The sequence below is a fragment of the Channa argus genome, chromosome 5 (assembly GCF_033026475.1).
Source record: "Channa argus isolate prfri chromosome 5, Channa argus male v1.0, whole genome shotgun sequence".
Lineage (NCBI taxonomy): Eukaryota > Metazoa > Chordata > Actinopteri > Anabantiformes > Channidae > Channa > Channa argus.
This window is the reverse complement of record NC_090201.1, coordinates 14,018,906-14,090,994: the sequence shown is the minus strand read 5'-3', so window position 1 is coordinate 14,090,994 and position 72,089 is coordinate 14,018,906. Positions and strand designations below refer to the sequence as shown.

The window sequence follows — 72,089 nt, the reverse complement described above, 5'->3', positions numbered from 1 at the left end:
AATGACTACGCAATGGATTATACATGTGGCAATACTACTCCTCTTAAAACCAGTGTTTGATCCACTGATCCAAAAACCCTTGCAGCAGAGTGCCCTGAGTCCTATTTCTGATCTAAAAACCAGCAGTGTAACAAAATATTTCCCAGGGGTCACTCTGTCATCGCAACCACCACATAGCACATAAGACTTCAAGGCTCGGGGCTCGGCCCAGAGGATGTGACAGATACCAAAGAGGGTTTTTCTGCTGTTTAAATCAGGGCTTAATTGTGCAGACACTCAAATCTGCTGTGCTAACCAGGATTTGCCCTTATAAGTCAAGGTTGGATGACTGTACTGTTTGAACAGATAAAATAAGATTCCCTTGTACGCTACTATACTACAGTATACTAAGACTGCTGTTATGAAGAATATTAAAATGAATGATGAACAGTTTTGTGCCATTTTAACTTTTACAGAGTGTATTGTGTGTTTTAAGCCAAATGGAAAAACAGAGTAAATAAGGAAACATGTTATTGCTCAATTTTACTTGAAAGTTGCATCATCAGTCCACATCTGCACCTAGATTAAAAGTTGGATCCACTTAGGCTCCATCCTGTTCTCCCAGATATGAGACAATGCAAGAGGGAAGGTCTTTGGCTGAGAGACACAGACCATTACCATGGCAGTCTTGCCCTAACAATAAGTGCTCCACATTAATGATCCTTTTCTCTCACGTTTTGCTTTATGACTTACAGCACTTTGCTGAGTAGTTAACCCCGAGGTCAGGTCTCGAAGGGCCCATGTGACCTGGCTCCATCCGGCCACATATTCATTAGGATTCAGTGCGTTATGTCACTGTTCACACAGATCACTTGTATTTGTCACTGAAGCTATGTCTCAACAGCTTTTGGCTTTTGGACACCCTCCTGACATGGTTTAAGATATAAGTAGTATTTTTTCACAGAGTACATTCCTAAAGTTACATCTAGTCTCTCTCCCTCATTCAAACAATTCAGAATCCATAAATGAGTAAAACATGTTAGTACTGGACACAAGACTTCTCTGTGCATGTGTAGTAGAGGCTTCATGTTTTTATGACTTTACAGCATAATCCTACATACACTTGTTAAACTCATATGTAAAGTGAGCAACTGTACATTGAGAAAATTTTGAGTGTGGAGGTACACGAAGCTTTTAGCCAGGGAAGCAGTTTTGCACATATTATTCTACAGAAACATTGCATTTTTCTATCTCAAGTTACAAGTGTGAGAAGACGAGATGAAAAAGTCTCTTTAACATTATGTGAGCACTAAGTGACCCAGAGAGTCTGGCCACAATATCAGATGTAGACACTAAACATGGTTTTTAAAAAGTACATTGTATGCTTCTATTTCACTGTGCTGTCCACTATTAAATAGGTAAAGCTAAAGTTTTCTTACATAACATCAGCTGTGTAGCAAGTCTAGAACACTGCAACCCCACAAACATCTGCTCTGATACTCTCTGCACTACGTTCAATCTGCACTACAGAGGTGCACTGTGAGGAGACATTTATTGAGCATGGTCACTTTACATAACAATGGGATGACAAGGAATACTGTATTTTGAATAGATATTAATCTCTGTTATATATATATATATATATATATATATATATATATATAGTAAGAATGGTCACATTGCTAAGCTGTAAACGGAGAGTATTAAGAGTGTAATGGTCCTGTTGCTTTTCTTCTCAGATCATTAAGTTCATGGACATCAGCCAGACTGGACCTTGACAGTTGTTTTGTACTGTGATTTTGTGTGGAATAACTTTACTTAGAGACGCAAGTGAGCATGGGCTTCTGGACATGCTCTATCAGTTAGTGATTTGCATGCATCACCTTCACTGGTGTTGCTGTGAAACACACAGTTTCCTACACGGAAAAATTAAGGCTACTCAGACCTTTCATTAGATACATTTTCCATGAGAGCAGATGTGGTTATGGTTGTGCACGTGTGTGTGTGTGTGTGTGTGTGTGTGTGTGTGTGTGTGTGTGTGTGTGTGTGTGTGTGTGTGTGTGTGTGTGTGTTCATATGTAATGGGGATCTTCATGACCATTGCCATTCATATGTGTCATGTCTCCATCTGGATCCTTCTCTGTGAACACATGTCAGGTAAGTCAGCATCAAGTAACAGAATACAGGCACAGATGATGCACTTTTACATAGAGCTAACCAGTTATTTATCTGATTCTCCATGCCAGGTGAAGGGCTTCAACTCTGAGGTCATTCATGCACATTCTTCCTAACTGAGGCTGAAGAGGAGAAAACTAACTATTGCATGTATCAAGTTACAGTACATGTACCATTGCATTTTAAAACTGTAAACATACCTTCAAAATTTTTGTCCAGCTTTGAGTAAGTATACAACGATATTTGTAAAAAGCTGTGATTGATTGGTAATGAAAGCCAGGTGAGTATCAGTCAGACACTCTAGACGCAGCACAAGGTCACCGTGGGTTGGAGAAAGACCTCAGGGGTCTGATGGGGGCTGAATTGGTTGTAACTCCAGGAGTCGGTTTTCAATTAAGTCATGGCTCAAAATGTCACAGGGATATGGGAACAGCCCACTTGCCCTAAGATAGAACTCCTAATCCATCTTTCCATTTTAAAGCTAATGTCTCTATCAAACATACCTAACCATGACTCTCCCACCCTCTCCCCTATCTATCACACTTTATCACTCTCAGACAAGCAAGCTCTCCCTGTGTGTCACTTCATCTCTGATCAGGACAACATGTAGCCTGAGCTTTGATAAAAGAAAGTAATGGTGTGTGTGATGAATGTATACTCTGGTTTGCATTATTTCTTTTCTTTTTAACCCTAAGAAATTAACTTTTCCTTTGAGTCTCTATGCTACACAAAAATGTGCTTAGTGATCAGCTCTAAAATTTAGAGCATGCACACACACATACACACACACACACACACAAACACAAATAGAGATAGAGTTTAAGACGCTAACAGAAAGATCTGAAAATACAGAAAAGAGAGCGGAAATTTCAGGAAGTCTCTCCTCACTATCTCACTGATGGATGGCTGAATTATTGGCTCTCAGACATGGGAAACAGATGGCGGACAGGCTCAAAAAAGGAATAGAATAACATTGAGTTCCAAATCTGCATAAGAGCAGCTCCTTTTTTAACTGGTTGATTTATAACAGTAACCAAAAAGAAATGTTATTTAGCCAGTGCTTTTTTATGAGGTATAGGCATTTAGTCATTATTATTATGGACAAAAAGTATGTCTGATCTCTTACAGCACAATGAAATTCACCATTGCATGTATTTATTCAAATTTAGTGCCAATCAAAGAAATTGTTGCACTGGCAAAAAATATATATATTACATTCAGTACAAAAATAATATTGTCTTTGCTATTTGGTTTAATAAGAATGTAACTCTTAGGAGCCACCATTACTTCATTTATGTGCAAAGTGAAACATAATGATGGAGAACCAGTCTGAATTTCAGGAAAAATCTGCTATAGGCTGAACAGACTGCAGTGGCTATAGAAGAACACTATAGATAGACAAATAGAATACTTTTATCCTGTTTCATTGTAAGTACCTTTTGCCATGAGAGTGAAACAGATATTGTTGAAGGGAGAGCAAAGCAACAGCAGCAGAGTTAAAAATGACATTGGTTAATCAACAGTAAACAGACAGAGTCCTCATTATCCAGACTAAGGGCTTAATGATGACTTCAGCTTAGCTTGTGTGGGAGGGGAGACAGGAAAGAAAGACTCATTCTCAGGACATCTGCATGACTAACAAAGAAACATTAATTGTACTAACTGGAAGCTCTGTCAGGAGTTCTGACACTGTAGGAAACATTTGCAGTTTTTGTGCAATTTCTTTTCACAAACAAATGCAGCAAGGCACATTTGTCATATGGTTTGTTGCTCAGATGAGAGTAACTGCATTCATTGATTATTGCGGTGTAAAACCTGATGAGTGTTTAGAAAACTCTAGAATCTAGCGGCCCTGAGGTGAACGGCAGATTGTGCACACTACAGTGAGATTAGACAGGTCATCAGCTGAGTGTGCAGTAGGGCCTTGGCAGCCAGTCGTCCTCTGGGATCTGAAGTAGAGGAGTGCAGGATGGAGGAGTATGTGAGCCATACACATAAGGTTGAGACACGGTTTCCTGTGTGTATTTCCTGCGTGTCAGCTAAAGGCCAGGGTCTGTTTCCTGTGTGTGATGGGTGCCAGGCCCAGGACCCTGATACAAAGACAACACGGCATAAGAGTCCAGCAATATCAGAAACAGGCGAGACAGCTGATGTACACATCAGGACAGTTTCACAGGCTTCCAGACAGACAAACTCAGAGCTTAAAGTTTACAAAATGTAGCTTTTTAGAGACAGAGCTCTCTCTTTGTCTAATAGGCTGAGATACTAAGACCACTGCCTGGAGGCCTGAGTACAGTATTGGGGTGCTATTGCAAATATTGCATCTACAGTTACAGTGAAGAATGCTGTTGATGTTATTATGTATTTTGGCATTGTCAACAAAACTTGACTAAAAGAAGTACATTTGCTCCTGAATGTGTAGATCTGTAATAACAGCCTGAAAATATGTTTTAAAGTCAAAACGATTTGCTACAACAGCTGGACAATGCACAAAGAGTAGTAAACAGTGTATTTTTTTAGGTAAATGTATACACATTTCCTGCTAGTGGCTATTTATAACTCTAGGAAAGTATAAAATGAACACATTCAAAAAACACTAGTATCCACATTTGACCTCAGAAAGGAACATGTCACCTAGTTAAACAGTGTGGCTCATGATGTGCTTTTGTAACTTTATGGTGGTGATTTAAGGCACAGAAAAATGATCCATATGAGGCTTTAATTATTTAAAAACAAGAACAATGAACTATAGCTCTAGGCTTTTCATATGATTTGGTTATAGTAAGAACAACATAGTATGGGGCATGGATTTATTTAATATTAAATCTGCAATAACCTACAGGAGAAGCAAGATGCAAACGTGATGCGGCCACTTCATCCACATAGACCTATTGTTATAATAAAATATTAATTAAAGCTGCTTTAAAGTTACCTTGAGCTGTGTGAGGTGTGTGTTTAGACATGTGCTTGGGTGAGTTTGAGGTTCAGACCAGGAGCTGTCACAAAGTGACAAAACATCACTCAAGAAAATGGAGCATGTTTGCCCAGTAAGATTAGGCTAAAACACCCAACTAACACAAACAGAGATCCTGGTCAGATGGGAGGAGAACAGGGAAAAGGTAAAAGGGAAGATAGAGAAACTAAAAACAGAGGAAGGCAGAAAAGCTATGAATTCACCACAGACAAGCACAGACACACACACTGAAACTGTGACGCACTCAGTGACGCTGCCCGGTATTCTGCACTCTGTATGTGTAAGTGTGTGGTAAGTATGATCTGCGCATGCGCATCAAAACCACTGACATTTTACTGTTGTGACAGTACAATTATGAGCTTTGCTCACTGATTTTACTGATTTCTTAACAACAAAGCCTTTGTGCCCATGTATAAAGCTAAACACAAACACATATGAATACCTGCACTGCTGGTGAGACAAAAACACACTCACACACACAGGCATACGTTGATTTATGGCTGTATGTGGTGGTCAGCAAAGATGCAGGGCTATGTGAGTGTATCAGAAACACATAGTTTGGTTAGGCAGTCCACGTCCAGAGGGAAGGATTCTGGAGGCTGCCAACAGACAGAGGCTGCCAGTCCTCTGTCATCACATGTTAGGACATCAAATTAAAATAATGTCTCTCCTGTATCAGTGCAAACTCACATATACATTTCATATAAACCACTTGCACCACATAGTACAAGATTATGATTAGAACATAAGAGTTTGCAAATAATTTAAGTCAGTAAAATAGGATTAAAAATTAGTGTGAGGCTGATCTTTAGTATATGTACTATCACCATTATAACCAATAACCAATAACCACAAACTGGCAGTTATAACATCACTTTCTGTCATATAAAACAGTTTTGCATCAAAAACATTCCCATTTATATAATTTCTTTTGCTCAGTAAGAGTAAAATCCCTACCAATGGACACACAACAGGCGTTATAAATGACACTCCTGCTCATCTGAGGCTTTGGGCTTATGCCTGAAATAATGTTTAGAAACCAGTTTTGAACATTTTAAATAAGGTACAACAAAGAGCTGAAATGAAAATGAACTTAATTAAAAACTGTTTTACCACTGAATGCATTTCATTCATCTTTTAAAAAAGATGCAGGTAGGACCTGCTGCTATTGTACACAAATGTTTAAAATCACTATTTAAGTGTGCATCACTGGTAACAGGATACTATTGCAACCTTCACAACTCCAAATAACAATAAATCATCAACCTGAACAGGTATCAGGGCCAAAACTTCATCAAAGAACTCTGTATAATCCCCCATTACTCAGCTCTCAGCTCTTTCATGTGCATTTGTGCACTCTACAGTTCAGTGGAGGGAGGAAAGCTGCCATTCACCGAAATGTCTTTTGCAGCAGTGTGTGTGTGTGTTTGTGTGTGTGTGTGCATGCATGTACATGTCTGTGTGTATGTGTCCAACACGACTGAAAGGACTGTAGCGGGAAGTGTACGTGATTATGTTCAAAAAAGGCCAAGCTGGAGTCTATTCATTGGGCTCTTGAGCATAGAAGAGACCTCTCACCCATTATGAGGAATCCCTATAGCCTTATCTATTTCCTCTTGCATTGTTGTGTGTTATGTTCTGCAACATTCTTTCAACAGAGAAGTTAAAGAAGGACAGGTCCTATTTAGAAAAATTAATATCTATTTGTTTGCTTTCACAACACATATGACCGATAAAAGCACAGTAGTGGCTCAATTACCAGCTGCCTATATCTGTAAACATGTGGCATATTGATGCATCAATAACTCATTAAAACCCAGACTGAATTTCACAAAAAACATTAGGCTGGGCAGGAACAGGGACTCTTTAATCCACACCTTGCCCATTATTGCTCCAGTTTTTGTGGTGACATTGCTCTGACAAGCCTGAACATGACAATCGCAACTCAGGTAAAAGCCAAAAGGGAGTTGCACACAAACCCATGACACTGAAAAGCTCTGGGTGTTTAGTTCAGCTCTGCCACAGACATGTTCTACTCCTATAACGGCTTTAATAAATTTAAATTCTGTGTCAAAATGTTTTTTCTGCTTGATAATGATGTAGCAAAGAACCTTAGCTGATCTGGTCTTTCCACTACTTTGTTGTAGAACAAAAGCTTGTCATCCCCTTAAAGTACCTAAATCCTCTATGAGTCACCTGAACTTGGACATTTCCAGCGTGACATTTAGACTGGATACTCAGCATGACCTTTACTGTTGTTTTCTTCACAATAAATATACACCCATTCTTTATAGGTATCAACAATTTGTCTTAGAAATGATCAAATAAAAAATATTTCAACAAAATGATTGTTGATCTCAAAGACATAGTATCACTGGTTGAATCTCTGCTGCTCTCTAGGGGCAATAAAGCTTAATGACATATTCTGGGCTTTGCCGGCATGTGAGCCCCTTTACAAATTCTATTCACAGCCGTCTTCTTAGTTTGATATCAACCACATAGTGTATTTTTCCTAATATTTATGAACAGAAAAAGAATTTTAAAACCTCATTCTTCCACCATAACATATTATATTATACAGTCACATAATACAATTGTAAACACAAAGACAATAACTGATGCAAAATTTCAATAGTTTTCTGATTCTTACAACAAAGTCAAGACAAATACAATTTTATAGTCTCCAAAACCTCTGGAGTTTTTTGTTACTGAGAATAAAGAGGTAAAACTCTTGTTGTTTTTTGGTTCCCTCTACTGGTTTTGCAGGATATTTACACCATAATACTAAAAAGGATTACGAAATACAGTCATGTGCAAAAATGACTTTAATTAAAAATTATTAATTAAAACTATAATACAAATTTTCTGATCATAGGGGGTCTTAGTATTAAGCAAATACAAACTCAGAACAACAACAGATAACTTGTTTTACTGTTTTGTGTTTTACTATTATTTATTTAACTAAAATTAACCCAAAAAGAAAAAAATGTGGGCAATACAAAGTACCCCCTTAGTGTTTTCATAGGATTTAAAAGGGTTTGTTGCAACCAGGCGCTGCAGACCTCGATAAGACGTTTCGGCAGTTAACTGGTTTGGAGCATTCTGGTGTGTGGTAAAATAAAGCCACAGGGAAAGACATACCCAGTGGTCTCAGAGACGCAACTGTTGCTGCACATACTGTAAATGTGGAAATGGTAATAAAAGCATTTTGGAATTCAATCTTCTACAGTGAGAATGATTATTCACAAGTGGAAAGCATTCAAAACATTTGCCATTCTTCCCAAGAGTGGACGCTCCAGCAGATTCACCCCAATGTCAGACTGAGCAGTGCTTTGAGAAAGTGCTACATCTCAGACCCTACAGGCCTCACTGAGCATGTAAAATGTTAAAGTCCATGACAGTGCAATTAGAAGAAGACTGAACAAGTACAGTTTGTTTTGAGGGGTTGCCAGGAAAAAGCCTCTTCTGTCTAAAAACAACATGAATGCACGACTGAGATTTGCAAAACTGCTTCTGAACAAAAACAAGACTTTTGAACAATGTCCCATGGACAGAAGAGACCAAAGTGGAGTTTGCAGGGGGGGCCAGAATGGGACAAACACTCAAAATAGGGTGGAACCTTCGAATAATTATTTTAATTGGTGAAAAAGTCCTCCAGATAACATCATCGGGAACAGATTTTTATCGTTATGAGTTTAGATGATGTCATATGGGGAGCTGTGAAGAAGCAGGTTATACACGATTACAAACGCCATAGTTTGAGCAACAAGATAACATGATCTGAACTAAAGGTTCCTCCAAGTGATGTCATCTGGAGGCATTTTCCAGCTAGAAGTAGAAAGATATTTTAAAATAGGGAAGTCAAAGGGTCGTTTATAGGCATTTATTTACATGTACTACTCAAACTAGAACCAAAATAAACAGGTTCAAAATCAGTGAAGGTGTCTTTTAAAAAACCTTTTGGAAACAATAAACTGCATTAATAGTGTGTTTATAACGTGTGTTTTCAGTGTCAGAAATGTCAATGAAATATGTCAATTATCTACCATTTTTAATTCCAGATATTCATAAACAAGTAAAAGGAAACAGTAAGAGAGAGGCAAAAATCCACCCTTTGCAGAAAAACTGCCCAGTTGCAACTGCTACAAAATTCTAATGTGGCATAATATATGAAAACACCTTAAATGTACATATTAATAAAATGTAATCTATTTATAGTCATAGTGATTTATTTCAGCTTCAAATTTGGTCAGTTCTTCTGCTGAAAGTTGTACAGCAGGTACTTAGCACCTTGTCGATATGGCAGGGAGTGGCACCTGGTTTTGGTTTTGGGTACCCCCTTGGTCATCCTTCTGCCCCCCTGTCTGTTTTCACTTGGGATGATGTTAAAAATCTTTTTACACATTATGCAGCATTTATTGTGTACCAGTCTAAATTCACACATTTATTTGCTACTGCATTTTACATGTTTGCCTCAAGCAGAAGAATCATCAATGAAGGGACCTTAAGAAATTGTGAACAGAGACCAACGTTCACACACTAACACAGTATGCTGCATTACATTTTCCCCCATCTTTCTATTAAAAAGCAACACACTGCTGAGTAAACTGTGCTCTTAGAGGCTGTACAGCATCTATATCTACTCAAAATGTTACACTCATACACTCATAAAAACAACTAGAAACTCTGGCATATAGTGCACAAACAGTTTATTTATTTTGCAAAATAACACATATCAGATTCCGTGACTCCTTAAGGGGGCGGCTATAGCTCAGTTGGTAAAGGCAGTTGCTTACGGACCACAGGGTGAGTGGTTCGATCCCCGGCCCTGGCTATATGTCGAAGTGTCCCTGGGCAAGACCCTGAACCCCTAACAGCCCATTTCCCCTCCCCAGCGATGCAGTGCCGGTCCAAGCCCGGTAGAAATTGGGGAGGGTTGCGTCAGGAAGGGCATCCGGCGTAAAAACTGTGCCAAATCAACATGCGGACAATGATCCGCCGTGGCGACCCCGAACACACGGGATAAGCCGAAAGGAGAGTAGTAGATTCCGTGACTCCTTAAAATTTGAACATAAACACTATTATTTTTTAATTAAATGTATGTTAATAAAACTTGGACTTCTGCCCCAAAACACTAGGGGACCTCAGAGAGTTGTTTTTTCTTTTTATTCATAGGCTCAAACACAGTTTTATTAAAGAGAGACAGAAAGAAATTGTTAGACAGCACAGAGTGAGGATTTTCTTACTCATCTGTCTGAAAATCAACAATTGTGTATACAGTCACTACATCCACCCTTTAAACTAAACCACAACATTTTCCGCCAGTGTCCTCAGTGTCCTCTCCTTTCATGTTTCTGACTAATGATCTGACTGATTTGAATCATTTTGCCAATCTTTACCACATCTACTTTGATATTCTCTGAATACAATGAGGAACAGTTCTTTCTTAGAAACTCTAAAACATGAGACTTTAAATGCTGGACCAATGTACTATAAAATATTGTGAAAGATTAAAATTAAAAATTAACTGTAAATTAGTTCTTGGCTTTATTTGAACCTTTTTTGAGTGTCAGGGTCACTTGGCAACTGTTCCAAGCTAACAAATGGCCAGAGGCATGGCCCCTTGTAAAGCAACATTTTTACACTGATGTCATCAAACAAATGAAATATAAAATTCAATTGTTTGTGAGTTACATTATGTAAATGCTTTTTGTAAATTTATAGTTACCATTCAGACACATTATTCAACTCTTAGAAAGAAAATATATATGTGTACATCCCATTCTCAAGAAGGAAGCCTTTTTTCTTTGCATTCTTAATAAGGATGCTTTATATTGGTAGTATAAGTGTCATTATTCATGATCTCTTATTATAGGCTGATTATACTTATGACACAAAGAACAGCTGTTAAGGAGTTTTTTATGCATGAATGATCAGTTTGTGTTTCATTTGAAAGACAAAGAAGGGTTGTATTTCATCTGACACATGCACAGCAAGTCTACACTCACTACAAAGGCTCCAAACTCTGATGTTACAGAGATTTAAGTAACAACTGAGAACTTAAAGTGGTGTCATTTTATAAAGTTACAGTTTAAGTAGGGCCACACCCAAAACATAAACTTGTGAAGTTGTTCCTTAAAATAGTAAAATTAAATCTTGTTCATGTGTGGTAGGTAGGAAGATAGTATGGTTAATATTGTTTTAACCAAATTATAAAATATATTTTCAACTACTCAGAGTTAAAGTGCCAAAACCATTGTGGTATTTTTCTTCTTTTATTAAGCATGTGATTAAAGCTCTCAAATTCATTTAATCCTGAGGTTTTGCCATTAAATCTGAACAAGTCTGATCTTCTAGACAAAAACAATGATGCCCACCAGTGCTATTACCGAGGAAATGAACATCTAAGCCAAACAGGTGAGTCATTAAAGACAGTGCAATTGTGTGCATCAGGTTGTTCAGACATGTTACTGCTCTGTTAATAAAAACTTAGAATTAACATCAGTAATGTCTGTTTCCACTGCAGGCTGATGGGAACAAACTAGGAGTACAGAGTTGTGGAAGTAAAACAGCTGTGATAGGCCAAATATCAGAGTCATGATGGTTTTAATATGGGTGACAACATATTTCCTAACAGCTTATGATGGGTGTTCTGAGGTAACAATGTCAGGTCAAACTACATTCACAAAAGGTTAGTTATATTATTGTTTTCTCTAAAAAAAGGATTCTTGCACAGTGCCTGTATGTGTTATTTTAACATCTTGTGTGTGTGACATTTCATATGTTACTGAACCTCAAACTATTTTAGCTTTACTGGTCATCAAAACAGCAAGATGTCAAGCTGACATTCGAGGATGTTCTTACAGATAATTTTAATCTAATTTGTCAAATACAACTTGTTGTAAGTTTGATGTCAAGTCACTGTAGGAACAGTTGGTGTGACAAGCTACAGTACTATAACTTACTGTTCCCACAAGCTCAGCATACAGAGGTGGGGACTTTACAAAAATTAAGAAAAAAGAAAGAAAAAAAAATCACTTACTTTAATGTATTTCAAATCCAATACAATATTATAAAAAGGAAGTGTCTCAATGCACACTGGAAAGTATATTAATGACGTGTCTTCATTTAATCATGTTGAGCCATCAGGTTTCCTAAGACAACAATTGTTTGTACTTTTAAAATTACTTGTGACATTAGTATGATTTCATTGAAAATCATTGCATTTTAATTTATATAGACAGAAAGCTTACGTTTTATCAAACACGTATATGACATTTTTATGCAAATTCATATTTTAAAGAGTGGGAAACCACCTGTAGTCAAGTTTGTGATGGCTCCACCATCAGACCAAATGGCGAAAAAATCAAATGCCTGCAACACTGCAACACTGAGTCGGAGCAAAAATGTCTTTAAGTCCAGGTGCCGTGAAATAGGTCATTTGGAAATATAATGACCTTGATGACTGACAAATGTCCACAGGCATATTCTGCTTGAGAATAGTACTGAGTTTTAATTTACAAGAAAACATGTTCAACTATATTTTATGTCTTATTCTATATGTTTTATTATTTTATCACCTGGAAAGGGGGCTTTTGAAAGATGCAGTCCACTGAAAATGAAAACAGTGGAACCTGCCAGTTCATCCATCAGGTGAAGGCTTATGAATTCCAGCCTTTTGAGGAGCTTCACCCTCCCTCCCTCATGTCCCTGCAGCAAAAAGAAGCTACAGACAAGACAAATTTGTTCTTAAGGATAAATCTGAGCAAACACACACTGTGAGCTTTGGCCGTATCTCAGACAGCATGAACCTAAGAGGATTTGTCTCCTGTCGTCAATCACCACCCAGACCTGTAAACTCGGACCTTACGACGGTAGAAAAAACATCAGAATGACTAATACAAAAGTATGATTATAAAGCTGACAGGGAGTCACTATGCCTAATGCTGTCAAACATCTCCAAATCAAGTGTAGCAACCAGTGATGAAAAATAGCGAATGAGAAGTCAATGTCAATGACAGAGGATATCACATGTCATCATTCAGTTACTGCAGCTACAATTGCTCTCTCCAGCTGGAAAGTAACACAACTGTAAGCCAGTGAAATGTGAAGAATTAATTTTCTCAACTAAATAGAACCATTCCTTCATAGAACAAGTTCATACGTGTTCAATGAAAGTGATTGCTAGTAGATGATAGTTTTGAAATATTACAAGCTACAAGTTACTGTATACCCACTCCTACTCAGCTTGCTTTGGTGAAGACATTATGTTGTAGCTTCACTGACATTTTCCCAGACATCTATAAAATAATACATGATAAATACTTTTCTTGTGCATGTGTTGAGCTTGCAAGCTCCTTTTTTTTTAGCAACTCCTTATTTGAAACCCACAAATAGTCTCAGTCCACAGCTACTGGCTGAACAAAATGGTGGGGGTTTGGGCGAGTGTGTTGCTCAAAGACAAGTCACATTATCAGTTATATGGTTTTATGACACTGGCCTGCAGATTTGAGTAGCTATGGAAATCCAACCTAAATGCTCTTAAGTCAGAAATGTATCATCCATTCTGTTATTTACTGTAGCCTGGTTATGATAAAACTGGGGTTTGTAACAGGAGAAGGCGCAAATGAGAAACTTTAAAGGTGGGAAATTATGCGCAAAGTGCTAATTAAAGCACTTCATACCACAAGTCATCTTGACTTTATTGTCTCTAACCAACACAGGCCAAAAGGCAGTGTCAGGAAAACACACATTCTAGTGCTGGAATGTGTTTTTATTAGTGCAGCATGGTTATGGTTTCAGTTTTGTTGACTGGTTTAAACAATCCAGATCTGCACAAACATCTGCCTTGCACAGATTTCTTTAGCCCTCTGTCTGTCTGTCTGCCTGCCTTGCTATTTACTAAAGCTTCTGTCTTCTCTCTTTCTGAAGTACAGCAGAAAAATAATCTTTAATTCAGTAGCTAAGAAGCAAAGAAATACATTATCAATCTGAAAATAAAACTTATTGTGTCAAGGGAGTTTTTATCTCCAAAATGAAGGGGAAAAACACATATAATTGACAAACTCAATGACACATTGCATTACTGCTAAATTACATTACTGGAGCTCCATCTCTACATATAAGAAACAGCAATGGTATGAGCGCACTCACATGGACAACATACCACTGAAATATAAGAATCTGCACGCTTTCCCCATGGTATTACTTTACAAGGCTCCTGTGCAAACATGAATAATTTCATGCACTTGTGCACCTCAGAACACCGTATGAGAATCTGTCCAGAGCACAATCAACATCCTCCCCACATGATTAATGGTAATTAATGCAAAGAAATCTGTCAAAGTGATGTTAGTGCATACATATCTACAGTACAATCCACACATCACGGCATGCACAAGACCAAAGTCATAGTGGAAGACAACAATACACATAAAGCACTAAAGCACTTTTCTCCCTATTTTCTGGTATAGTTTTATGAATAGCAGTATGACTCAGTGAAGTGCATAATAACAAGAATGATACTGTAAGGATATAATTGCGGAAATTGTAGCAACATTGCGGGTGGATCAGGGTTGTGCAGGTGTTGCTATGGCAAGAATAAAAAAACACACTAATAAGAGGAAACAGTGGGAAGTTTCTCTGTAAAGAATGGAGAGGAGTGTAATTTGTGTTCATATAAGGGTGAGCTTGAGAGAGGCTGCTGGGGTGACAGTTTCTTGCAAGAACATAATGGAATCAAGGACTGTTTGTTAACTGTATCTATCAAGATATGAATTTTTATGAAGACCAATATATATTTTACATTACAACTTCTATAATGATCAAATTTGACTTTAGAACAGGTCATACAAAATGTTTTTGACACTGGCATTACATAAAAACCACAGCTGCTACTGGAAAAGAGTTTACAGAGAAGTGGCAGGATTTGGACTTTCTATTAGAAGGGGTTGTGGGAAATACTTTATGTTCTTGGGGTTTGTGTTAGTACGGGGGCTTCTCTGTGAATGGTCACCCAATTTCTGGCATATGTCCAATCAGTCTGCTATCCTGCCAACTACAGTAAACCCTTTTCTTTCCCGTTGTCAGGTAGGTGCGGAAGAATTTGTCCTTTTTCTGTTCTTCCCTCTCCTGGTCATCAGTAGGGTCATCAAGAAGGCGAGTGCTCTGTCTCTAAATCCTTACCTTGACATACCAAGTCTTTCCCTTGAGAAGAAGGACACACAAACACTTAAAAATCTACATCTACTACAGAAGCTTAAACACAAGTGTTTAGTATTTTTGTCTACTATCAAGTACTTGCTTCAAATGAATTCAGGTGAGTGTGAAGCTACGTGGATGAGCCATGAATAAAGAAAGCTGCTTGAAATCATGTGATCTGGAGTTTCCTGTCTAGCCTAGAAAAGTAAGATAATTATTAAGGTAATGTTGCAGCTCCACATGTTTCACATGGATAGGCTATATGAGTTGCTTGCAAGCATGAGCAGGAGGGATAAGAGGCAAAAAAGAATGAGGTTGTGAAAAAAAAAGGAGAAAGGGAGCGCTTAGGTGTCTCCTTCAGGCATCCGAACAAGTCTGGGCTTCTTCGCTGCTCCTTGTGTTCAGCCTACGCTAAGCAAACGAGGCAGCCTCGGGAATCAGAAATAGCTTTTGCAATCTTGACAGTCTCCTGCAGGGATGCGCGCAGGCGAGGTCAGCTACTGAGCGGCTGTCGTGGATGTGTATCGTGGAGTTTATTACTACTTTTTGAAGCCGTGACATTGGACATCGGAAGCAGTTAATACGACTGTTTTGCCAGTGTCTGTAGGCTGGATATGCCACAGGTGGAAAGGTGCAGTGCGGCAGGCTGTGGTCCGGTGTATGGAACAGAGATCCACAGGTAATTCGGAGCAGGGGCGACAGATGAGGGTGGGGAGATAAACTTGTGAAGCGCTGTACAAAAAGATTTATGCGTTTATGCATTTAAGATGCATTGATCCATTAAAGTCACATGTACATTACACACACGTAGAGATGAAAATTTGGGTTGATTTATCCTGCACACAGGCAGGCCGGTGAGTCCTGTAGCACTGAATCGTAGCCAACACACCACTACTGAGCCTTTTCGCCTGCAGCTAAAGTCTTTGAACAAGACTGAGCAGAACATTCATCTCGTGCATGTCACCCTTTGTGGAGATTTAATGGGAAAACAGACAATATCTTATATCAGAATCTCACAAATTGTCAACAATAAAAACATTGTAATGCTCAAAATCACACACAACATTTTAATGCATTTTTTACAATAAAACAAACAAACAAAAACAGGAACACTATTCCCTCTAGAACATTGTCAGCACTTGATTACAGCTGCATGGGATATCAGGGAGTGGAAAACCATGTTTACCTCAGCTGAACTCATTTACTGTAGTGAGCGGGGATTCTTACTCCTGCTGCAAACCATGATGCTGCACAGAGGAAGAGATTCCAACTCCTCCACTTCCTCCTCTGCCTTTGTGTCTACATTGGTTTCAACTGTCTGCTCCATATTTTTACTGCGGTTTGGCACATCCGACAGGAAAAAAATCCCCTACTGACATATATATATATATTTTATAATTCCTCTTTAACTTTTAGCAGTACTGATTAGACGCTTCCTCTCTGCTTCACTTTCATCCTCCCACTCACTCTCCCTTTTCTCTTTTTATTTACTGTGTTGCTGCAGTCGCGCTTGCTGTTCGGTGTGGAAATTAAAGGCTCCGGACTCATCCCAAGCATCTCATTTATGGAAGACTGCTGCTGGTTACTGTATGTGTTAGCGGAAACATTTTAGGTCTTCTTCCAGAGTGCTAGTTAAGTTTCCTTCATTTGGACAGTTAGAAGTTCATACAGATTGCAAATCTTTCTCGGGAGAAACCCAGCTATGACAGCCACATCAACAACACATTATAACACAACACAACACACTATTTTAAAACAGCCACACATTTCATTGTTTCTCATTGTTTCTTTAAAAGCTGAGATCTATTAAGATTCGGCGGTAGTTCTCCGTCGATTTGATGAACGATGTGTCTTTTGTATAGGAATTATACAGCCAGGATTTTTATTTAAAGTCAATATCAATTTATGTTGATTGTTACTGGTGGTTTAAACCGCTCTTTAACTGTATTTATACTGGATTAAACTAAATATAAGCCAGGAGGTTACTCTTTAACTGTTCATTCATGTCTTACAAAGGACAACTCATTATTGAATGCAGTGATTTCCCAGATTCAGCCCATCTGGTATTTGTTACACAAAGCTTGTGAAATTCCCTAAATAGAAGGATAAGAGCTTCTTTTAAATGTTGTTCTAACAAACGTTTAGAGAAGATTTTCAAAAGCTGCTGTTTTCTGTAATTTGTATGGATGAAGAAACGGACTAATGATCCATTTCTGGCAGATGTGAGTGATACTTGACCTGAGGCTTTGTGATCAAGGGTTTGTTCTCCCCTCTCTTTGAGTCTGGCTCTTCTTTTATTGCTGCCAGTAATTTGTGTTAGCAAGTTTCAGGTGACTTTTGTCATTTTCTGTGACACCCTGTCCTCTTTTTGACCCTACAGTCTCTTACCCACTTGTGTCATTCTGTGTCCTTGGACTGATGTTAAGCTCTCTAAATCTGGCTCTTACACAATACTGCACTCTGTCACATTGCAGTAGCCGGTGGCCTGCCACCCCCCTGGGAGAATGGCATCTGTACTAAATCACAACTTAGTGATCCTGCCCTGCCTGAGAAAAGCTTTCAGAAATCGCACAGCTCTGTCATCTGCACAGCTCCAACCAAAAACGAATGAGTCCTAATCTCTGTTTGCTATCCAAGAAAAGGCATTTTCTTCCTCTGTCAGTGCTTTTGTGGACAGGTATTTTTTTCCCAGCAAAGGATGACTCTGGGTCATTGACCTTTCAACCTATGTGACTTAATTCCCAGGTGACCATTAGTGGGGTGTGGCCATACATATAAACTAATTACTTCATGCCTTTAAAATTCCAGGTGAGGAGGCCACCATTAGAATGTTTTTAATATAATCTTGATCAATATGTTTCTTTTGTTTTTTTTTGTCGGCTTATCCCGTGAGTTCAGGGTTGCCACATCGGATCATTGTCCGCATGTTGATTTGGCACAGTTTTTATGCTGGATGCCCTTTCTCACTCAACCCTCCTCAATTTCAACTGCCTTACAAACTGAGCTACAGCCGCCCATCTTGTTCAATATGTTCACGCAGCCTTAATAAAAAGGTTAAGCAAAGGGAGTGAGTTCCTTCCACAGCTGGCATGTGGGCTAGTTAAAGAGTTATTTCAGTAATTATTATAAATTTTCTGTATACCAGCAGAATTTCATGCTTACGATAGACTAGAGTTTGTTAGTTTGTTAGTTAGAGTCAGACAAGGAAAAATTGAATAAACATCTGCTCTTTGTTATTCTCTTAGCATTTACAGGTACCTCATTTAGTTATCAGATGGTGTTTTAATGACGACAAATAATTATGCTTTTTAATTATGATCTGTTAAGTTAGCCAGTATGTAGCTACTTAAAAATGGGATGTGCATATACACTATAAACAGTGGTCTAAACACTTGTTCTAAATAATATAAACTGAGATAAACATTGTTTCATTAGATTTCATTCATTCATTTCATTCAAAAAAATAAAATGTGAGCGAGACAGCGTGATTTTGTAGGAGTTAATCGTACGTAATTACATTTTATGGGTCTTTCAATATGCAGTTTTAAAATATATTCCTTAGATCCTCAAATAGGAAGACACATTGCATTTGGAACATATTAAGTCTCGTGTGTGCTGCATGTTTGGGACACACTGTTGCATTTGTGGGCTTGCCAGCTAACATTTACAAGTAATTATGGAGTCTCCATAGCATCAGGCCACGTCTAAAGCTTTCTTTTAAATGAAGAAGAGCAAGAAGAAAAAGAAAACAAAATAAGGAATCTAACTCTAGGGCCTATTTAAGTTATTTAGGTCTTTAGTATTTTTGCAGTGTCAATAATATTATACGTATACAATACAAAAGTATTATTATGTAGTAGAGTGAGTACAGTTTGCTACATTTGTACACTTATTCTGTGAGGGTTAGCAGAGAGGGTTATAACTCAGTCTACAGCCACAATCCAACAGTGCATCTTGTGGTCATGTGGTGTGCGCCTTAGCTATTCAGCTAAAGGACAAAACCAAAACTGTTCCCTGACGGGGCAACAGATTTAATATATGAATATAATTTCTAACAATTGTGGAGAATGCAATTGCCAGTGTATACTTCCTGTTATGCCTTTGCACAAAAACTAATTGAAGAAAGTGTTGTTTCCTGTCTGCTGTGTTCTCAAGCCTGTAAAGAAACTGCAGCTGTCTTTCATGTGGGCCAGTTCTGATGTAGGGTAATCAGTCTGGCTTTAGCTGGTGTTTCAACTAAATGGCAAATAATGACAACAACCTGTGTTTCTTTGCAGGCTTAGAAAACCACTTCTATCTGCTTTTCCTGCTCCACTTTACACATTTGATTTCATGGAATTTAGTGTTTTTTTAAGGTTTTGCTCCTGACATTGTTTGTTTCACCTAGTCTGGATCTACAGAGTAGATCATAGAGGTCTTCCGCTCAACATCTGCCAGCTATCTAAGCATTGCCATGAGATTGTCATGAAGCTCCACATCCATAATGCTTTCCTTTTCCCCAATGTGTGCTGTCACTGAAATCAATTAAGTGTAATAATTTGTTCATAACTCATGAGCTGAGGTTAGTGTCACGTTAAGAAATCTACTATTAAAAGTTGTACATTCCTTATGTCTCTAAGATGAATGGTATATACTAAAAGATTCTGACATCTGCGGGAATAAAGTAACCAAATGGAGACATGGAGAAAACAATTAATACCAGTTAATAAATACTTAATGTTCACAAATCATTGTAGTTGATTCCAGTAGTGACATTTTAGAAGGATACTGTGGTGAGTGGTATGATCTTTTTCTTTGAAAAAAAAAGAGGTCTGTAAGATATATTTATGTAAAGTTTGGTTGTACCATGTCCCATCAGTGCTCTGCCCCTTGTAGAGCTTGTGGTCATAACATAGACCTATAATGTATGTACAGAAAGAAACTCTTGGAACAGTAAGAATTTTTTCAACCAATTTATTGGTTAAACACTGAGCACCTGAAATATAAATACGTCATATTTTATGCAAGACCCTGTTACACTTTTAGTCAATAATGAGATGCAATTTAATCTTTTACACACTGACATTGTAATGCTGGCATTTATAGTCAAACTAATGGAGTTTACTGCTGCTGCCTCACAGCTATAAGGTCCCCAGTTTAATCGAGCTGAGGGAAGCAGCCTTTCTGTGTGGAGTTTGCATGTTTTCCCGGGGCTTGAGTGGGTTTCATCTCACTACTCCGTTTTCCTCCCACTATTCAAAGATATCATGTTAGGTTAATTGGTCACTTTAAATCGGCATATTCCAGGTCTGAGTGTAAAAGGTTGTCTGTTTCTATGTATGGCCCTGTAACAGACTGGTGACCTTTCCAGGTTGTACCCTGTTTTTTGCCCACTCATAGGTTCAATCAGAGGTTATGGTCAGAGGTTCCTGGTATGCCCAGTCTGGCATACATGGCATCCTGCACAGCATCCTGCACCCCACTGTTAAGGACTGGATTGTCTCAGGCCGGGATCTCTTTAGTATATGTCTTGATGAAAGATTAGAGTCACATTGATGTTTAGAGTTTCAGGCATTCTAGTATCCATGTATGAGTCATTTAATGAAGCACTAAGTCATAGGGTTCCAGGTAGTGCACAGGTTGCTTCAGGTGTTACTACCAATTCCTTTCTGGGTCTTGCTCATCTATTCAGCTCATGTATTGAGCAAGCATGAACCCGCTTGCTCATTTTAGCCTCTCACAGGAGCTTCTATGTATTTCAGACTCAGGTTGTTGAGCATTAGTTGGATGGGACTGTCCTCTTTTAGGGCTCCTTCAGCATCCGGACTTTCCGGCTATGGGTTTTTCACTCAGGGTGGGCTCCATCCATCAGTAGCTGGTTCACTGTCCTGCCAGGAGCTCATGAAGTGAAGGTAGGGTCTTTAGCTAGTAGGCATTGATCATTGATCTCGGCCTCCATCCTTCTTCTCCATGGAGAATACTGCTCACTATGGCTTGTGGTGAACTTGTAGCCAAGCATCTCATGGATCACAGTTGCTGCAGTGTATATCAGCTTGCTAGTCTGATGGTCGTAGTAGGGATTGTATTGTGCTGAATTCACATTTTTAGTAGACTTTTGTAGTAGTAGTAGTAGAAGGTACTTAGTCTTGTAATCGGTTCTTGTTCCAGTAGCCCACTTCTCATCTGATTGCCCTGCTTTCCCAGCACCTGATGCAGACCTTGTTGACCTGGATGACATCCAGTGAGCTACATACCTTGACTCAACTGTATGGCTTAACTAGTTGCAAAGTGACATTGCTAAAACCAAATATAAAATGTTTTTAGATTGTGTCATGGGGAGAAAAAGTGTGTTTTACTTTTTGTTTTTGACATTCAAGCAAAATTTCTTTTGGTTTATATTAATGTTTGGGTCATCTTTGGATCAAATGTCTACATTATTACAAAAACAAACAAATTACCTATGTTATTTCATACAAACTGTATGTTTGTAAGTTTGTACTTTTACAAAAGGTGTGATTTATTTTGACATAGAAGTGAAAAACACTTTTTGTATTTTACATGTTTTGCACTGCAGTATTTTAATAGGTTATGTTGATATGACATAACCTATTAACCTATGTTGCATAATTATTTGAAGCCTCTTTCACATGTGAACTTGGAGAACATGGAGAATCACGTCTGGATATTCCCAAGGACCTACTGCTGATGGTTTTGTCCTAGGTAGTGCAGCATACCTTCAGAGGTCTGGTCTAGTGGAGTCTGTGACTCAATGGATCAGGGCTGTTTTGGTGGCAAAATGGACAAAATGGTGGTCATATTATTATCGCTGATGGGGCAAATTCAAACACAAAACACCAATGCAAAATAAAATTTTTAACTGTTTACGAATTGTATTGTTATATTAACAATAGGTCTCCAGACCTTGGCAAGGGGGGGCGCTGCCCCCACCCAACCCAGCCAACCCCTAGATCAATGCCAGCTCCAGTGCTTAGACACTTCACACTGTAATATACAATAAACACTTGGACCTACAGCAGACATAAAGCTTCGCTGGTATAATAAAACCTCACCTGTTAGACAGACATTTGAAAAAGGCAAACATGTTCAAAGGGACAAGACGAGCACGCAGGATATTAAAGATGTAAGGTGGGTCAGAACAGGTACAGGCAGGAACAATGATTAGAACTATAGGGCAACGCAGTCTAACAAATAATAGGTCTGATCTCCCTACGGCATATGCTGAGGTGTAAATGACTGATGGAAGATCATGTAGACACAAGGGGAGGAGGACAATTGAGCAGTGTTGTCCAAATAGAAACAGGTCTGTGAGCTTATACACATTATGTTTAGCTCCTCAAGGATTGACATTAGGAGTAACAAATAAATGACAAATAAATGAAATAATGAGAAATTAGTATCAGACGCCACATCTCTAATTTGGTTAGACTGTTTTGTACCTATTCCAAAGTATTTCAAGTGTAATTACAGTAAAATGTTTGGATGTATTGTCTGTGCCCAGGTTGTGAAGATGTGGAGTTGGATTTTCATTGTGACTCTGCTCCTGTCCTTCAAAAAACAGGCTGAAGCTCAGGGTAAAATGCATATTATTTTAACCAACATTTACTATCATTTTAAAAATGTTTTATTATTTGGCTCTATGTACATTACATCTTATGATGATCTCATGATTCTCACATGTACCCTTCGTCACTTTGCAGGCAGGTGTAATAGTGTGCAAGCAGCAGATATTGTTTTCCTGGTTGATGGATCTGCAAGTATTGGCCGACCTAACTTTATGGAGGTGAAGGGCTTTATGGCTGGAATTGTCAAGCCATTTGCCAGCTCTGTCAGCGAGTCAGGGATACGGTTTGGGGCCATACAGTACAGTGAAACCTCCAGGTTAGTAATATTATGATATTATTACCTTATTATTCAGTATACAACATTTTACTGCAAATGTAGAATTATGTATTGATGTACATTTGTTTCCCCTCCAGGGTTGAATTTACCCTTTCTACCTACCTGAACGGCACTGAGCTCATTAACGCTGTACAGAATATCAACTATAAGGGTGGAAACACACGCACAGGTGCTGGTCTCAAATTTGTCGCAGATAACTTCTTCAACCCTACATCTAGTCGGGATGTCCCAAAGGTTTGATGAGCTGCTATTTTATGTTTTTTTTTTAAAATAATAAGTAAAACAGCATTACACATATTTGTGTGTTTAATCCTACCTGCGGGTCCTCTTTAACTTTCAGATTACTATCCTGATCACGGATGGGAAGTCACAGGACAATGTGCAGGAACCAGCACAGAAGCTGCGCAGTCAAGGGGTTTATGTTTTTGCAGTTGGTAGGTGTCTTATCTGTAGGTTCTTCACTTTTACTCAGTGGTGTTTGGAATTATTTTTGACTTGCCTATTACTCACTGTGATTTCTTTTCTACATATCCAACTTTTGTGTTTGTCAGGCATAAAGAGCGCAGACAGAAATGAATTAGCTCAGATCTCCTCCCAGCCCAGCAGTGATTTCACCTCGTTTGTTGGGGAATTCAAACTGCTGAACACACTTCTTCCCATTGTCAGCCCCCAAATTTGTTCCAGAGCAGGAGGAGTCTACGCTAATGATGGTATGTGTAACTTACCACAACGTGACAATGTTCTCTATTATCTCAGAATGTATTTTATATTATGAATCCATATCTCCTGCTGCATCCTCTCTTCTTCTTTCAGAGGCATTTTCTGGTCCATCTAACATTCAGTTTACAGCACAGACATCTGACACACTCAGGTTTCGCTGGAATCCTGCAGGGGGTCCTGTGACTAGCTATGTGGTCCAATATGTGCCACTCTCCGGCCTGGGTCAGCCTATCACAGCAGAACTGCTACAGGTAAGTCGAAAAGTTGTAGCAAATTCAGCTGAAACATGGAGCTTGGCAGAACAGATTGACCTAGATTGAAGAAGCTAATTGCCATTTTAGGAGCCAGACTCTATTCTGCCTCAGGCTGAGTATAAACATGTCAAATGGGTGGATCTTATTCAGATGCTGTAGAGATTACAATTTGGCACAGCTAAGAGTGAAATTCTGTGTACCTGGGCACACATGATGAAGACAGAGGAATGCCATGGCTAAGCTAGTCATATACTTTGCTAAAACTTGTTTTAGGATTGACTATTTATAAAAACATGACCTCTGTCTCTCCCTATAGGAGACCGTCCCCGCCAATCAGAGGACCTTTACTGCACAAGAGCTAAGGTCAGGAACAGACTACCTGGTGACAATCATTGCCCAATACCCTAACAGTGTCGGCGAGTCCACATCTGCAAAGCAGCGCACTAGTGAGTAAAAAGCAAAGGACTCAAATGTCAGTAGAGGCACATTTGCCAAAATGCTAATGCAACCTCTCTCACGAGACAAATTCTGTCATTTCAAGCTTATCCAAAAGATACACCTGCAATGTCTTCTTTCCACCACATATAGGGACCTTACCAGGTGTCTCCGGTCTACGTCTGATTAAAACAGACTTCTTCTCCCTGTCTTTGGGTTGGAACCGGCCTTCTTCTCCTATCCAGGGCTACAGACTAACCTATGGACCACGAGGTCAGGCACACATACACACACACATACGTATCTCTGTTTTGTTTTACTTCAGTCTCTTTCTATGTTTATTTTTATGGCTGCTTTAGACTTACACATTTCTATTTTCCCAACATTTTTCATATTATTTTTTCAGAAAAATGTTAAACTAATACCAAGCACTTATGTTACCTAATACAACATAATTCATCCATCCATCTATGCATCAATCCACCCATCATCTTTAACTGCTGATGCTGTTCAGGGTCACGTAGGGCTGGAGCCTATCTCTGCTGTCACTGGGTGAGAGGCAGGTTACACGCTGGACAGATTGCCACTCTAACTCAGGGCCAAGACAAACAGACATACACAGACAGACTATGACATTGATTTTATCAAAATAAAGGATTACAGTAGAATTTAACACAAGAGGAACTAGTACAGTGGGCAATAACAATTAACCTGTTGGTGGCAAGTTGGAAACATGTCAAGAATGCATAGCAGTCAAGGCTGAGCAAGGGGAACATGAGCGTCTCTAACACCTTAGCTCCCTAAGGCACTGACTGTCAGTTAGGATTTTATTGACTAATTATCATTTAAAATGCCAAATACAATTCATTATCACCAGTGTTGAAAATAGAAGAAATGTTTAGGTACTATATGTCATGGATTTCAAATAATTTGCTCCTTACATTTCCATGGGCAGGGTGTGGCAAAGATCATAACAATGTGAGGATGTCTGGGTGCCTTTGCTATGATTAAGTTGAGAAAAGTGGCCCCTGAGGGCTGATGGTTTCTCCCACTGAGCATGTGGAAGGAGTGCCAGTCTCACATGGAGCTGCTCTTCTGACTTGTAATGTTGGAGAATTTGTGTGAGAGTATTTACAGGTCAATGTGTAACCTGTTCTGAGAGGTGTGATGTTTCTGCCTGTTTCCGTATCTGCCAGTTCTAGCAAGCATGCACCTTTTCAGACTAATATTTCAGACAAACAAGACAGATACTGACAGCTACCCAAGCATATACAGGACATGCACACAACACAGACTCAGCCTCTCTCAGCCAAACCTCAGCACTTACCAAGCTAATTGCATTTTAAGGGCAGCATATGAGTCTGTGAACAATACTTCTCAGCAGTTGGCAGGCTGCCATAGTCATGTATTGTTTTCTGAATTTAATTAAGTGAGGACACATCCTGAGTTTTTGCAGAGCATTGTCAGCCAGTTTGTCTGATGACATACTGTGCAGTATAATTTGCGATTGCTATTAGTGCACTAATTAGTCTTTTCCATGCCCTCCACGTCTCTTTGTCCTGGTTGGAAGAACAGGTCAGCCAGCAGCTCAGCTGATGGAGACATCTCTGTCTGCAGTCGCCACATCTGTCACCTTGGAGTCACTTCAGCCCGACACAGAGTATGTTATCAGCCTCTACCCCCTGTTCCCTCGAAACTCTGCATCCCCAGCAATCCTCAGTGCCCGCACATGTGAGTCCAACCTATTTGGTATTGTAATATGATGATAATAATGATGAATGCTTGTTATTATATTAGTTATCAAAGAAGGAACAATGTGATACATTAGTGCATGTTGTAATAAGGTACAAAATAGACGAACATTATATAAGTGTTTGTTTCTTTAAAATTTCTGTTTGATAAAATATATAATGCTCAGTGTCTCCCTGTGGGAATGGGTTTCAGTTAATTAGCAAATATTATTCTAAGTTTCTTTGTATTTATGTTTTTTGCTTGTGTCAGTGCGCCTCAAGGCAGTGCAGGAGTTATCAGTGGAGACTGAGTCAGAGGACAGTGTTCGTTTGCGGTGGAAAGGTGTCAGTGGTGCACAGTTCTACCGTCTGGTGTGGGGACCTTTTCAAGGTCAGGACAGAGCAGACACAAAACACATCACCATACTTCAATTCAGTTATGATATGTCTCTCCATATTAGCATGCATTCATGATTTTTGATTTTGTATCCAAAAAGGACGAAATGTTGAGACTGTGGAGGTTCCTGGTGGCCGCGAGTTTTATACTTTGACCAGACTGCAGCCCAGCATTGAGTACATCATTACTATAATCCCACTGTATGAGGGCAACATTGAGGGCCCCGGAGCCACTGCTAAGTTTAAGCTCGGTAGGTGTGGTTCCAGTAGCGGACACAAGAAAAAGCACTTCAGTTACACAAATTAGAAGAATTAATTACATTTAATGACATGCTGGGGTCCCTTTGCGGTTCTAAATTAGTGCAGTAATTGCAATGAAAGAATGCTTTTTAAATAGGTGTTGTCGTTTTGTCCTGCCAGTTACTGGGGTAGGAAACGAAACAGAGAAGATGGCCAGTGGTCTTCTTTGGTGTTTCTCACTCTTGCACTGTTTAATTCTGTTTAGAAAATATTTCCAGTGCACCTGCACACTCATTACACGCACCCCATATGCCTCTTCTGAGCAATACTCATCTGGGATCACTTCAGTTTGACGTCTGACCAGTGGTATATGAAAAGTCAAGTCACTGCTCGTCTCTACTGTACAGAAACAATGGACTAAAAACCTTTGCGTGCCTAGAACTGCACGAAAGAAGAGAAATGCATACATTATTCTACACCACAGTAAATACATGTACATACCATAAACCACAGTAACTTAAACTTTACTTGAGCATGTTTCTCCCTTGTTTGTTCCTGTGTAAACCAGTGGAGCGACAACTGTTTGTTGTGTTGGTGACTCAGTCAAGACCACACTGAATGAAGCCTATGCATCTGGTTACAATTATGTTGTTGACATATTCATTGATACCAAAATTCTTTGAAGTAAAATTTTATTTTTAGATTATGTTTATGTCTTTCTGTATTCTCAACCATTTCAATAACCTTCAGTCAAGGAAAGTAATTGTACATTAAAACTATAACACTATATATATATCTGCCATGTCTTTCTCTGCCCTAAAAGACACATCGTTGTTTGGTTCTTAATCAGCTATGGGCTTGTAGACGGGGCTTGACTGACCTGTGTGCTTCCACAGACTTGTGATCTTTTCGTTGACATATGTTTATCACATACGAGAAACAGCCTTTTAAGTCTTTATAAATACTTGAACATTTATCATACATTTAACTGGTATTTAACTGTCAATTGCAAGAGTATTGGCATCTGTTCAGTGCAGAACTTGGTAAAAATAATGCACTGAGCACTTTTCTCTATCCGTTTTGTGATTGTCTGCCTTCAGACCCTTCAGCATAAGGTATGATGCAACATACATTATATCAGTATGTGACATCAGTACTAACAGGCCACAAAAAAAAGTCTTCTAAGAAGGTTAATTTTAAATCTTTTTCCATATATACCTTACTACAATTTTTAGTTCCGTAATGTAAATCTCGCTCTGTTCTTTTTAACAACATTCATTGCTCATCTGTCTACCCATGAGAGAGGATCCCTCTTCTCCTTCTCTTCCTGTGGTTTCTTCCCATTTGTTTCGCTTTAATGGGCTTCTTTGGGATGTTTTACCTTCTGTGATCGGAGAATCTAAGTAAAGCGGATGTCATTGTCATTGACAGATTTTAAAGCCCATGTGTGATTTAGAAATTTGGCTATATAAAATGAATTTGATTTTGAAGTAGGCATCTTTCATAATCATAGACTTTATTTGGACCAAGTTACTGAATTGTGTTGCTATATAATTTTTCTTTGTTGGATTGATGGAAATAGAGCTTTACTCCCAACATTTAAGATAATTACATCGTTTTTACATAACATTTTTCCCTCAGAGCCTCGTGAGCAGCAGATGCTTAGAGCAACAACGACTAGCCCCTCCTCCATCCGTCTCACCTGGAGAGTCATTCAATCTTCTCAAGGGTACCGTCTAGAGTGGAAGGAGGGAGAAGGTATGTGTATCGTAATGACTTCATTATTCACATATAACATGATTTAACTTACATGAATTGAATATAAAAAATTTAGATTTCAAGTTGCAACTCGTAGTAAGTATACGCAGATACAATAGGTATATATGAAGCCACTCATTTTAAACCTTTGCCCTGTCTCCAGGAGGCCTTGTCCAGAGCCTAACCTTTCCCAGAAGCACTAGCAGCTATGAACTAACAGAACTTCAGCCCAAAACAGAATATATCATTAATCTGTATACCTTATTCGAAGATCGTGAGGAGGCCACACCTGTCTCCACATCATTCAGAGGTCAGCAACTCAGCTATTCTAAACTCCGAGTTTTGCTTATTCTTTATGAGTATCCTAACCGTCTCCCCCATGCTGCAGAAGAACAGCCAGTGGGAAGGGTGTCTAACCTTCAAGTGGTGGAATCTTTGGGCAGTACTGTCAGAATTGGCTGGACGGGAGTAGCTGGGGCCACTCAGTATCGAATCATTATTCAGAGCGAAGAAGGTACAGTGTGTGGATTTAGTCATTACACAGTAATATGATTGTCAATGATCATGTAGGGATTAAAGAATCGTTGTGGCTATATCTCTTTTAAATGCTTTATGTCATTTCAGCAGGAACAGAGGTAATAAGGATTATTCCTGGAAACCAGACGACTCTTGACCTCAAAGACCTGACAATGGGAGTTTCATATAGTGTCACTCTCACAGCACTAGTGGGTGAAAATGAAGGAGATGCAGTCACTTTCTTCATCAAACCAGGTGGGTCAAGTCTGGACACAATGTGCTTCTGTGTGCTGTACTTGACACCTATGTATTTTTGTTTGTTTTCCAATTGTTGTCCTTTAACATCTTTGTTCCCTGTAGTTGCTCAAGATGTTAACCATTATCAAACTAATTTTAAATTGAGTTAAACATTTAATGTTTGCAACATGAGGCACTGTATTCTTATCGTTTCAGAGCAAGCTGCTGGCAGAGTGACTAATCTTAGAGTGATAAACGTAAACAGTCGGAGAATTCGAATTGCCTGGACAGGTGTTACTGGGGCAACAGGGTACAGGGTTACTTGGAGACAAGGCAGCAGTAAGTGTTGTGTGTTGTAATGTATTTATACGTTTTTTTCTCTCCTTTTATTCTCTTCTTAACTTCTATTTATTTATTTTACAAATGTATAACTTTATATTTTCTTATGTCTGACATTGCAGGTGCGGAGCAGTCCCGTCTTCTGGGAGCGGAGGCCACCACCTTTACTATAGATGGCCTGCAACCAGATGAAGCACTGGTAATTGGTGTTGCAGCTGTTGTCGATCGGGGCACTGGTGAGGTGGTGAAACTGTCTGCTCGGACTAATCCCCATGGTGGATCAGTTTCTGGACTTCGCATTGTTGATGTCACATCCCAGAGGATACGCATTGCATGGTCACCTTCCCCTAGGGCAACTGGCTATAAGATCACCTGGCGGCGTGACGATGGTTGGCATAAATTCACACTATTTTAAAGAGCTAAAATTCATCCAAATAGATGACAACAGAATAGATACTGGATATAGGTTTCCATTTCTCTGCAATGTTGGCGGCCTGGAAGCTCAATGGGTAAAGCAGGTTAAAGACAGTAAGGTTTGTTCTTCTAAAAAAATGTTTTGCTTGTTGCAGGAGTTGAAAGAACTAGTAATGTGGCCCCTGATGTCACCTCCTTCACTATTGATGGACTACAGTCAGATTCAGCCTACAGCGTGTTAGTTTCTACACTGAGTGACTCTCGAGAGGGGAGTCCTTCCACTGTGAATGTCAGAACAGGTACAAATGACATCTCAATAGGTCATTCTGTTGTCCAGTGTGTCCTTTGGTAGAAACATAGTAACAGTACGTGGTGTAATACAAGATAAAACTATCAGTGTATGAGTGTAGGAAAGCAATGCTTTATATGGTTCCCCTCCTGATTGGTAGGATCAGATCAGTCTGTGGTAGGAACTGTCACATCTCTGCAAGTCCAGGAGACCCAAGGAGAGGTTGTCCGAATCACTTGGGTTGGTGTGCAGGGAGCAACAGCCTATCGTGTGTCTTGGAGGAGAACAGATGGTGGGTTTATTACTGTCTGCAATGTTTTTGTGATAGAATTATTTCACAGCACTTACGGCTGTTTGCACACATCAAGAGTAATTAATTGTAAACACTTTACTTGAAATTAAAGGATTATTAATCAAGTTTATTTTAATGTATGCCTACCGTGCTTGACTGTCTAATTAGATTGTGAGAAACTACACAACTCACTGTTGCATATGCAATGTGCTTATGTAGGTGGTGATGAGAGGAGTCATCTGGTGGGAGGAGATGTGACAGCAGTGGATTTAAACCAGCTGGATCCTGGAGTTCAGTATGAGGTGCAAGTCATGGCATTAGTCCAAAACCGAGAGGGAACCCCAGTGTCTCTAAGAGTCACCACACGTGAGTCATTATTATATATATTATTATTTTAAGGTCCTCAAAAGTGTTACCAACATTTGTGGATTGGTGCAGTTAATTAATACTGAACACAGTAAAATATAAATGTCTTCATTAGTATGTAATCGCCAAGCCAAATCTTTAAAGTCTACAAAAAGCCTCTGAACTCGATGTGTTAGCAATTGTGGAGAGTCTAGCTCTTGTGTGCAACAGTTTGCTTTTGATTCAGATACAAAATCTTATACCCAACCAAAGGATGAGATGATAAATTATATGTCAAAATGGGCACATAATGCTGATTCTGAATATCTGTGTGTAGCTGGAACCTACACTCCCCCTCCCTTACTACCTTCCACGACTTTACGAGTAACAGAGGCTACCCATAATTCTGTATGGCTAAGCTGGACTCCAGTAGCAGGTGTCAGAGGATATGTTCTGCGCTGGAGAGAACAGACAGGTGAAACGAAATACATTTTTATAAATTATGTGTTTTGAACATGTATATTCCTGCATACAGACATCTCATTTGCCTGTTTACAATTCTCAGATACTGGGCGAGGCTACTCTGTTTCCCTCCCTGCTTCATCCAGTTCTTACCAAGTGACGGGGCTACGCTTGGGTCATCGATATCGCTTTAGTGTACAGCCCAACTTTGAAAATAGATCGGGACCAGAGAGCTCCATAGATGAACACACTGGTAACAAATCCCTCCATGCCCTTTTATATGCCTACAGCACGCATTGGTGATCCTACTTATGCTTACATCTCTGTCCACAGTGTGTGTGGGTGGGCATGTGGATGTGGTTTTTCTGGTCCCTGCATCTACTGATCGTTTTGGCCTTTCAACACCCCTGCGAGAACTACTCACAAGTGCAGCACGGTCTCTCGATACCATTGGACCCCGTGACTCACAGGTACTCTTTTTGAAACAGGCTAAAGAGAGGTATAATGATAATAGTTCAACAAAACTGCTGTCATGGTCATGTTTAGCTCTTAACTGCCAATATTTGTATTTTTTAATTGTTTATATGTTTTTTAATTATTATTCTTTTGTTTCAGGTTGGTGTCGTAGTATATGGCTACAGACCCAAAATATGGTTCGTGCTTAATCGTCATGGCAGGTCTGACACATTGCTTCAGGAGATCCAGTCCACACCCTTTGATGAAAGCCCTGGAAATAATATTGGTCAGTTTTTTTCTACATCTTTTCTGACTTAGACTTTCTTTCAAGTGTTTACATCCTTGTTTGTACTTGCTGAACATCTTCTCTACAGCTTTTTGTTATGTCTGTGGTAACAGTTTTGATATTGTCTGTCTCCCTCTGCAGGTGAGGCATTGACTTTCAGCACACAGTACCTTCTGACTGCCCAAGCTGGAAGGAGACCAAGGGTCCCTGGTGCTGTTGTCATCATTGCTGACAGAAAATCATCTGACAACCTCACCCTCCCTGCTATCAATCTCAGAACTACAGGTTTGCTGGAGAAGACCAACAAGCAGTCAATCTCTAGTAATATGTACAATGAATCAAACTGAAAAACACAGTCACCCATGGACAGTAGGGTCTGTAGGTTTGACTCTGGGTTCCTCCAGAGTTGCCTTGGCATGGCAGCCAATGTAATCTGTGTGTCTGTGTGGATGGGTGAATGAGAAACATTATTGTAAAGCACCATTTATATGGAAAATATATATTGTTCTAATCCTAATTTCAAAAGAACTTTGATCATGCAATATGTCTAATCTACAACAACAACCCCTCAGAGTACATTACACACACAAAAATCACAAAAATCTGTCAACCAGGTGTGACCGTGTTAGCAGTGGGTATTGACCAGGCGGATACTGTAGAGCTGCGTCGTGCCGTGACGGATGGCAGCCCCCAGAACATTCTGTATGTCCGTGATGCAGCACAATTGAACACACTACATACTGATCTTGCAGAGTTGCTCTGTGGAATTGCCAGAATACCAGAGGTGAGGAGAAATATTGAAAACATATTCACTGTACTATACACATATTTAATAAATGCAATAGAAAAAGTTCTTACAAATCTGTTGCTGGAAAAAGCTTTGAATTCAATTTCTGTAACTGTGGTGGACAAAACAATCTCTCACTTCAACCTTTCAGTGTTTGTTGTCTGTTGTCTGGTTTAGGTAGTTCCAGGTACAGACCAGTGTACCATTCATTGCCCTCTGGTAAGTTATTCTCTAACTGTAACTTCATACTGAATTACAGCCTTTGTCATTATTATCACAGGTTCAGTTTATAGGACAGATTCAGCTCCAGAGTGAGGAATGAATGTATGTAGAAGTGCTGACTGCCAGAAACATTTTTTATTTTTCTTAATCTCTTACCTTGTTCATCTAAGGGTTTTTCACATACTTTCTCATTTGTTAGGGTGAGAAGGGAGACCGTGGTGAGAAGGTACAGTTGAGATATTGCTCAGTTTTTACCAGTCGTATTGTAATTTGTGTTTTCAATTGTTAAAGTGCCATTTTTTGTTTTACTCCACAGGGAGAGAGTGGCAGAGACGGTATAGATGGACGCAAGGGAGAGCCTGTGAGTAAATTATTAAAACTAGCCAATATAATTTTATGCCACATTTTTATATTTTAATTTATTTATTCTCTGCATCTAACCAGGTAAAGCACTGAGAACATCTCTTTTACAAAAAGTAATAAAACAAAAAGGCACAGAAAGACGTTGCAAAGCATGTCCACACAGCAACGCTTACAAAACATGTTAAGATAAGATAAGTTAAGATAAGATAAGGTAAGGTAAAATAAGGTAAGATAAACCTTTAATCGTCCCACAGTGGGGAAATTTCCATGTTACAGCAGCAAAAAACATTGCAAATGTACAGCAAGAATTTCTGTGCAGGATTAAACACCAAAAAGTTAGTCTACAGTACAAATATGTATACAATCAGCACACAAACAAACCATTACACTAGGTGTTACTGCACAGTGTTAAAATCAGTAGTAGGAATGTATAATATAGTGAGTATTGGTTCACTGGGAGCAGCTCTGGTTGTAAAGTCTGACAGCTGCAGGGAGAAAAGACCCACTATATCACTCCTTCTGGCACTTCAGGAGCAAAGCATAAGTAAAGCATCAAAACATAATAAAACTAGTATGTTGGAAAAACACGAAAGTAAAATTATTTTAACTGAGCAATGGAAAGGATCTATATAGGGATGTAGTTGGAGAACCAGAGGGGAGGAGTGTTGGAAATTCGATACTGTCCTGGTTCTTCAAATTAATCTTTTAGTGCATATTATTAATGTGTACATGTTTGTGTCTACTTAGGGTCGAGATGGTTTGCCTGGGAGGGATGGTCCCAGAGGACCTGAAGGTCGCCCTGGTCCCCCAGGCCAAACTATCCCTTTTGACCCCTCAGTTGTAGTGAAAGGAGAAAAAGGGGAGAGAGTGAGTACAGCTAAGGCCATTCCAACACCATCCATACTTGCCCAGATAGAGAAAAACAATAAACATTTTATCTTATGTTTAGGGTTTTCCCGGTCTTGATGGAAATCCAGGGCTGCCAGGACGTTCAGGTTCCCCTGGAAATGCAGGGGTTCCAGTGAGTAGAGTGACCGAATCCTACTGGACGTACGTTCATGTTGTTGTGTTAGAATAAGGTTAATAATTTTTTTTTTGTGTCCTACAGGGGTCACAGGGCCTCCCTGGTATAAGGGGAAACCAAGTAAGTAGCTGTGGTCCTGATCAGCAGAGGCTTTTGATGGATGTCTGTTTTATATGAAAAATAATTTCAGTCTTTCTATATTGTTCTAGGGTGAACCAGGTACACCAGGCCCACAAGGCCCAAAGGGAGATAAAGGGGAAAGGGTGAGCTAAGTAATGATTTGTAATGCATTTCACAAGTTGTTGATATGTGTCGTTTGAAAGAGACAAGACCAAAATGATTTGCAAAGTGTGTCTGTTCATGATGCTTTGCTGGTGCATCAGGGTGAACCAGGCTCAACTTTATCTGGAGGGGGTCTTCCAGGGAGGAAAGGAGAACCAGGCTTATCAGGGATACCAGTAAGTAACGGAACAGAAATCTAGCACAGATCCCCCTTAAACATCTATAAGATAATTGAATTACCAAGATCCAAAGGGTGACAACCCGATACCAGAAGTATTTCATTTCAGTTATAAATTTGCTTTGTAGGGTGGTGGGCTCAACTGACACAAACCCTCCAAGCTCTCATCAGAAAAGAAATGTCCAACTGCATAAGAGAGGATTGCATGTACTAGAAAAAAATAATCATTATTTATTTCCATATGCTAATCAGTGTCTGTGCTGTGCATTAAGGGCACTCCAGGTCGTCCAGGCAGCGATGGAGCCAAAGGTTCACCTGGAGTTCCGGGAACCCCAGGTCAGGATGGTCGCCCAGGGATACCAGGAACACCAGGACTCTCCATCAAGGTTTCCCCCTTTACACTGTTATAAAAGTACACTTATAGACTTAATTATCAATAAATGCATCCAAAAAGTAGGTTGATGAAAAAGAGAAAAACATTTTAAAAATATTTGCTGAACCAATATCTTAAGCCATCACAAGTAAAGAGATTTAACTTGCAGGAAAAACAAGCTGTCTTTCCAAGTGCAGCAGGCAGCTTTACATTCAGATGAAGCCAGATTCACCAGTATTAAAGCTTTCTCTTTCTTATACAGTATCTTGAAAACATGCTGTTTTCTTTCAACTACTTAAAATCAGCACATGCACAAAAAGCATTAAAAATGCATAAAAATTCTGTCAGTTGCTTTGGGCTCAGCCAATAATTGAGAAAATAGGTTTTTTTAAAATACATTTTTGTTAACTTGTGTTGGAATCTGTCGGTCTGCTTATATAGCACTTTTATCCAAAGCAGTTTACAACGTTGCTTCTCGTTCACCCAATAACATACACACACCTAAGTCAGCACCTGCCATGCAAGGTGCTCACCTGACCCACTGGGAGCAACGTAGGGTTCATTGTCTTGCCCAAGGACAATTCAACACGTAGGCAGGAGAGGCGGGGAATCAAACCACTGACTCTGTGTTCAGTGGACAACTGGCTTATCGACCGAGCTACAGCTGCCCTAATAACTACAAAAAAAGTGTGTGATCCTTAGTTTTGAGGCATCATAGAGAAGATGAAACTGTTATTGTCAGATTTACACACACGGTGGTAGCACTGAGCCACTTATGTAATTCTTCAGCGGAGGCTCATGCATGCAAATAATGGAGTTCACATTTGTTGCATGATATAATTTGAATTGTGGTTTTAATTCATCTTAATTGTTTTATTTTTAAATTTTCCCATGCAAATTGGAGAAGGATAAGTGCACAAATACTTGCGTGTGTTGTCCAGTGTATCTAAAAACAATTTGTACAGTATATTTGGTAATAAAGAAAGATGCTGTTGGTATGGTATACGTTTTTCTTTGTCCAATTAATATTACAACAGTTAATATTACAACAGTATTCCTCAGTAATGAAAACAATTGTTTTATATAGATAAAAAGATCTGTTACTTAAAGTATTACTACATTTTCTGGGTATTGTGTTGTCATCAGTTTTCTGTATTAGCTCACCTTAATATCGAGGTACTATATAAGCAGTTGGGTAGCTAGTATGTATAAATGACCTACATCAGTCTCTTGGTTATGTTGGAACATCCATCAATCCATCCATTATCTAAACTGCTTTTCTTGTTAGAGTCTGAAGCCTTTTTACATGTCACTGAGCAACAAACACGCTGGACAGGTCCCCAGTCTATCACAGGGCCTGACATAGAGACAGACAACCCCCACAACGGCATCCTCACTTATGTCCTAACTTGCATGTGTGTGGAATGGGGGGCTAACTAGTTTACTAGAGGCATCGAGTTTGTGTGCAAACCGACATTGAAAAGCTACAGTTTTTTTTTAACCATTGTTCTACCACACTGCCTCATAGGAAAATATCCTTGTAAATATTCAGAATTCTCTTGCTCCTTTTCTGTCTCTCTTCTGCAGGGAGAAAAGGGCAGCCCAGGAGAGAGGGTGAGTCACACTGTCACCAGCTTGTCCTTACACTCCAGAAATATCCAGGGTAGCATGCAAGCATAATGATTGTCAACACTTATCTCTCTTTGCTGACAGGGACCTCCAGGAGTAGGCAGCGGGGTGGCCGTGAAGGGTGAGAAGGGCTCCCCGGTAAGAGCTGTCAATCACAGACGATGTACTGACAGATTCAGTTGGCAAATCAACCATTTGTGCATATTAGGGTCTATTTTGCATTTACTAATTGCATTTTTGTCATCAGGGTAATGCAGGACCTTCAGGAGCTCAAGGTCCTAGAGGGCCAGCAGGACCACAGGGCAGCAAAGGAGACAAGGTAGCTGCTGACTGATTCTGTGTACAAATGATTCGGCAAGTGAGGTGTTTTTCTCAGCGCAATCCTTTTGGTTGTTTTTTAGGGCGACAGTTCTGAAGGCCCCCCAGGACCTCCAGGCAAGCAAGGAGATCCTGGGGACAGGGTATGTCAGACAGTCAGTAGTGTCATCAGGGTGGCTGATTGTATAATAAAGGTTGCAGTGTTTAACATTTTGGAACATAATTAATGATAGCAAACTGTGATAGGATATACATGGGCTAAGGCTGCAAAAGCCATCTGGATTCACACAGTACACTAATAGTCATGTCTGTTTTCATAGTTCTAAAATCCTACAAATTTTACAGTTTCACAATAAGAAATGATGTTACATCTCAGCTAATGACAGTACTGTTGTAGCCATTGAATTACTTGTGTTGCTATAACACATTTTATAATCAAAATTGCAAATGACAATAGCTTTAGCACAATGAGTTCAACAATAATGGTTATGGGAAGTTAGGGCAAATAGGCGATATTAATTACAGAACACTTACAGGTTTGATGTTTTTCAGGGTCAGGTAAATATGCCATGTATTATGATATTTTGTATGATTTGGTATATTTAAAAATACATCATTTAATTTTTAAAAAATGTTAATAAAAAAACAAAATCTACATTTACAGTATGTTTAAGCATTATGCTCATGTCTTTAAGGGTCCGCGTGGGTCTCCTGGAGAAATTGGCAGTAAGGTAAGATAAAGGTAAGTAAAATCAACTCTGTTGTTGGGTGTAAATAGAAGAATGACCTCTGTGGCTCTCTCTATTCTTATAGGGTGACCGAGGACAGCCAGGTGAGCCTGGATCACAGGGAGACAGGGTAAGTCACGTTTTGTTGTGTTTGTGTGTTTGTGTGTGTGTGCCTAATGATCTATATTGAAAGATAAAGCAGATTTAGCAGTTAAGTTTACCAAACTGTGGATAATTGTAATCTCACTAAAATGGAGAATTCAGAATTTGATTTGAAAAGATGAGGTTGCTAGTTAGAAACCGGTGGAGGTACTGCCATTTTACTTCCGTTCAGTGCCAAGTATTGAACTATAAGTGACACTGTGTAAAGGTTTTTTCAACTTCAGTCCAAAAATATGCTGCAGAGAAATAGTTTTTACCTAAACTGAATCACAAAGTCTCATTATACAGATTTTTTACAGATTTTTAATGTTTTTTCATAGCATTGGAAAAACGTATTTACAGTCTTCCCCTAATGCGTGTTTGTGGAGGCAAGTTAAGAGGCTCTAACAAAAGTTTGCAAAAGGCTTTTTCAAATGGCACAATATGCACAATACGATTAAATTAAATGTTATATACTGCACTAAGATCAGTTTTAGAATTGCTGGAGCCCTTTTTGTGTAAGATGTTTGCATTGTTAATGGTAGACAGTCTTTCAAATATATTGAGAATCTAGATCGAGACCAGTAAGTATTTACAACCGGGACAGTCACAAGTCATGCAACCTGCAGGAATACAGGTTTAATCTAGATAGGCTTCGCTTTGCAGGGTGAAAGAGGACCGGCTGGTGAAACTGGGGAGAGAGTGAGTACAGCATTCTTGACTTATTTAATTTTTTTTTACAGTAGTTCATCTGTTTATATGTTTTCCTTTTGATTGGGATGTTGTGCTGTTATCTGAATAATGTTTTGACAGGGGGACACAGGAAAGTCAGGCCTCCCAGGAACACCAGGGTTGAGAGTGAGTGACAACCTGCCATGGATTGCTTAATGGAATTATTGTGATCTTTGGTTCATTTTTGCTGCACAAACATAACAAATGCAGTGGGAGTCTCTTGAATGAGTCTTTCCGTTTGTCATCAGGGTATACCAGGGCCCAGTGGACCACCAGGAGAAAAGGTGAGACTGATTCAATTACGAGTAATCACATAGGGGGCAGCAGGTCACCAGGAACGTGATTCCATCAGAGAATGTTTTATAATGTGATGTAATGACTTTCGAAAATGAAAAAAAAAATTGAACATGTCTGTTCTCAGGGAAACGAAGGGGCACGAGGGGAGCCTGGAAGAAGTGTGAGTTAACAGTAATGAAAGATGTCCTGATGATTAAAAAAACATAATAATAATAATATGTGCTTCCTATTGTGACATCTTACCTTGTTATTATTAAAGTGCTCTTTCATTCTGAATATGCCTCTTTGACATATATATGTGTGTATGATGACAAGTCATTACTTTATTATTCAAACTATGTAGGTTCCAGGTCTTCCAGGGAAGAAAGGGGACCAGGTGAAGTATCCAGTTCTATTCTCATACTGTATAACTTTTAATTTTAACAATCCTTACTGCACACTGACACCCACATTCTTAGTTCAAATGGGTTTCCTCTCCTTTGCTGTTCCTTATCAGGGTGACCAGGGCCTGATAGGTCCTGAGGGGCCAAAGGGACAAAAAGGAGAGACCGGACAGAGAGGAGAGAAGGTGTGCAGCCAGATAATAATAATTTGAAATATGCAATTGCTCTTGTGTGTACTATATGATTATAAGTATGTACATATACTTTGTACAAATAACACTTCCTTGTCTGTAAAAGGGTTCTCCAGGGTCAGGGGACTCAGGAATTGTTGGACCCAAAGGAGAGCCAGGAGAGCGAGTAAGTAAGCTAGAGTCACACTACCTCTTCTTTATCAGAACTACAAAAGGCACAGTCATGATATTTAGAGCTGCTGTGATGTATTCCTGGCAATAGCATCCATTATTTATGAAACATTCCCTCGTGCCACCTGTCAGTGTATGTCATGCCCCAGAACCGATAAAAGAGAAAATACATAAAACATGTGCTCTTCACTCAGGGAATTCCTGGTATCAGTGGAAGGCCGGGTGCCAAGGTGAGAGGCTGTGCTTTGTTTAGCCTTTCTGTTTATTTGTGTTTATTTGATTGTTCAACTGGTCTTGAAACGGTTCTTTAGGGAGACCCAGGAGAACCAGGACAGAGTGGGGAGAATGGGCGCCAAGGGATTGCAGGAAAGCCCGGACTTCCTGGGAAAGAGGTCAGAGTGGTGAATGAGATTTCAGTTGTGCTGGATTGTTGCAGGATAAATGATTTGTTAATTTGTCGGCTGGTCTTTAACAGAAACTATTTTAATAATACTTTAATTATTCGAATAATTATTAAACAAAAACACTTAACATTTGCTGGCTTGGTTTCCCCAAATGTGAAAATTATACACTCAGCTGTAGTGGAGTGAAATCAACCAAAGAATTTAACTCCTGCACATGCTCTTTTAGAATGTGCCATATATGAATTTACATTTTAGTTTTATTATTATTACAATTATTATTATTATTATTATTATTCCTATTACTCCTAGTCAGTTGTTTAACTTGGAAGTATCATTAACTAAGAGTTTGTTTTGGGTTGTTTCTGGGTTGGACAAAACTAAACATTGAATTGAATTGAAAAAAATGTAACTTGTAAGTCATTTTTCATGTTTTATAGACCAAACAATAAACAAAGACAATCAGTAGATTAAAAATAAAAACATTAATAATCCAAAATGCAGTTAGTTGTACCATGACCATCATCATAGGTTTCTGTGATCCAAATTAATGATGTGTGTATGGTAGTATAGAAAATAACATCATAATAATATTAGCCATGTTGCACAGCTGTTGTAGTAAACTGTGGCATCTACAGTAAGAACATTAGTCTTCCTTTGACTCGTTGGATTATTCTCACTGCTGCAATCAAAGATGTAAAAGCATGCTAAGCCTTTTCTATCCCCTCCAACATGCCTGTCTTTCCAATGATGCCATTGTAGAGGTAAAAAAAAAAATTTACTTTTTGCCTGTTGAATTTTCTCCCAATATCTGCACTGACTTTCTAATAATGAATGAACATTTTCAATGGGATCGCACTAAGGATTTTCTCCCAGCTAAAACGAGTGAAATATTGAATTAATATTACAGGGCGGGAAGGGAGAGAAGGGTGATGAAGGCACTCCTGTAAGTATGATGTCTTACTATTCTTTCTAGTCTGATTTTTTTTTAAATCCTCAATTTACTATTGGTTTTCTGTGTTTGAATAAAATCTCTTTATTCTCACCTTAAAAAGTGTGTGCTTATATAGTATATATAATATTGATACTACTTATTGTATCAACAGTGTGTCACTGCCAGATTCTTGTTCATCATCAACTTGTTTGTCATTAGGGGGAGTCTGGACTTCCTGGGAAACCAGGAGAGAGAGGACTGAGGGTATCTTTGATGCATCTTCATAGCCAAGCTGTCATATTTGTTTTTTTTTTGGATCAGTTATATTCTGCTTCTATTAACAGACATTTTACTGACCATTCCCACAGGGACTGACTGGTCAACCTGGACGACCAGGAGAGAAAGGAGACAGAGGAGACCCTGGAGAGGAAGGACGCAATGTGAGACACATTTACATATGTATCTTGTGTTTTTTTTTTTCCACAAAGGCCTTGAGAAAAGAATCATGTGAGAAAGGTCAGCTGCTTGGGTGCTATTAATCTTTATTTGCTCATAGGGCAACCCTGGACCTGCTGGACTGCGAGGAGAGAAAGGAGATCAGGTTGTGCTCTGTTTTATTTTACTAAGTGCTTTCATTTCTATCTCCTGTTAGTTAATTCGCATTATTCCCTTTTCTTTTAGGGAATTCAAGGGCCCCCAGGGCCACCAGGAAAAGTGGTGAATATGTCACATAGCACTGCATGTTTAATACAAAAGATAACAAAAAATAACAATTTTAAATACATAAATGAAAACTACTGCTGCTACAAATTCTATAGATGTGATCTTTGAATTTGTCTTTCTAACAGGCAGACATCCAGGGCCAGCTGAAAGGAGAGAGAGGAGATAAGGTATGTACTATCTGGCACTTTGTATGTCCACACACAAAAGGTATCTACACCCAGTCTTATTGAAGTTACGAAAGCAAAAGCATTAATTGTCGATTTAGTTCAATGAATGAACTAAAATGAAAATTAATTTCATAGTAATTAGCACAAATAAAACAACTCAGTTCACTGTGATCACCAGGGTGATGCTGGCGACCCTGGAGAGCATGGCAGTAAAGGTCAGAAAGGCGAAGCAGGGACTCCTGGACCCCCAAGCCTACCGGTGAGTTTGAAATTAATAAATGTTTCTCTGATGGGCAACTGTACATGTTTCTCTGTGCACATTGGCCCTTGTTTCTGTACATGTATTATACCTGGCTGATTATCTTGTGTGATATTTTGCTCTTTTCCTGCTCTCTTTGAAGGGTCCTGAGGGACAACGGGGACCTCTAGGCCCAAGAGTGAGTTTCTTTTTTTGCATCTGCTTCTCTAGGACTTGATTAGATATCTGTAAATATCTGAATCCTTTTCCAAGTTAATTTCATTTTTAATGTTGGCAGGGTGACACAGGAGAAAGAGGAGCACCTGGAGAGAAGGTCTGAAGTCAGTCAGTCTGACTGCTCCCTACAGTCTCATCCATAGATTCAACCATTTAATTGTTGAATTGATGAATGAAACATAAAGAGTTTTTTTTTTAATTTTTGCTCTTAGCTGTGTGGCAGTTATCCCTGTCCTTCATTCTACTGGACTCTGTTTCCCATACAGTAGATTCCCAGTGGGATGAAGGGCAGAGGGGATGGCTGTGAGCTTCATTGAAGAAAGTTGAATTGAGCTTCAGTATATTTGTTTCTTCTAACTCCAAACCTGTGTGAGCAGGGAGAAAGAGGAGCATCCGGGTTAGATGGACGCCCTGGTCTGGATGGTAAACCAGGTGCTCCTGGACCACCTGGTCAGAGGGTACCTCCGTTTCTTTTTTTTTTCTTTTTTTTTTCACAAAACTTTCAAATACATTATGGAATTTGTGTGTAGCTGATACATTTTCTTGTTTTTTTTTTTGTCTTTGTGTTACAGGGTGATCTGGGGAAACAGGGAGATCCTGGGAGAGATGTAAGCTTTCTTTTTCCATTGTGGTTGTGATAGTTTAAATTTGTTATCAATAATCATTGATATATATATATATATATCTATATCTATATATCTATATCTATATATATAGATATATAGATATAGATGGATAGATCTATAGATTTATATAGATCTATACATAGATAGATAGATAGATAGATAGATAGATAGATAGATAGATAGATAGATTAGGGTTATGTGCACATTTGTAATTGTTTTGTGTTAAGAATTTGATATTTGATTGTGAACATGTTATTTAAATTCTGTATCAAATGCATTTCTTTTTTATCTTCCCCTGAACTGCAACCACATATGCACACTTTCACCATACATGCTGCAGAGGGCACTGTGGAGATGATAAAAGTCAGTCTTTACTCCTGTGGCCAGTTGCATAAGCCAACTGTAGGGAAAGTCTCCAGGCTAGCTGAGTTTCACAGGAGACTGTTATATAATATTGACCATAATAATGGTTCCACAAATCTGCTACTGCATAAGTTAAAATTTATTTAAAGAGATCAGTGATGTCTATTGTAAATGACAGTTGTGCTGCTGCCATACAACCAAACAATAGTTTGCATTTCTGAGATATGCTTTGCTATGCACATTTTTTAATGCATTGTAACAACACAACGTTTTACATTTTAAAATTTCCTTTTAACCCTCATAGTCTACTGACAATATATTGCAATGTACTGTAGAAATAAAGCTAAGTAATTTTGAAGTTAGAATCATCCAGTAATTCTGGTTGGTGGTGATTTATTTTATTAGGGTTTACCAGGACTTAGAGGGGAACAGGGACCCCCAGGACCTACTGGGCCTCCGGGCACACCAGGAACACCTGTGAGTAGACAGAAACACATTTTTTGTATTTACACTATGTATACTTTCATTAGTCAATTTAATCAACTGTGTGTCATCCGCCTTGTTTTTATATTTCAGGGTAAAGCGGGGGAAGATGGCAAACCTGGGCCTTCTGGCAAAATGGTAACTTCTTACAACAATGTTTCTCAGCCATATATAATAACTTCTATTGCTGACATAATGCAGTCTGACAGGTTGCAAATTTTTAGTGACTTGACATATTTTAAAAGGATTCTGTCCAATAAGAGTATGTTAGTAGTGTGCATGTGTGTGTTTGTGTGTGTTGTTCTCTGTGCATCTCTATCATTGTCTAATTGGTAATGGATTTTACTTACTCTTTCCTGTGAATGATCAAAAGTGGTGCAGACATTTATTTCAGGGTCAGCTGCATAATGGTTGTTGTGAGCCTCTCTAACAGTGGCACTGAGTTATCGAAGTGCTCCAGCAGCAGGCTGGCCCATTATTTAGGTTGTTTCTGTGTAGTCTGTAATGCATTTCGTTTTGAATTACAGGGTGAAGATGGACTGCCAGGTGAAGATGGGAGAAAGGTTGGTGGCTTTTTATCAGTGTATGAAATTATCATGTACTGACAGGGCAAGTTTTAGTTAAAGAGTATTTCTATTTTTATTTTTTTGTTTTCTCAGTTTTCACATGCACAACTTGCTGGATATTTAGCATGAAAAATAAGAAACATTTAGTTTGACAAATTTGACCAGCCCCATTGTAAGTAAATTATTAGGGAAGGGTTTATGAAAGTACTGTTTATTTTACCTGTAATTTGTTTACAATTGACACTTGTTTCTTTTAATCTACAGGGTGACAAAGGAGAAACAGGAGCCACTGGAAGAGACGTCAGTTTTGTCAAATCTGCTTCATGACATTATTTTTCTTCCTTTTCAACGCTGTATCCGGACTTTTATAACCTGCTATAACCTCCACCACCTCACCCCCTCCTTCCTTTATTGATCCTGTTTCCCTGACTTTGTATTACATAACCACCTTCTGTTTTTTCCCCTACTCCTCACTTACCCGTCCAAGTGGGTATTTATCAACTGTAGCTTGCTTTGACATTGACAAAAGGATCTGAGTCTCCCTCTGCTGAATCAATAGGCTTCTCAGAAACAGCTATATGAATTCACAACCTCGAATGATTAAGCTTAGCCTTTAAGGGGGCGCCACTTCTGTGAGGAATCCAGAGGAGTGCCAAATGTCAGAGTGCTGTTTTCATGTGCAAATTAATTTTAATTATCACTAGAACATCAGTAGAGGGGTGGCAGTGGCTACCTGCTTTGATTTGTAGTTAAGCTTCTCCTACTGTATAGGAGGAAGTAAAATTATGTAAAGAGGGAGTCTTAGTTGTGTAATAGCGTGTTTTTTTTCAGGGCCATGATGGACAAAAAGGAGAACGAGGACTCGTTGGACCTGTAGGTCCCTCTGGACCACCAGGGCCACCTGGAGTCCCTGGCAGCATTGGTCCCCCCGGACAGGTGCAATTGATGGAAAAAACATTTAAAAAATATTTGGAATATATATGATGGTTTGCCATTAACCAGCCCACACTAATTAGTAATCTATATTTCTAAGGTCGTGTATGTGAAAGGAGTTGAAGCAACACCAATCCAAGGTCCACCGGGGCCTCCAGGAACCCCTGTGAGTGTGCATGACTTTACAGCATCCGACGTTGTTAATTTCCTTCTTTAAATGCATATTGGTTCAATACACCCATCACTGCTTTTCCTGCAGTGTGGTGTGCTAGGAATAATATATACTGTACTTCCAAAGGCTAGCATGCAGTAATGGAAGATAAGATAACTATGTTGCTTTGGGCAGTTTTACACAACTATCAAAAGGATTTATCAAAATAAAACAAATTTAATAATTTGTCTGTGTGCTCACTTTCTATGTCTGCGCCTGTGTTCTACTCTCTTATCTTTTGACGTTTTTATCATTGTCCTTGCTCTGTCCTTCAGGGTGTCCCTGGGACCCCAGGAGCTGTGGGAGGCAGAGTAAGTTGTACTTGTCCTTTATGATCTCACATCAGATAAGTAACTACTTACTTTGCTTTTTGACCTTCTAACTTTTTATTTTTTTTCAGGGAGAGAGAGGTCTACCTGGTATTAAAGGTGATGCTGTAAGTTAAATTTCAATTCTTACTATAGTAAAAATGTGGCACGACTGGGGTTTTATGTATTTACACTTTCTTTTCTTTTTCTTGTTAGGGAGACCCTGGAGAGGACGGGTTGCCAGGCAAACCTGGTACCACAGCGGTAAGATATCAGCACATCACTTGTGTTGACCAAGCTGTGACTTTTGGAATAAATTAGTGTTGGTAGTCTTCACATCTCTTGACTTATTTTTATGTATTTCTCCTACCAGGATGTACAGAAGGCTCTGGCAATCTTAGGTATTCAGGTAAGTTAACTCAGAATTATGCCTGACAGTTTGTTGACATAAATTTTCATTGTCTATAGGTGAAAATAATTATTCAGACATGTTGTAAAGTGAATTGGGGATTTGTGATAGAAATATGTACAGTGAGACTATTTATTTAATAGATAACGTTATCTAAATAACCCGATTGTAACTGCTTACTCGTGCATCTGTTATGGTACGGTATATGGATATATAGTTTAGCATAATGGTCTTACTCTTGGAGAATTTAATGGAACTTGTGCTAAGTGTTAAGTTTGTCCATTTGTTCTTCCAAATGTCATCATCACCATTAACAGCTTTTAGATATATTTATATCTCATCTTCAGCTGTTGTTTCTAGTGTTAATAGCTCAATTAGTTTGAAAATGTCTTCAGTCCATTAAAAGTGGATTAACAGACTTGCTGTGGCCAACTAGTGGATTAGTTCTCCGGGTTTATTGGCATTAAAAATAGGACTGCAAGAAGTTTAAAACCACAACAGTGTGATTGGCTTGTCATCAGAAATGTAGACAATACATGCTTACATGGATCTTTGAATGAACATAGTGCTTACAATTTGTGACCTGTCATTTTAAACCTACTATAAATTGTATGAAAACATTTTAAAATGATCATGAGAGTATACATTTTTGCACTGAGCAGGTGAAAGTGAGTAATACAATCAATTTTCCAGCTGCTGAGACAATATCTACCACAAATGGCTGGTCTTATGTCAGGACTAAAGCATTTTAGAGTATGGCACCTGTTGGCGGCGTATGTCTCTCTGTGTGTTTGAGTTGTTAGGAAGCTCTTCCCAAACATTTGCCTTCTCTGCCCTCCAAACAGGTGTCTGATCTGAAGATGGTTGTGGACAGAAAGGACATAGCACAGGCTCCTCCAGCACAGAAGGGAGATAAAGGTGAAAGAGGAGACAGAGGTGAATCAGGACCGAGAGGACCAGCTGGTGTAGATGTAAGTACATATGATTAAGAGCAATTTGGAGACAGTAAAAAATGGACTTGACATAGACCCCCTGTCCGATCGTAGCAAATTCAAAAGAGACCCTTTATTGTGATGTTTATTGAGTTGTGTAATAACCAAATTCAAATGTTTAAGGAATAATATTTATCTCCATTGCCTGTTGAATGCTAGGGTGGTCGTGGTTTTCCAGGTGAGAGGGGAGCAAAAGGGGAACAGGGAGAGCGAGGACCAATTGGAGCAACTGGGCTTCCTGGAAAAGCCATTGGAGAACGAGGCCCTGAAGGACCTTCAGGGCCTGCTGGAGAGCCAGGCAAGCCAGGAATACCTGGTGTTCCTGGACGAGCTGGGGAGTTGGGGGAGGCTGGAAGACCAGGAGATAAGGTGAAGTGAAAAGCTGGGTCTCAGCAAATGAAGATTTTTTTCATGCCCTGAAAAAAACATGCTAATATTATGACTCAATATGTTTCAGGGCGAAAGAGGGGAGAAGGGTGACAAAGGAGAAGCTGTAAGTGTTTATCCTAGGTTAGTATAGTTTAATGATTTTTCATTTTTACTACCGGTATCTCTTGTTTTTCAGGGTAAAATTGGGCTAATGGGACCAGCAGGCCCACCAGGTCAAAAGGTGAGCTACTTGTCCTCCTGTTTTGAATGTAGTGAAACCCAGTAATAAAAAATTTTGTAAATATCACTGTTCATTTAAAATTGAATTTTAAGACATTGCGCGTGTTTGTGCTGTAGGGAGCATCTGCTGATTCAATAATGGCTGGTGCGCCTGGGCCCAGAGGACTTCCAGGACCTGCAGGACAGAGGGGAGAGCCTGGTGCTGCAGGACCACCAGGGCTTAAAGGAGACCGTGTAAGTGTTAAACATAATACACAGTACAATACATAATACATATAGTACACTTTATTATATTATGTCTTCTTTCTAAAGACAAATAGTTTATTTCAAACTGTCTTGCAGGGTTTTACAGGACCTACAGGTGACAAAGGAGACAGAGGAGATTCTGGAGAAAAAGGACGTGATGGCTCAGCGGTGAGCTGGCTCTAAGAAGTTCTATAGAATAGAATTTAAAAACTTTTTTCTACAATTTTTTTTCTACTGTATTGTATCGTTTTTAGCAGTCACTGACATTCACATTGTTAGAAATATTTATTTGCTGTTTTGCTAAGAGCTTTATGAAAAGATTAAAATCAATCATTTCTGTCCACTAATTAACCTACAGCCAGCAGCTAGTTAGCTTAGCTTAACCAAAGAAACAGCTTTATTCTACCTAAAGAAAAATAGACAGAATGGCTTGTGAGGATCCAAGATTAATTATCAGTTAAAGGAATTGTAATCCACCAATAATCTGCCTACCACCACTTATAAAGCTTACAAATAAAACAGTACATATTCCTTGTTTAATTTTTTTGGGGTACAGAAACTGTGTAAAAACAAAAAAGACTGTAAAAGGGTATTATGTCCTTTTCTTTTTCATTTACTCTCAGGTAGATGGTTAATAATTATAGCAAAATTTCAAAATATGCTGTAATTTACTACTCAATTCAAGTTTATGCAAAATTATTATTATGTTTTCTTGGAAGAAGAAATATATGGTTTGTAATTTCAGGGAACACCTGGGGAACCAGGAAACCCTGGACACGATGGCAAACCGGTAAGTGTTATACTGGATGTGGGCTACAATTTTAGTTCTGACATTGAAATTAATACTAATGTTATTGTGCTCTCAGTATTTAAAGTTCCAAAGATGATGATATAGTAGTTTCTTTTATTGTTTGGAAACAAATGTTTATTTTTTTAGTCAATATTTCTTTCAGTAGACTTGGTAAGTATGTTTAATTTCTTATCAAGCTAATAATGCATTATTAGTAATATGTATACAACTAGCTTGCCTCATATTTGTTTTTATTGTTTTACGGTATGTCTTATTTGAGTTTAGGAGTATTATTCCATCCATTATGTTGATCATAATTGCTTGTGTTGGTGCAATGATAGATGTAATGAGAGGAAAGGAGTGATATTGAGCACTTCTTCACATTTCTTGTTTCCTTCCCTCCATGTTGGAGCAGGGCCCAACAGGGCCTGCTGGTCTTCAAGGCCAACCAGTGAGTAGACAGTAAATCAGCAAGAAGGCCTCCTGTAGGCTTGATCTGTACAGTTAATCCACTGGGTTGGCTGCAAGCAAAAAGCCAATGAAGCTTTATTTTCCCCTCCTTGAGCTGAGGCTTCATAGATCCTTCAGACAGTAACCTTGTGCAGCTGTGCAGCTAACACCTCACTCTAAATTCTTCTCTCTTCTCATATGTCCTATCTTTGTCAATTTCCTTTTCTGTGTTGTTTCCCCTTCTCCAAACCTTTCATCCACCCATCTGTCCCCCCACCCTTCTGTCATCCCTCTTTCTCTGTCTTTCATCCTCTCCAGGGCCTGCCTGGGTTTCCAGGAGTTCTAGGCAGACCGGTAGGTTCTTTGCTGCTGGCTGGCATGCTTAAGCTCTGGAGAAGGGAGGGTTGACAGGACATGTCCGATGTGGTATCAGAAACACTGGTAGAAGGACGAATGGACCAAATCTGATGAGATGCCAATGACATTTAGCTTGCCAGTCCCAAGCCTGGTAGATATTAGGGAGGGTTACATCAGGAAGGGCATCCAACGTAAAACCTTTGCCAAATCAACATGCACGCAAATGATCCGCTGCAGCGACCCTGAACTCACGGGATAAGGACAAAAATAAATAAAAATTGGAAACATTCTTCAGGGGGTTGTGATCTGTTGTAGTAGTCAGGCATTAATTCCTTCCTCATGTAATATTAATCACAACCACCTGTCCCCTAAGCAAGACCTAAATTTTTAAGTTACATTTTAAAAGGGTGAAACACCACAGGTTTATTGAAGGAGATGAAAGGAAGCCAGTTGACATACTCAGCCTAAGCTCTTGTCACGGACCAGTGTAAAATAGAAGGGGGTAATACAAAATTAGGTGTACTCCAAAAAGTACTGTGTTGTTGATTCACTTAAGTCTGCTTATCGTGCATGCAGCTGTGCCTGCTGTCTGTCCTGTGCTTATCTTATGCACAGCACTGAATCTTCAGAGCTTATGATGCAAGTGTTTCTTTGTTGACACTGTTGATCCTCTATGTTGTTATTGTCTTACCTATTGTCACAATGTCAATTGGATATTTGTGTTTGTTCATGAAAGTCTGGAGTACATACAGTAAATCTATCAATATTTTATGTGCTTAATTATTTACTTAAGTTTTAACTTTTGACATATTTATGCAATAAATATGTCAAACATTTGTCATTTTAAGAAATACACTTGGCTGAGACATAGATGACATGACTGATACCACTCTTGTTTGTCCATTAAATATGAAGCAATTATTAGCGGACATCAACTTAGCAAAGATACTGGAAATGGAAAATAACATATGTACAATGTATAATATTATCTCTCCAAACGTAGGTAGGTTGACCTATAAGTTCTACAAGTCCTCTAAAATTCACAAACTAACCTATGATACTGTAGCTCATTTTTTAATCTGTACAACTCATTATGGTTTCATTTTGGGGTCGTGTGTGGGACTATTTGTTCTCTGGGCAACTCCAGCAAGTCATATTTCATGGCAAAAACATGAGTGGTATTGTCAAAATGTCAACATAGTCCTTTAAATGTGGCCTGTATGCAGCATTTTATGATCTGACTGTAATATATATGACTGCTGGAATTTTGATTATAGGGAAACCCAGGAGAACCTGGTATGAGAGGGCCAACTGTAAGTATCACATACATAATGATGCGTGCTTATGCATGAACAAACTCCTATTAACATTCAACAGCAGCACTTTATATGTTGACATGTATTTTAAACAGGGCCCCATGGGTCCTAATGGGCTTCCAGGTCCAACAGGTGTGAAGGCAAGTTCACTGTTATTTTAACATTGCACTGTGCTCTCTGTCACCGTATAAATGAATCCTCCTGTTACTGCTCTTCACATTAAAATGTCAGTTTTTTGCAGGGTAATCACGGAGAACCAGGCATTGGTGTCCAGGTAAAACACAGTATATTAATCTTTTAGACATCCTGGCACAGAGCTACTGTATCTAGAAAGCAGTCTGGTAAAACAAATCTGCAGCATGTGAGCTTGTTTCTCATCTTTACAGGGTCCTCCTGGTGCCCAGGGGACCAGAGGTCTGCCAGGCCCACCAGGTTCCCCAGGAGCAATAGTATGTATCCCCATAAATTTCTCTTCAGGGAAAATTCTTTCATGTTTTCTGAAATGTCTTTTAAATCCCATGCTGTGTATCGTATTGCATTTCTTCATACAATTGTGTTGATTTCTCAGGGACCGCAGGGCCCTCCGGGACTGCCGGGGCAGGTGGTGAGTATGCAATCGTGATCTCACTGCTGCTGTTGCTGCACTTTGGAGTATAGTGAGGAAGTGTAAAAAAATAAGCCTGAAGCATTATGTTGTAACTGAAAATTGGAAGGTCATTAAATAAAAATGCAAAATATGTACCAAGCTTTCTTTGTTTATCTTCGTTCATAACTCAAGAAAAAGGTTAAAGAACATGCAATTATTTGTAATTTCAGCTAAAAAATAAATAATTGCAAATCCCCACAGCATGTCTTGTACACCATACTGACTTTAATTAGGAACGACCATACAACCAACATTTCCCCCACATTTTTGGTTTGCTCTGATTCTTCCTTACGCAGACATGTTTATTTAACAAATATATTGACTTTAGGTGCATGTTATCAAATACTTAAGTAAATGCTGCTCCTCAGGGTGAAGCAGGAAAACCTGGGGTTCCTGGCCGGGATGGGGTGTCTGGCAAAGAAGGACTTCCTGGACTACCCGGAATACAGGTTGTGTATGTGTGGTTGTTTGTGTGTGTTGACTCATGTGTATCTTTTGTGTGTGCTGTGCTGTTTTTACAATGACCTCCTCTTTATCATAATTGTGCAATTTGTTTCCTTAGGGAATTGCTGGGCCTTCAGGCAAGCCTGGCCAAAAGGGGGAGCAGGGAGACATTGGTCCTCCAGGGAAGGTGAGAACATGCTTTATCTACTGAGGAGCCTCTGTAAAAAAGGTCATAGTCATTTAAAACATCTCGCAGTTGTTTTATTAAGTTTGGCTTCAGCTACAGAATTCTTATTATTAGCATCCTAATGTGAGAGTTTTTAATTTGATTTGCAGCACTATTCTAAGCCTTCAGGGGCTATGGTCAGTCTTGCTGTGTTTAGCCCAGCATGGTGTGGGTCTGCCTTTACCCCAGTGGTGGTACATCCCCCTTCAATTTCACTTCTCAGAGTTGGCCACCATGTCAATTGTTTATCTGCTGCTGCTGCTGCTAGTTGTAACAACTGTACAAACTCCAAACCTTTTTTTTTTTGCAGCAGCAGCATCAGAGTAGTTTTAAGCTATGAGGAGTGGAACATAGATAGAGCTCCAAACCACTCACAAAAAGAAAGAAACAAACCATAGATTGTTTTGTCTTGTTGCTTTGATGATGACGGGATCTGTTAACAGCCCCTGGTTAAATCCTGTGAAGTCAATACAATTGGAAATGAACTAGTATTGAGTGCTCATTAAAGCTGCGGATTTTTTAACAGCATTGTCAAACTACTACATCTACATAAAAAATATACTGGTGTAGTTTATAGATTTTTTTGTTTGGTTGTCCAAATCATTTATTCAAACAAGTAGACTAGTAGGGTATTTGATATGTCTGAAACATGTTTAGTCAGATTTTCTTGTGCTTACTCTGCACTAATGCAGTACAGTCCCATAAATTGTATTACAGAATAGTAGCGAAAAATGGGCGAGCCTCCCACTCTAAAAATAACAGAGTAGCTAACAATGAATGTAAATTAATAACTTTGTAGATAATTGCTCTGAGTGTTTTACTAAAGCTTGTTACCAGACGCGACCATGCTCAGCCATTTCATACTATATCATACAGTGGGTGTGTATAACATTCATGTCTTTCGTTCCACTATTAAATGCATGTGGCAGACATTTCTTAACTACTTTACCACTGATGCCGAAGAAATTATTGTCTGTCATTTGTTTATATTTGAATGACTGCAGACATCTGTTAATAGAGACAGTCTTGGCTTGATAGAGCTTGTGCCAGTTCTACCAGTGAGGATCTCAATTAAGCCAAATCTCAGCTCAGTGAGACTGAAAATGACAGAGAAGGTCACATGCAGTGCATTCCTCACTTTCTCCTTGCAGGGTTCATCATATGATCACATACAGTCAAACTCCTCTCCTTTATTCACTTTTTATTAGATTTTGACACAAAACAGCTTTTGTATCCTCGTTGTCATTACACTACAGATGGTAATAGGTGTAATTTTTCCAAATTAACATTTACTGAAGTGCTAACAAACTATTGGTAACATGCATGCAATTGTCTCTGTCTAGTAAAAGGATAAACACTGCACTGTAATTTGCTTTTGGCTGTGGCTGATGCCAAAGATTCTTTTTGTCTGAGCCATGAGCTCTCAGACTTTCGAGTCTGAAGCAGCTTTACTGTTTGCAATGCAAACCGTGATTCTTTCATGTTACCACCAGTCTTCAGTTAGTCGTGTAGTAGCACGCATAATTATTCGTCAATAGCCCATGGACGAATATGCCCGAGCTAACTGCATTCATTTGCTTATAATGATGATCAAGATAAAACACGAACTGTAGAAGCTGTTTAGGTAAACATGCAGAGTGGATGTTTAGTCAATCATAAAAGAGTTGGTCATCCATAACAACAAGACAACTATTTTTTTTTCTCATGTCATCTCATTGTTTCTCTTATTTCTTTATTGTATCCACTAGTGTTAGTTTCTCCAGCCTCCTTTTCTCCTTGGTACTTGTTACATGGTAAAATATAACTTTCGTGGCAGCCGGTAGTTGCTTTTGCTCTCATGTTCTAATAGATAGAGCGTAATTCTGCAAAAATTATATCAGGCTGTAACTTCTGTCAAAGAGATCCTCAAAAGGTACAGAATGTATTTCAACCACTAGACCACCAGGCACCCTCTACTATTTCATTAAAAAGCAGTTGAGCTCATCACTGACAGCTGCCACTGATAGAGTTTTTCTCTGCTGATAAAATATAAGACACAGAGATGGAGCTTGCTTGTCTGGCGTTTATTTCCATCCCTGCTGTTTGTAATCTTGACTTGAATCGTGATGAGTGGCTCCCTCACAGCTAACAGCTTCAGGTTCAGCAACTTGGACAGAGCTATGGAGACACTGTCAGTGAGTTCAACAGTTTGATAAATAACCAGGCAACACATGTCCATCTGCTTAACAGCTCAGACACTTTTTCTCTCTTACTCTCCGACACACACACAAAACATAGATAAAGTGACACTGCCTTTTCCAGCTCCATGGCTGCACTTCAAAAACAGTCATGGTTAAACCCATCTAAAAAACAACTGAAGTATTTTTGGGATCAGCCCTTCAGAGGCTTAGAGCTGGACTGTCACGTTGCTTTATTCATTGGCTCAGACCCAGAGAACTTTTCTAAAAGTTGTAACTCTGTCAAGATGGCGAATATTATCGACAGCATCTATTGAAAACGTGTATGTAAGACTTCTCCTTGAGAAGAGAATAGTTAAGATTTTTTCAACACTTGGTCAGTGCAGTAAAATGGTAATGCAGTTATAGTTGTTAATTTGTTGTGTGTCCCTGCCAAAGACATTAAACCCATTGATATTTCAGAGCTAAAAGAGCTAATGGTTGGGTTGATCTATACACTGTTATTACTGTTTGTTTTTAGACACATTCTTCTTTCTTGCAAACGTTACTTGTGGTTTTATTTTCACAGTGATATGCTTGGAAAAGATTAATTAATAAAGTTTTGAGAAGATACACACTTTATCCATTAGGAATAAATCACAATGTCGCAATAATTTTATTAGAAGAGTTGTAACTTATTCCTTACTTTATTCCAACTTTATGAGCAACACTGTATTTGAATACTGAAGCTTTTAAGTGTACATCTACATGTTACCATGAACAAGAACCCTTCATTTATTCATTTTGGTGTATTCTTACAGGCAGTGGCTGGACCCCCTGGACCCAAAGGAGAGAGGGTGAGTCATTGTAATTGCCATTAACTTGGAAGTAGCTACATAAGCTTAATTTACCTGCAGCATTAACAGCTGAATACACGTATTGAATATACTGACATAGTGTTCTGAAAGACTAAAACCCAATATATGTACACATAAAAAAAGTAGAACAAAGTAGTTGAACACAACTGATAGTACTTTCCTGGCTGTGAGGGACGCAGGGTCTTCCTGGTCAAACACTGCCAGGCATTGCTGGAGAGACAGGTCCACCTGGGGAAAAGGTGAGTCTGCTCAGACCATTATCACTAATGGCTCACTCTTAGTAAGACAGTATGAAAATGTTAAGTGCTTTTTCATGAAACCTATATTATACCTGCTGCCATTCAGGGTGACAGAGGGGACAAAGGCTTCTCTGGCACCAAAGGAGAAAGAGTGAGTTTGACGATGCTGAAGAGCAGCACATACAGTTCAGTATATTTAATATTAACATAACAAAATTATCAAAACAAATATCTTCTTGCGTTATCATATTAGGGAGTGGCTGGTGAATCAGGAGAGCCAGGAGAAGACGTGAGTACTCAGGTTCTTCTGTTTGTGTGTGCATTTGGACTGTGTTGCTAGTTTTTTTGTTTACTTATACTGTATATGAATTGTGTGTTCCCCGCAAATCTGTTATCACTATCTATTAGTGAGGGTTTTATGGATCCACTACAGTACATAATACTAATAATTCGTGGGAATAAACATGAAAACTAATTATAATATTAATATTGATATTATATTGGTTATGATAGTCAAAAGCATGCTTCTGCTTGAAGGTGTTATCAGCTCCAAATAGACATTTTACTTTATCAATTTATGGAGGTACAGTACACCGTACTTAAGCTTTTCTGTTAGTGGCCTAAAATTTCTTATTAGTTATTTTGATTTTCTAAAAAAGATTTTCAAAAATGTGCAGCTAAATATTTTACCCTTTTTTGTCTAGTCTCCTTCACTCAAAGCCAGTCCAGATATTCAATCTTACTTTAATAAGGCATTCTTCGGTCACAGTATGATTAGAGTCTCTAGACTTTATTTCTAAAAGTGTCAACTGTAATTGAGTTCAATCTCCTCTGAGAATGGAGGTTTTGATTATTTGTCATCCTTGAGGTTAACGAGCCATATTAACTGTAATGACAACCAAGGCGCTAACAGTACATACTAATACCGATGTCTTCACCAGCATAATAATGAACCTTAAGCTAAAGGCATGAAAAAATTGGTAACATTATTAAAGCTACTATATCTGTACATATAAGCTCATGTTATTGTGAATTCCAAATATAATAAAATATTTTTCTTTCATCTATCAAATAAAGTGTTTAAAGTATACAATCAGTAAATCCCCTTTCCAAACGGCCATGTTTGTTTTTCATCCAGGGAGCACCGGGACCTTCTGGGCCAAAAGGTGATAAGGTGGGTGTGTTTCTTTGTCATGTATTTTATAATTTGTCTGAAGTCAAACCATTCTATTTGACATTTGTGACAAAATGTATGTCCCAGGGTGAGAAGGGCATAGGACTGGCAGGTCCTCCTGGTCGCGATGGGCCTCAAGGTTTAAAGGTGAGTAAAAGCATGTGGTGCAGCATAGTCTGCAGCTTATAACATGCCACAGATCAAAATATAAATGTGACTGAATTTAAGGGAGATCCAGGCCTTCCTGGTCCAGCTGGTCCTCCAGGGCTACAAGGGAAGTCTGGTGATGCCGGGCAACCTGGCCTGAGAGGAGAAAATGGTCAACCAGGACCTCCAGGACCACTGGGGGAAAGGGTCAGTGGAGCCTCTGATCTTCATTGTGTGTGTTTGTCCCAGTCTCTGTGATATGATTTTCAACTAGTGTTTCATATTCAGGGTCTTCCAGGTTTTGCTGGCCGTCCGGGAAATACTGGCACTCCTGGTCCATCTGGACCTCCTGGACAAGCAGTGAGTTTAAATTCTGTTTTAATCCTACTGTTACAGTATCTAGGTTCAAAAGAGTTTTAAAGTTCATATTTAGTAAAAATGATTTGTGTCATGTACAAACACAAAGCAGCCAATGGGAAATATACTTCAACCCTCTCTATCTCCTCACTTCATGTCACTGAAAATCTGTTTGTAGATTTAAATCATGTAGTGTATGCTAAACAGAATTATCATATTTCAGAATTTTTTCTGTGTTTTTTTTTTTTAGGGCTCTCCTGGTACTGACGGGGTCAAAGGGGACAAGGTGACAGAGAAAACAACACATCTTTATGTCTGTCTGCATGAATTGTAATGCAATTTATGAAGGTTTGATATATTATTCATGTTGCTAGGGGGAAGTTGGGGTTGGAAACCCTGGTTCCAGAGGAGAGAGAGGAGATCCAGGGCCTAGAGTAAGACATTTATTTCACAGCTGTATTATTGACGTGAGCTGTCCTCATGAGGCCAAAAACTTATGCTGCCCTGTTTGTGTGTCTTTTTTTGTCTATTATGTCTTAGGGCGAGGAGGGTCGACCTGGCTTGGATGGGGAGAGAGGGCCAACAGTAAATATTGCTTCCTTTTTATCCTTCCCTCAGGACATACATACATCAGTGAAGCTTTTTCACATGTACTAATTTCAAAATATTTAATTTACCAGGAAAGCATCTGTATGGAGGCTTAAAAGAAAAAACAGCAGACACAAGATTCATTTGACATTTTTTCCCTTACATTGTTGGAGCTTTTTATTTTAAAGCAATTTCAACACAAAGCTAGTGTATCTGTTGCTATTACCATGTAAACAGGCTTTAAACCCTTAAGAGTTATTACATACACAAGGAACACTTGCTTAATGAAAGGAGCATGCATGGTCATTTTTCATTGTTTGGCCCTGTATAAAAGAGCATGTGTGTGTTTCTTTGATCATCAGGGTCCCCCAGGCATTCGTGGTGCTCGGGGAGAGAAGGTGACTACCATTCCTTTTCTCAGGTTTATGTCCCATCATGCAACCTGCATCCCCTGAACGCTCTGCTGATGTAAAGAGTTAATTAAATTGACACGCATGAATGAAATGTTTTGCTTCCAATGTTTGTTTTTTTTTCCAGGGAGACACAGGTCTACAAGGTGACAAAGGAGAGAAGGTATGTGCATTTTCTCCTCCGCTCTCCCTTTTTCTCATGTGCTTGTTTATATTTGTAAAGATGACAGTGACACAAAAATGGAAAAAGAGGAAAATAAGACATAATGTATTAGCAGAAGCTGTTTTGAATAAGCCCTTTTATGAGGTTTACTCTGTTGAGAGCGGGAGAAATACATGAATAGCCACAATGGTAATGAGCTGTGATGGTAAAAATGGCTGAAAGTAACCATAAGAAAATGTAACAGCACCAAACATTGTGGCCAAATATTTACAGCTATTGTCACTCACAGGGGGATACTGTCCTGGTGGGAGGACCTCCTGGAGAAAAGGGCAACAAAGGAGAAACAGTCAGTGAACCTTTGAATGTCTTAAACTGTATATTAACATAAAATATCCACTTTTATATTACATATTCTTGTTCTTACATGGCTGGTTTCCATTTCAGGGTGACAGAGGGTCCAAAGGTGTACAGGGAGAAAAAGGTGTGAAAGGTCAAGAGGGACCTCCAGGGGAGCAGGTAAATATAATTTGGTCTTGTCAGAATAGATCTGATGGTATCAGTGCTACAGGATTTGTCGTAGTTGGAACTAAAACCAGCAGATACTGCTTGCTCAATGATAGAGAGTTCAACATAATATTAATTTTCTGAATAATTGTGTCATTTGACAAATTCTTTTAGTACCAGATACAGTTTGATGTTTTGTTTGTACTACATTTCATCTAAATTAGTCTTGTAAATAATAATGTGGATCTCGTGGTCATGAAGGGGGTTGCATTTAATTGGAACTTAACCGTAACAAGAAAAAGATATAAATTATGCTATGATATTCTTTTCATGAAAACCCTTCATATTGTAAATAATTCATGTGTATGTTTCTGTGTATGTGTGCATTTGACAACAGGGTCTGAGGGGAGAGCCAGGAGAAAGAGGGTCCACTGGATTCCCAGGAGCCCGTGGCCCCGGTGGACAGAAGGCCAGTAACATTGTGCAGAGATGATCATTGTGATTAAATCAGTACCATGATTAATATAAAAGCCAGTCAGTTGTCAGTGAAGGTAGTAATTTCACTGCCGTAATTACTGCAATTCTGTATTCTGTCTGCAGGGAGAAGCAGGTGAACCCGGAGTACCTGGTGAATCGGTCTGTATTTTTCCTTCCATCCAAATGCAGTTTTTTAATTATCTGTGTTTGGCTTAGCCTCTGACATTGACTGATGATTTTTGTTTCATCTTCCAGGGTTTACCAGGAAAAGATGGGCTGTCTGGGCGTAAGGGGGAAACGGGAGAGAATGGTATCATTGGAATGAGAGGAATCAAGGTACGCTCAGTGTTTGTGTGTGCATATGACAGTTATGTTTACTCTGTGTGGTTTCCATCTTGAAACATGTTTCAGGTGTGGGAGGGAACTGTGAAAACCAAAAATAGCATAATCTTAATGTAAACAGAGAAGATTTATAGAAATTGTGTTGCAAATATATATTTGCTTTCACCACAGCATCACTATACTATATGGTGATTCATTCCTAAAAATAGGCAATTTGGCTTTCCATCTTCTCCCCTTTTATTAATTTATTTTAAATTCTGTTTGAATCATTGAACTAAAGATGTAGGCAAGAATTCAGAGGTGTGGAGACAGGATAGTTTTTTCAGTCTTTTTTAATATGAATGAGATAACGAGAAACATCTGTGTATGAGGCCTGATTACTAAAGTAGAAATAAGGGATAATAGGGATAATATAAGATTTAGTTAATCCAGCTTTGAGGTCTGGTAAACAGTTGGATACATATACAGTATATACACAGCTCCATCACAACTTCCTGTGGATTCTATATTGTGGAGGACAGGGGTCAGCATGAGCCCTTTGACTAGTCTGCAGCTATGCTGTTCTGACACCTGTCAATCGTGGTCAGCTTAAAATTTTACCCCGTTCCACATTGTGAAACACAAACCAGAAAGGTAAGTTTCTTCAATGTCTTATAAAGTAGAATGGGCAGCGTGGGATTAAAGAATATCTCTATATCCAAGAACAGGGGCAAGTAGCGGCTTATTTAACATCTGGCTGAGGGACAAGTGTTGAAAATGACCATTTAGCTAATACTGAAAGTGATGTAAATAAAAGTGTATTGTCCAGAGGAAAAAACAAGGTGGTTTGATTAATGTTTTTTCTATATTTAAAAGAGAAAATAATTTTTAAATGTTTTTTAATCTTATCATAAAGAGGTGCTTTCAAATGCTTTGGTAATTCAGACTCACAGAAAAACACTGTTAGCTGTGCAGAGAAACTCCCTTTTAAAGGGTTTTGAGTGAGACTTGTCCTTTACCAGCCACACAAGTCCAAAAGGGAGCGCTGGCTAAAGAAAAGTACACTCATTTTAAGTTTTAAGCTATTGCTACTGTAACTTGATTCTCAAATGTTTTGTATTATAGCTTTAAATTTGTGTTCCAGGTGTTACCACTAGTAATTTTTGTATAGTATGGATAACTGCACTCGTGCAATAACGTTATATGATTATTAACAAATACTTAAATAAGAACTCCCTTTATGTACAAGAAAGTTCAGTGTTATTGAATGTGCAATCAGAAACTATGCATATGGATTTCGTTGGGTGAGGGTACTCTGACAGCATGTAGTATTTCATCATATCTGCTGTTGTTGAGAACTGGCGGAACTACGTAGGCCTACTTCTTGTTCCCTGGGTGTGGAAGTGATTCAGCTTGAGTGGCAGTAAAAGTGCGGTCTGTGTGAGGAAGAGCTCACTGTCGTGTATGTTTTGTCACTTGGTGACACGTCACCTTTTCATGCGTCTTTTACCAATGATGAACTTTTGTGTTTCCAGGGTGACCGGGGACCCAAGGGGGCTTGTGGAGGAGCTGGACCCAAAGGAGAGAAGGTGAGATTAGATATGGTAGAAGAAAGGGAACAGAAAAATACTAAATGAAGAAATCCTATAGTGATGACCTCATACAGATTTTTTCACTCTTTTTGTCATTTAGTTGTATCCTGTGGTATGTGAACTTTATGAATGAGTGAATGGATATGTAGTACCTTTGTTGTTATTATTTCTTAAACTTGAATAAATGGTATGAGTAATTGGTTGTTTGGTTGTACGTTTAAATAAAAGAATGTGTTTGTCATCAGGGCAATGCTGGTATTCCTGGACGATCAGGCCTACCAGGAAGAAAAGGTGAACAGGTATGACTCATCTGTAGAAAAACAGGCATCATATGGTACATTTAGTATCTTTATGGGATTTTTTTCAGACTGGTTGTCATCAGGCATGTTCTGTTTTATTTCCAGGGGGACATCGGACCCCCTGGGGCCTGTGGCATACCTGGTAAAGAGGGGTTAGTTGGCCCCAAGGTATGTTCTACTGTGTATTAGAACAAACTTTTTTTTTTACAATAACTTTCTCTAACTTTAAAATCTAACTTGTTTTCCTTTGTGGTTTAGGGTGACCGCGGATTTGATGGGATTGCAGGAACCAAAGGAGCTCAGGGAGAGAAAGGTGAAAGGGTGAGTTTCTAACTGCACAGGATCACTCATCCTCCAAAACCACAGGAAATGTATAAAAAACTATCTCTGTACTTCACGTAGGGTCCACCAGGTATACCTGGCCCTCCTGGTCCAACAGGAGCCGATGGGGCCCCTGGTCTGACTGGCTCTCAGGGACCAGCTGGTGCTAAAGGTCCTGAGGGGCTCCAGGGACAGAAGGTGCCTATTCATTCTTATGACTAATTCTTATATTATACATTTATATACTTGAGCAGAGGTGTATTGAAGGAGAAATGAGAGAGAATACAATGGCAGTATAATCATTTCCTGTTACAACAGCAATACTCCATGATAGAACTGTACATAGCCGTGACCTGATCTAGAAAAGACATATGCTGTATAATAGAGGCATGAATAGAAAAAAGTATTGATTACATCACTATGTGAGTGCAAAAAATAGCAGCTGCTAAAGGTGCAACAGAAATGAAACCTTTGTCTGTAACCACACTAATATTAAGAGTGTGATCTAAGACATATTGTATAAAGAAAATACAGTATTCTTCTCCTGTTTTGTCTTCACCTGACTGGTAGTTTTGTTTCATTACTGTGTATTGCTTCATGATGACTGATAGTTTGCGAGCCCTGTGTTTGACTGGCTTGTCTGCACCCTTCATCAAGTAGATAAAGAAAGCTAGTGACAACAGAGTAGGGTCATATCAACTCTGTCTGACAGAAGCCCCTTTTTCAGACTCTTGATATATTGTTGATCCATTATTAGAGACTATTTTGCTGCAGCCTGAGAGACAAAGCATCTGATCTGCTCGTAAAGTGGGATGGAAACAGATAAAATTTAATAATACATGTACTGTTAATCTAGGATGATCCAATATACAATATAAGAGGAATAATGTTTAGAACTTAAAAGTAAAAATGTATTATGTGTTTTCTGTGAATAATCCCATTACCCAATTTGACCGTATTAACAGGAACTTGAAGATATGTATTATAGAAGAACTAGTCATTAATTATATTCAATTATACTCTAATATATATAACCTGTATGTGATTTAGGAGCACTGTAGTTACAGGAGATACAGTTTGTACCAGAAATGCATTGTTACAGTATACAATTCTGTTATCACAGCTTAGTGCTTTGATGTCAAATTGCTTTTGGATACTGTGTATGTGGGATGCAGCAGCATAAATACAGTACACAGCAACAATTGTTTAGGAAAAAGATACCAGTACAATATGGAGTGTATCTGATACTTTTTACTCAAACTATGCAAATACCTCATGTCCATAAATTATGTACTGTATGTAAAGAGGAAGGAACAGTGATTTTTATTTTTTTATTTTATTTTTTGTGAGCATTTTTAACATTTACATGTTTTTATTTACTGTACTTGTAATAAAAGTTAAAGATAGATCTATTTACTGCTGATTGTTGTATGTGTTACAATGCTGTTGTTCGTCAGGGAGAGAGAGGGCCAGTTGGTCCTGCAGTAAATGGTCCACGGGGTATCCCTGGCATCCCGGGAGAGAGGGGAGAGGTGGTAAGTATCACAGTACTCTTTAACTGTCTTTTGGTTGTTTTCGTGGTAACTTTTTATATCTAACTAGTTGCTGATGCAATTATGAAAAATTATCACACAACACTGAATTACTGATTGCATATACACATTTTTCTGTCCCAAATGCTCAACTCCTCATTTATTATAAAAGCTGATAGCTGAATTTTTGGTTAGGACATCATAGCAGTCACATACTTAACACAATGACATGCAAGGACACACAGACTGAGAAACCATCTGCATAATCACTACTGTTGTCTTCAACACTCACTTTGACTTTGCATTTACTTCATATGCTCCACCTGGTTTCAGTCTAATGAATTAATGTGCTGCAAGCCTCTCTGTGGGTCATGTGTTCTAATACCTGTCCACATTGCAGGGAGAGATGGGCCCAGATGGAGCCAAGGGAGACAAAGGAGAGCCAGGCATGACGGTCAGTGTGTGATCCTTACCGCAGGCCTCAATCTGAAGATGCTGACTTCAAATAGCAGACATACACAGCATTGATATTGGATTTGTGTTTGTAAGTGTGTTTTGCCATTTTCTCCCTCTTTATTTTGAATTCAGGAGGATGAGATCAGAGATTATGTTCGCACAGAGATGAGTCAGCACTGTGGTGAGTCTTTAATGCAGCTTGCATTGCTAATTTATAACATTGGTGTCCCCAAGTTGAACCTCAGATGGTAATCACAGCATATGAGTCACATGCCCAGCTAAACTATGATACTGTAATACAAAAGAAGCTGTAAAGAACTACAGCAATGCAATGAGGCTTTAAACTGACCTTTATTATTCCCTTTCTTTTTGCGTCTTTCCTGTCCATATGTTGGATCCTCAGCATGTGGAGGTAAGTGAACCGTTGATCTGCAGCAGAGAAAAAGGTGGACAGAAGGGTTGTGATTTAACATGAGTCACAGTGGTACACTACACCACATATGCTGCTGCAGATTCTGTAGTGAGAGCAGTCAGTCTCATTTATCATTTATTTATTTTTTCAGTGACTGAACACCATTTTTTTAGCTAATGCAAATAAATACATTGTAATCTGATACACTTTTGTTGGCATTTGTTTGCACAGCTATTGTACAGTACATGTTTTGAGATATTTCGTCTGTTTGACATGTTACATAATGAAACAATTAACGGTTTGCTTGAGTCTGCAGTTTTCAGTGGAATCATTTTTGATTCGACTTGAGATGAAAGTTAGATGTGTATGAGACAAGTGCACATAGCAGCAATCTGAGTCCTTAAAGGATTACAACCAGTTTTTGGAAGATTGCCTCATGTTGTCCAGTCTTGCAAAAACTTGATAAATCCTTTTAGCTGGTGTCTACGTTGGAACGATTTTTGTGGTGCTTTGGGGTTGTTGTTGGCTTATGTTTCTAAATGTTTGTTCTTCCTTTTTCACCATTTTCCCTGTCTGGTTCCCCCTTTTCCCTCTCTTGTGTAACACTTATTTTAACTGATTCCTCTTAATTCCTGACTCTGTTACCTTGGTGGCCTTGTTCGCTCCTTTTTGTCCTATCTCGCTATCTTAGGTTCAGGCCCAGACACTCAGTCCCAGCCCACGATCAGGGCTCGGCTTGCACCAGAGCAACAACTGTTCCTAAAGGGTCAGGAGGGTGAGTGTGTCCATCCATCCCTTTGCTTGTTGGCCTCAGTCTGTTTGTCTTTCTGTGTGTCTCTTGCTAACAAACAGATTTACATTCTCAAACAGGTTAAATTTTGTGGTGCTATGCCGGGAGACTAGTAAATACTCGGTGCTTTCCTCATCAAAGAAACAGAGGACTCCATTTGTATTCTTTGTGCCTGGCTGATACATGATGTCAAAATAAATTGCTTTTGGATACACTCTGTATATTCTTTATCTCTGATTATATGCTTATACATAATATACTAGGATCTAGAACATTCTGTAGTGGTATTAAGGGGCTTCTTGTTTCAGCAGATTGAGTCGAAGGCAGGATCTATGTGACCTGTGTGATGCTGCTCCTCTTTCAGGTCGTGAGTTGCATGTGGTGGTGAACACCAACGACCCAGACTATGAGCACATCTACTCCATTGAGGCCTATGATGACCCTTTGGATGAATCACTCTCCTTCATTACCTCTGCAAATCAGAATGACGGTACAGTGTGTTGCATACTGTATTCACAGTTATCATGCAGTGAAGTAGCTCTCTGACACTCTGAGCACATTCTAAGCCAACCTTCTACCAGCAATGTTTTTAAAATTAGAGTATAATCTATGGAAAGAAACAAATATGTTTCTCAAAAAACAAAAACAAAACACAAGGGCCCCTGGAGTTTTGCCACCCAAACAGAACCATGTTTCGATTTACTGTTCCCCCAAAATACTTTTTTGCTTGATTTTGCTCTATCATATACAGCTTATGTGTTCTGCTGTCAGACCATCCTTAAAATCAAAAATAACATTTTCCAAACAGCCACACTAGAAGTCAAAGAGAGTGAAGCTAGCTACAATAGAGATGAGGGAGATGCAATAATGCAAAAATAAATATAAGGGACACTGATTATTTTCCGTCTCTCATTGAAGATGTAAAAGAATAGTGTTGCACTTCGTAGGCTTGTTCACATGAAGGGTGATGAAAATAGCTGTATAAAGAATAAAGATCAGAGCTTTGCACAGTTGGCCAATCAGAGCATGAAGTGTGTGTGAATGTCAGATGGCCCATTTGAAAAAGTTACAGAAATCCTCACAGACCCCTAATCCCATGACATGAAAGTCTGACATTTACAAAAATGCCTGTCTATTATGATATTACACCACAATTTTATAGAGATTTTACAAATGTCTACAAGGCTAAAATGTTAATAGACATACTATACACTTATAAAAATAGACAAAAGTAACAGGATAAAAATGAGGTTAACAGAGACTTGGATTTCCCTTTAAAGCTTAACAATCCTGCTTAAGGATCCTGCTATTAATCAAATTCGTTTCCATGGTACCAACTTTTTTGTTTCATAAACAGACGATGGCGTGTCGAGTATGTGCCATTGTCCTGTAATTCTTTTGATTTATTCAGTTGGCTCATAATCCAATTTATATTGGAGAAGTATGTCTCATATGATATTTTTCTTCTAATTTCATAAAAACATGACACTATGTTGGCCTTGCACATTTCTCCCACACGGTGCTACATTCAATCACCTACCTCTGCATTAGATTACATTAGTGTCTTTTTCTCCTTTTTCTATTTGTAATGAATGTGTCCATGCTGCCATGCTCTGTGTGTGTGCGTGCGTGTGTGTGTGTGTTTCTGTGTCTGTCGACAGATGAGGCTGTCAAAAAGGTTGAACCAAACAAATCAGCCAGTTCTGATGGTCAGTCAGTTGGAGGTCAGAAAGAAGTCAGAGTTACACCTTTAAAAGCTTTCGAGTCCAGATCAGTCAGGTCCAAGAGGAGAGTCCAAGGGGAAGGTAAACCGGGTCCTATGCTGCCATCTTGTTTTAGGATCTATTAAGGCTTAATTCTTCTGTCCTGGTGTCTGGCCCCCTTTGCTCTGTTTTTCAGGTTGCACTGGCTGTTTTGTTGTTGATTTTGAAGCATGCATCAATTAAGAAAATACACAAGTAAAGTGTGACAAAATGTATAAAATGTTCCAGATATTACAAAGTATTAACATGAACATGTTGGTTTTTAAAGTGGTTTGATCTCAGTGGTAGTAAGTGCTTGTTTTGGAACCCTGTTGCTACTTATTGCTGCTCTACCTCTGCTCCTTAATGCCTTGCCTGCCCTTTCTAATGCATTGTTTATGTCTATAGAGTGCCCTAGGAATGTCGTTTTTTTCATAGGCCCTGACCTATGGTTCTCTCAACCAAAAAAAAACAACAATTTTCCAATAGTATTTGGATTATTGTTGAAATCTGTATGACAAACAATAGTTTATTACACATAAACATTTTGTAGAGCTACACAATCTGCACAGAGAACATCACTTTGACCACATGATTTTTAAACACAATTGCCAGAACTTAAAAGTTATTATTAGGCTATTAATGAGCTACATCATGGTTGCATGATTTCAGTGTCACCACCACTAAACTACCAATTTGTAATTGGGTGTAGGACAATAAATTCCTCAGCAAAAGCTTTTCTTCATGTAATGACCTGATGATTGTGAGTTATAAGCTCAATGAGGCTCTAAAAATTGATTAGTTAACTTTTAATCTAGAGAATTAAACATAAAAATCTCTTTAACTTAACTGTTAACTACAGACCTTATTTTAAAAAAGAAAAAAAATTTAAAGAAATAGATTTCAGGACGAAGGAACCAGAAGTGCTAACAATGCTAACTGATTTCTGGGTCTCACGACTTAGTCCTGCAGCAGTCATTTGTGTCTGTGTGTGTACATATTTTTATGTGTGTGTGTGTGTGTGTGTGTGTGTGTGTGTGTGTACGTGTGTGCGTGTGTCCACGCATGCCACACACCAGCTCCACCAGACCTGTGCCAGCTGCCCATGGAGGAGGGGGGCTGTGGACGATACACTCTGCGCTGGTACTTTAACAGTCAGGTTCAGGCCTGCAGGCCCTTTATCTACAGTGGTTGTAAAGGCAACAGCAATCGCTTCCTTCACCTAGACGAGTGTGAAGAGATGTGCCTTGGGAAGGCCAAAGGTACACAGCCATACAGTACACTCACACACTGATTTATGTCAGATATTGAATGTGGACTAAATTATCAATTGGTCTGCAGGTCCTCGTCCCTTGAAAACATGATGAATGTGGCCAGCTCCTTCTCAGCTGCAGAATTGTTAGCCTTTATATAAATCATTATATTGTCTAATGTAAATGGTTACGATTTGTTCTCGATTATTTATTGTTATATGAAAACCCAACCACATTTTACATGCCCTGGTTCACAGTGCTTCCTGGTTTAGATGCCCCATACAATGCATCCATGTGTATATACTGAAGAAGAGTGTGCAACTTTACCATTGTATTGAAGTACATTAGTACCCCTCATGTACACAGGTAAAGAGACAAACAACCTTATCACTTTTACACTGTAATGCAATATTTATAAAGTGAAAACAAGTTTGCAGAGGTCGTGATGTTTTAAGAAATTGATGGGTAATCTCTTGGCTGTAGTCTGTAGCGTTGTTGAGTTGGAATGTGTGCCCATAAAGCCTATTATTTTATAAATTCTCAGAACAAGAGTTTAGTCTGAATGATCAGAAAAAACATTCATTTCTGTGTGATTTAAAATGATGGTAAAATCTTTCTTGCTCACTTAAGTTCAGCCAAAAGTGTTCAGAGAAGTATATTCTTGAGAAATACAGCTTTATTACAAATTCCCTACAGTAAATCAAGCACTTGACACAGCTTCATTGTTTTTTAAAATCGTTCGCTCATGGTAGTGGAGTACAGATATTGTTTTATTTTGTCTTTATTAAACATTTGGGAGAGACATTATTAGATGAATTGCATTAAGAAGGAAAGAGTCTACATGTGACCAGTGTTCCTCTTTGCTAATGAAGTTTTCTTGTGTGTTCAGGTTATGTCCTAATGATTTGACTCTGATGTACCATTGATGCAAGCTGAACCAACAGTATTACAGTATAACAGGCATACAGTATTTCTACCCCTTTAGTCTTAAACATTTAATAAACAATATAACAGAGAGAGCTCAAATAAAGCTGGCACATTAAAATTCAGTGTGAATTCACCTGTGGCTGACTGTGTAATTATGATTTTTTTTTATTGTAGTTGTTGCCTAAACTGCAATATGTCAGAGTCTAAAAAGTCTAAAAATTAAAGAAAACACATAAAAAAGCAGTGTTAGTAAAATGGAACACAAGTAAAAACTTTCCAACACTGAAAGAAATGCATGTAACTTTTTGTTAAATGTACAACAGCTTTTAAGAACGTCACTAAATCATTAGTTTGAAGATATTGTGTAGTAAGGGGTTTTTATTTGTTGGCTAATTGATCTAAAAAAGTAGGCAGACTTGTAGATTCTGGAAGGATTTTCCCTGTTGTAAATCATAATGTAATGTAATGTACCTCAACATAGAACCTGCTATGGAGATTGAAACCAAGAGGTGTAAATAGGGAGCTTAATTAAAGGACAAAACAAAATTGCACCATAAATAATGAATTTATTCAAAATTAACTTTGAATCCAGAAGTGAATACATTTAAACTAATACCTGTACTTATCTTCAGCTTTCTGTTAAAAAAAATAATTCAAAGAATAACATATATTTTATGTGTTTGTAGTAAAGAGAGCATATAGATCTACAGTGGGGCAAAAAAGTATTTAGTCAGACACCGATTGTGCAAGTTCTTCCACTTAAAATTATGAAAATTTTCATCATAGGTAAACTTAAACTGTGAGACAGAATGTGGAAAAAAAATCCAAGAAATCACATTGTAGGATTTTTAAAGAATGTATTTATAAATTCCTGCGTAAAATAAGTATTTGGTCAATAACAAAAGTTTGACTCAATACTTTGTAATTTAACCTTTGTTGAGAATGACAGAGGTCAAACGTTTCATGTAGGCCTTCACCAGGTTTCCACACACTGTAGCTGGTATTTTGGATTTTTTTTCCACATTCTGTCTCACAGTTGAAGTTTACCTACGATGAAAATTTTCATAATTTTAAGTGGGAGAACTTGCACAATCGGTGGCTGACTAAATATTTTTTTGCCTCACTGTAGATATGGTTATATAAATATAGACTAAAAGCAGAAAAACAAAAAAGTTTTTTGTTTTTTTGTAGAAATTTGTCAATTGTCACATGTGAATTCAGTGACCATCCAAGCCTTGACAGTTCTCAAGAAGTAGGCTGCCAAAGTTAGCTGTGCAGGAAATTTACTTTTATTTCCAGAACTCTAGATGTCTAAAATAACTCAAATTTCCACGAAATAAAAACTATGCAAACACAGTAATACTGGGATAATAATATGGATATATTTTACTGTTTGTATTAAATATGAAGAATTGGGCACAATATTCTGCCAATGTTTTGTACATAATGTTTTTATTATTTGGGGGAAGTTTTTTATCTTATCATGACTTCATGTTTACGTGCCAAAGAAAAGGTGCTATTTTTAGAGGTATTTTTATAATGTTTGTTGAAGTTTGTATTTTTGGGTGCAAACCCTTGTGTTTCTGTAGTATTATGGAACATTTTAATAAACACTTATATTAAATCAGATTTGAGTAAAAAGAAAGTTTATGTATTCATTTTAACAAGACACATTTAGCTTTTATTACAATCATAGAAATTCACTACATAATTCTTCAGTGTTTGAAGATTATGGAGATAATTAGGATATACACCAATCAGGCATAACATTATCACCACCTGTGTAATTTATTGCAATTAAATACAGTGACTGTCATGAATTCTTCTTTTACAAGGTTATAATTTGTCTGATTCTTTTCTTATAATGCACTCTGGTTTGACTCCAGTACTCACTTTGACTTCAGTAATGTACACATAGTAGAATTATCACCTTTATGAAAGTTTCAACCTAAAAACAGAAATTATAACCTTGTAAAAGTAGAATTGATGGTAGAGCCACTGTATTGGATTGCTTTAAATTGCACCAGTTGTCATACAACCTGCCTGATAATATGCCTGATCGGTATAAATTGTCAAGTGTGTGCACACAATCTATTCGGGTATATTACAATCACTTAGTTTCTAAGTTATCTATGTCGAACAAAGATAAAAAGGTAGATTTGTTCTGTTGTACAAACTTCTACATACTTAACAATGTTACTTGCAAAGCGCATTTGTTACTGGAGTAAGCTGTTACTTCAGTGCATATAAACACAAAGTATAAACCCTATGACGTGACAGACAAATGTGTGTATGATATAAACAGATGTAATTATTTCATCAACTAATTTTATTAACGAGAGGATTTTCTGCTTGTTGGCCACAATTCCTCCTGCCTTGGTTTTTATATGCTCACTGCTCTCGATTGATTTCCCCTGGTGAGACGAACACTGACTCCCTATCAACTTCATCACACAGCTTT

General features: G+C 38.6%; 1 protein-coding gene across 3 annotated transcripts; it reads left to right on the top strand.

Annotated features, from left to right (window-relative positions):
- The first annotated feature begins 15,670 nt into the window (after positions 1-15,670).
- Positions 15,671-71,257, top strand: col7a1 (collagen, type VII, alpha 1). Of its 3 annotated transcripts, XM_067505020.1 has the most exons (119): positions 15,674-16,007; positions 22,827-22,899; positions 23,026-23,206; positions 23,305-23,461; positions 23,568-23,661; positions 23,779-23,937; positions 24,041-24,198; positions 24,518-24,647; positions 24,790-24,909; positions 26,212-26,367; positions 26,638-26,757; positions 26,864-27,013; positions 28,644-28,760; positions 28,924-29,070; positions 29,149-29,274; positions 29,385-29,531; positions 29,730-29,852; positions 29,975-30,241; positions 30,422-30,565; positions 30,716-30,847; positions 31,067-31,213; positions 31,530-31,667; positions 31,758-31,907; positions 31,988-32,124; positions 32,270-32,396; positions 32,538-32,681; positions 33,011-33,180; positions 33,361-33,402; positions 33,605-33,631; positions 33,722-33,766; positions 34,516-34,635; positions 34,718-34,789; positions 34,877-34,912; positions 35,002-35,055; positions 35,176-35,250; positions 35,525-35,638; positions 37,213-37,239; positions 37,339-37,392; positions 37,502-37,573; positions 37,656-37,715; positions 38,268-38,303; positions 38,386-38,430; positions 39,108-39,143; positions 39,255-39,299; positions 39,422-39,457; positions 39,595-39,630; positions 39,814-39,846; positions 39,967-40,038; positions 40,151-40,210; positions 40,410-40,445; positions 40,527-40,607; positions 41,527-41,562; positions 41,770-41,814; positions 41,919-41,990; positions 42,107-42,151; positions 42,232-42,267; positions 42,399-42,440; positions 42,619-42,699; positions 42,842-42,877; positions 42,977-43,012; positions 43,293-43,373; positions 43,488-43,523; positions 44,310-44,381; positions 44,481-44,525; positions 44,915-44,950; positions 45,218-45,253; positions 45,785-45,889; positions 45,987-46,052; positions 46,373-46,408; positions 46,498-46,533; positions 46,622-46,669; positions 46,779-46,814; positions 47,660-47,785; positions 47,966-48,175; positions 48,264-48,299; positions 48,372-48,416; positions 48,533-48,649; positions 48,758-48,829; positions 49,407-49,451; positions 49,867-49,902; positions 51,536-51,571; positions 51,670-51,714; positions 51,816-51,848; positions 51,961-52,023; positions 52,143-52,178; positions 52,589-52,669; positions 52,783-52,851; positions 55,868-55,903; positions 56,104-56,163; positions 56,270-56,314; positions 56,417-56,452; positions 57,302-57,337; positions 57,425-57,484; positions 57,566-57,691; positions 57,773-57,844; positions 58,092-58,127; positions 58,216-58,275; positions 58,382-58,426; positions 58,792-58,827; positions 58,967-59,002; positions 59,292-59,348; positions 59,447-59,518; positions 59,904-59,975; positions 60,107-60,142; positions 60,239-60,319; positions 61,840-61,893; positions 62,142-62,195; positions 62,301-62,363; positions 62,454-62,516; positions 62,598-62,714; positions 63,974-64,051; positions 64,449-64,502; positions 64,637-64,685; positions 64,908-64,916; positions 65,608-65,691; positions 66,071-66,196; positions 67,368-67,511; positions 68,528-68,710; positions 68,790-71,257. In XM_067505020.1, exons 2-119 carry the CDS (start codon positions 22,836-22,838, stop codon positions 68,810-68,812), a joined length of 9,234 nt encoding a protein of 3,077 aa, XP_067361121.1. In that variant the 5' UTR covers positions 15,674-16,007; positions 22,827-22,835; the 3' UTR covers positions 68,813-71,257. The 3 variants fall into 3 exon arrangements, with proteins under 3 accessions (XP_067361120.1, XP_067361119.1, XP_067361121.1); XM_067505019.1 differs by lacking the exons at positions 49,867-49,902; positions 66,071-66,196; positions 67,368-67,511; positions 68,528-68,710; positions 68,790-71,257 and adding an exon at positions 50,220-50,255 and having other exon boundaries at positions 15,671-16,007; positions 29,388-29,531; positions 64,908-65,690; XM_067505018.1 differs by lacking the exons at positions 49,867-49,902; positions 66,071-66,196; positions 67,368-67,511; positions 68,528-68,710; positions 68,790-71,257 and adding an exon at positions 50,220-50,255 and having other exon boundaries at positions 15,672-16,007; positions 64,908-65,690.
- The last annotated feature ends 832 nt before the right edge of the window (positions 71,258-72,089 follow it).

What these genes read in the sequence shown, in the direction of transcription:
- col7a1 (XM_067505020.1), top strand. Translation starts at nt 22,836, where the DNA reads ATGTGGAGTTGGATTTTCATTGTGACTCTGCTCCTGTCCTTCAAAAAA. An exon ending in CCGGACAGAGAGGAGAGAAG is followed by an intron (nt 40,039 to 40,150) that starts GTGTGCAGCCAG and finishes TGTCTGTAAAAG; the next exon opens with GGTTCTCCAGGGTCAGGGGA. An exon ending in CAGGACCACTGGGGGAAAGG is followed by an intron (nt 57,692 to 57,772) that starts GTCAGTGGAGCC and finishes TTTCATATTCAG; the next exon opens with GGTCTTCCAGGTTTTGCTGG.